The sequence below is a fragment of the Elaeis guineensis genome, chromosome 3 (genome assembly GCF_000442705.2).
Source record: "Elaeis guineensis isolate ETL-2024a chromosome 3, EG11, whole genome shotgun sequence".
NCBI lineage: Eukaryota > Viridiplantae > Streptophyta > Magnoliopsida > Arecales > Arecaceae > Elaeis > Elaeis guineensis.
Genome location: NC_025995.2, coordinates 23,093,303 through 23,165,391, shown reverse-complemented (window position 1 = coordinate 23,165,391; position 72,089 = coordinate 23,093,303). Strand labels below are relative to the sequence as shown.

General features: G+C 35.3%; 1 protein-coding gene across 1 annotated transcript; it reads left to right on the top strand.

Annotated features, from left to right (window-relative positions):
* Positions 1–33,576: 33,576 nt before the first annotated feature.
* LOC105042252 (uncharacterized) lies at positions 33,577–56,715 on the top strand. Its single transcript, XM_010919385.4, has 2 exons — positions 33,577–34,083; positions 56,363–56,715. The coding sequence occupies exons 1-2, from the start codon at positions 33,631–33,633 to the stop codon at positions 56,531–56,533; spliced, it is 624 nt and encodes a 207-aa protein (XP_010917687.2). The 5' UTR covers positions 33,577–33,630; the 3' UTR covers positions 56,534–56,715.
* The last annotated feature ends 15,374 nt before the right edge of the window (positions 56,716–72,089 follow it).

Genomic DNA, 72,089 nt, shown 5'->3' with positions numbered 1-72,089 from the left:
TTCTCATAATCTCTGGCATAAAGATCTTCATCCTCCTATTCTCTTCTTCTTTTCTAAGAGGGTCTTGAGAGAAATGAAGAGTTTTCAACCATCAAGATATGATCTCTGTAAGGGAGCTAGTCTCTCAGTGAGATCAAAAAGCTTCTGATCAGATCGAGATCTCGTGTGGCTACCCATAGAAGCTGGATGCTTGTGCGATTTTAAGGGATCTTGAAAAGACATCCATGATCATCGATTCACGATGTAGATCGACCCACGTCAAGGTATGAAGATTAGATCTTCTCTTTTTATTCTTCTCTATTTGATTTCTATATCTGAATCCTATCTCATATATGTAGATCTTATTTTATGATTTTAAGATTTGATCTTATGTATGCTTAGATTAAATTAGATTTAATTCAAATTTTTAATTTTTACTGCGTACTTATTTTGAAAAAAAAATTTGCATGCATGAAACCATGAAATCCCAATAATGGTATCAGAGCCACATCATATGCATGAGATTAGGTTTTAGATCTGACATCAGTAGAGAAAAATTTTAGATCTAAATATTTTTTATGTCATTCTAACATAAGGTTGCTCTAGTATAACTTGTTATGCTGTATGGTTGTCCTAGAATGATATTGATATTTTTAATTAAAAAAATTTAGATCCAATTTTTTATTATATATGTGATATATATTTTATTATTTAGATCTAAAAAAAATTTGAGATCTATTTTGATTCATATATATGATATATAAAAGCATATTTAGTACAGAAATCAGTTTCTATGATCTAAATTTTATTCATGTATATGATATATGATTGTATGTATGATCTAAAAATTATTTTGAGATCAAAACTTACTTTTTATGCAAAGAATTTAGATCTGAAAATTTGAATTTAAAATTTAAAATTAGTGTTTGTGTATAAGAGATTGGTCATGGATAGATCAAATTAAGTCATGTAACTGGATTACATCTAGGATTTCTGATATAATCATAATGGATCAAAATCGATTTAGCAGTTGATCAAATCGAGTCAAGTATTGATTAGGATCAAGTCAATAGAGCTTAAGATCATATAATTATTGTTGATCAAATCAATTGACATCCATATGTAGAATCGATTAATCTAAGGATCTAATTTGGCTCTATGGCTTGAGTCTAATTTGTCTAAGCTAGCCTATTCAGATCAATTGATCAATTGATTTCTAAGATAAATAATTAAAAGATGGTTATTTAATTAATTCTATTTACTGATCTGATTAATTTATTGGTGTCTAAAGAAAGCAACGGAGGGACCCCCACCGATCTCCACTTACCTGGCCAATTTAGAAGATTGAGTCTCAAATGCGATTACTTGACGGTTTGGTTTAGCCCATGCTAATTAGATCAGTCATACGATGACTGATTAGATGAGACCTAAATCCAAACCTTTCTATGAATATTAAGTCCAATGGTCTTCCACTGTTGTAGATGTACGAGCATGCTACCAGCATTGATTATTCATGGCTAGTCACAGTAGTTCAGTTGTATTAAAAATAGGCAACCACTCTATTAGCAAAGAGTTGCTTCAAGATAAAGATGGGGTTGGGCCCAATAACTGTTAGGTAAGAGACACAATAACGACTTTGCACCTGCTTGTGAATGGTGGGTCTAACTTAACTAAGGAGTATGGGCAATAATTGTTAGGTGAGCCTACATGACTTAGAGATCAAGTCACTGCAACATGCTTAAAGAAGTATCTGCATAAAGAATTATCTATGCATCAGTGTGTGTTATCAATAACTGTTAGGTGAGGTGCACGGCATCAGTGGGATCGCAACACCTACTAAAAATTCTGTTGTCACATTAAGATTTTTGTTTCTCCATCGGAGAGTGCGAGAGATCTAATAAAATAGTGAGAGCCATTTTTTGCATCTAAAAATTCATAAAGCAAATTATAAAATAAGTACAAAAATCTAACTGGAATCTTTAATCTCTGTTGTTTAAAGTATCAGCTTTCAATCTTCTAGCTTGAATTTTAGATATCAACTATTTAACCAAAATCAATTATATAGACTAGCTTACAAATCTTAGAATCATTCTTAATTTTTAGAAAATTAGGCTATATTCTCTATCAGATTATTTTAATATTAACAACCTGTCCAATCCAAAGTCAACGAGCTCTACTTGATAAGAAGATGGACAATGACAATAAAGGTAGGTGCTATATGTTGAAGTCCATGTTAGATGAACTCCAACATATGCATAAACACATGTCCACTGCCAACAATATGTTGATTCATCTATAAGTATTGTGAGGTGATCAGAGTCACACAGTGCATGAGATGTGCGATGGGCCATCAGTCTATGATCACTATTTGATAATGATCAAAGACATTAAGGAGATTAAAAGACTCGACATGACCATGCATAAGGAATTACTTGTGGATTTGATCCTGCGATCCTTTTTTAGTTTGTATAAGTAGTTTATGGTAAACTACCATATGAATGACCATCATAGTATCTTATCAAAATTGATCAAAATGTTGGTAACTAAAGAATCTTGAAAAGTTCAGTGGTACATATCTGGAGAGCCTAAAAAAATAAAGACACACCTTGAATAGGCATATTGAAATTACTCAATACTATCCTTACGATTTTCTCTTCTCTCAATTAAGTTTTAGACTCTAATACTTTTTATGTACTTTAGTATAGAGTCTATGGGAAGGTAAAGGGCTAAGGTAGTAACCCTTAAAATCAGCAATAAGGCAAGAGTTGCTACTACGGCCGTGGACATCTATCCTTTGTGATTATCATTTAAATTTAGTTCTTAGAGACAGTCTCTATCATTTATATGGTGTGAACTTAATTGAGCAAGCAGTGAATACCATTTGATCTGAGTGATCTAGAGTTGAAATAAACCTTAAGTATATGTGGCACCTTAAACTAGGCCGTATAAGAGAAGAAATAATTAACAGACTGAAGAAATACGTATTTTTGGGCTCATTGACTGTTGAGTCAAATCTAGTCTGTACATCATCTTTTTGAGAAAAAATGATCAAGCTACTCTTATGGGATAAGAGAAAAAGGATCACTGAGATATTTATCTTGATACACATTTGATGTATGTAGCCCATTTAATATGCTAATCAAGAGAAGTTGTCTCTACTTTGTTCTTTTTATCAATGATCAGTCATGATATGGATAAGTATATGAGATACAAATCTAAAATTTTTGAAAGATTCAAAGAATTTAAATTTAAAGTAGAGAAATAAATCAAAAAATTTTAAAGATACTTCGATTAGATCGAGGATGCAATACCAAAGTAAGAAATTTTTGAGTTATCTCATAAAATGGTATAGTTTTATACTGAACTCCTCTTAGTACATCTCAGCTCAATGAGGTAATTAAGAAGAGTCATGAGACTGTATGAGATATGTTCTGGTCTATGATGGACTTCACTAATTTATTTTTTATTTCTTTAGAGATATGCTTTATTTTTGAAATCTACCTATAAAATTGGGTTCTCTATGTTGGGAATTGTGTCCTAAAATCAATCGTGTGATAATTGAGTTTCTCTTTGTATATGAATTATTGATTAATGAATAAAAATTATTTTGATATTTTTTATCACAAAATTACATCTTCCTTATAAAAATTTTGTATTGTAATGAAGCCTTTAGAACTATATTAGTGAATGATAAAGAGAGAATTTATTATATAGTTCTTACATATGTTCACGATTAAATGATACGTCATTATAGTATGATGATGTTTATCGAGTGAAGGTCGTTGTATGCCATATGGATTGATTGTCCTTTTAATCAAAGAGTATGATGATACTGATATGGCATACAGGTGAGATGTAGGAGTATATCATCATGGAATAAGTGACTCATTTACTGAGCATTCTACTGTCAAGAGTTGCTCGTAAAATATATAAACATAAGTATCCCTCAGACTTGATATCACCATAATGACTTGCAGGCAACTCACTATACTTTGGTGTCGGACTATCTGAATTTCTAATGCAGTGACGGAAGGCTATTGAGTATAATCAAATACTTACGAAGTCTGTGTGTGGAATAAGATAGGATTGACCCCTATGGATTATTGGAGTTGATGCATCACTGTATTTTAATTTAGTAAAACTTTGGTCAAGGTAATTCATGAGATGAATTTGAAAGATTGAAATACAATGTGGATGAAACACTCTCTATTGATAGTTAACCTGAGATCATCCTAAAGCATTTAGAGTCAAAGGGATGAATTATGCGGTGACCATGTGCATGGGTTCTGAAATATTTTTTTATAATAATTTGACCTATTTGAACATTGAAAATTATTGCTAGATGATATCTTGATTAGTGCAAGAATCGGTTCTTGTGCTATCGGCTTGGTGTTTGAACCTATGAAGTTATGCACACAAGACAGACAAAGTAGAAAAGTATTGGCCTATATTTATATGTCCAATTTAGAAGTGCTTAACTTGATTGAATATGTAAGCTAACTTGATTGAGAATTAAGTTATGGATCAAATAGGATTGTAAAGTTGACTATATCTATCTAGTACTACACATGAGGTTCAGGTTCCATCCTGAGGATGAATAATTTCTGATTTATGATCCATAAAGCCTATAAGAATTGAATTTAAGTACTAATTAATTTTAGATTAAATTTGAATTAATTAAACTTAATTGGATTTAAAATTTCAAGTTAGACTTGATTTTAAAGTCCTAAAGAGTTTAGGATGGACAATCTTTCAAAATTATTTCAAACTAGCTTTGAATTGGATTTGAATTGGACCCTTTTTAGATGAGATCTTTGGAGTCCTACTTACACTGAGATTCCCTTCACTCTTTAGCCGACCAGTACCTGATATGGTGCTGGTTGTGGGTATCCCATGTGGGTGTGGGAATGGGTGCATTGTAGGGTGCCATATATGATGGCATACTATCTCATGTAGGAGTCCTTATTTCATGAGTATTGGACTGATTCAAACTATGTTTAAATTAGAAGTCCTATACTTATTAGATCATAGAAATTATCTATAAATAGAGAAGGTCTCTACCTATAGATGCAAGCAAACAAATTAGATTGAGAGAAGAGAGAAAGAGAGAGAGGCATGAGAAGTGGGTGCACCTTCTCCCTTGGCATCTCCCCTTGCTTGCCACCCCTCTTCCTCCTTACCGTGGGCCGTCCCTTGGGCGTACCCCTTACTAGTGTGAGGCATCACACTAGTACCTTTCCTCCCTCATTTGGTTGGGTTACGAAGGTGCTTTGATCAAAGATCATCCTGCTTTCTTACGTTGTTTAGTGTGCATGCGAAGTAGAGGATCTGCACTTCCAGGCCTATGCGGTGGTTGAATCTAAATTCTAAAGATTTGACCTTCAATTCTGTTGTAATTTAGATAAGAATTTGATCCTTATTCATATAGATTGATAAAAAAATTTTAGATGCAATCTTGATTATCCGCGAGAAATAGGTTTCCTTCCCTTCAATTGGTATCAAAGTCAGACTTTGATACATAGATGTATAACTAAATTTTTTTAGATTATTTATATATTATATATAATTAAAATTTTATATTAGATATTAAATTTGATTTAAATCTATTTAAATAAAATTTTTAATCTGATTTTGATTGGGTTAGATAAATTTAATCAATGGTTGATTAAGATTGTTATAAGTTTGTTATAACAAAATTTTTGTTGTTGCTGAATTTTTGTTAGAATAACTGTAGGAAACATTGGTAATGTTATGCATGCAATTTTAAAATTTTTATACAGTAGATAAATAAGATTAAACTATTTAATCTAAATCACATGCATAAGATCTAATCTAGACTACTATGCCATGAAGAAAATATGAAATATGATGCACTTTAGATCTAAAAATAAAAATATACATCGATCTCATCGATGCTGAAATCCTAGATCTAACTTTTAGATCTAACTATATGATCAAAATAAATTAGTAACAATTACCAAATAAATTTTATCTTGTTCTCCTCTGGTCCAACACTTGGAGATGATGTTCCTCAGGTTGCTCACAGCACACGAAGTCATCTAGCCTCTACAGAAAAATCACGTAAAGACTGGTGCAGATCAAGGGCTCGGAGATGCTAGTCTGCGAATAACTTGACAGCTGATCTCTTCCTTCTTCTACCAGCATCTTGGATACTCTAAAGTAATAAGAGATCTAGAGAAGGAAGAGAGGAAGAAGAGAAGAGGCTCTAAAATAAAAAATCTATAAGAGAATTGATCATGGGATATCCAAGAGAGGGGTCTCCTTTTATAGACTAGGAATTAGGACTTTCCAAAAAAGGGTGCCATGAATCAACACCAAAACCTCCTTTTGGCATCTCCAAAAATTCCAAAAAAATTATTAAGATGTGGAGAAGGAATTAGGAGGCTCACATGCCAAAATATTTCTCAAAAAAAATAAAAAAAAGAATATAACTCTAATAATATATCATATAAGAAAAATCTCTTTCCTAGTCTGCATCTTATCTCTAATTCGAATCATATTCGAATTTGATAAGAGATAGGATTATGAGTCATCAACCATTGCTGCCCACCCTTATTGAGTCTCCTACTTTGACACCAAAAAGGTCAAGCCAAATCCTATTTGGCATGGAGATATGGGCAAGGGTCCAATTATGGCGCAATGAGATAAGGATAGAGTCGTAGTCTGACTTGGACTCTTCATTTCTAACTTAATTTTAATTCAAATCAATTTTGGATTGAAACCACTGATAGAAATGAATCTAATCCAATTAAAAATTTAAATATCCTATCAAATTTCTAACCCAATTAAAAATTAACTGAGTTTAAACCCTGATCGAATCAGGATCAAATTTTTCTTGTAATCGGATTTGATCATATCAATCTCAATCTGAGTCGAACTGAATCTAATTCAATTAGACTTATTCTAAAACTTTTTTTTCAATCAAATTAAGTCAATTAATAATTTAATTATTAATTAATTTTTTATAAATGGTAGAGTCCCAGTCCCAGTGAGACTCTTCCACAGAGTTTTAATCCAAGTAGGACTCTTCATCAGAGTCACAATCCAATTGGACTCTTTAGCCATCAGATCTGATCAAATCTTCTAATGCATGTGATCCCATAGGTTCGAACCTAAGTTGATAGCATAGAAATAACTTTTTATACCAATCGATGTAACTATCTAGCAATGATGACCCGACGATCAGATAGGTCGAAGTGTTACAAAGCAACCTTCTAGAACTTACTGGCATATGGTTACCGTATAATTCATCCCTTGATCCAAATGCTCAAGGTAACCTAGGGTTTAACTGTCAACCCTAATTAAGTCAACCATATTATATTTTAATATTTTAAATTCATCTTATGGATTATCCTGATCAAGATTTTGCTGAATTGAAATACACTGATGCATATCTCCTACCAATTCAGAGGGGTCAATTTCATCTTGACTCACACATTGACTTGATAAGTACTTGACTGCATCCAGTATCCTTTCGTTACTAAGTTAGAAACTCAGATGGTCCAATACTAAAGTACAGTGAGTTGCTTACAAATCATCGTGATCGTCTCAGGTCGGAGGGATACTTATACCAATACCCTTCATGAGCTACTCTTGACAGCAGAGTACTTAGCACATGGTCACGTTCGATGCGAATGTACTCTTACATTCCATCTGCATGCCATAACAGTGTCTCCATATTTTTTGGTTAAGAAAACAACCAACTCATATGGCACACAATGATCTACACTTGATATCGCTATCATCCTAGTAATAGCGTATCGTTTGGTCACAAATATTTTAAGGATTTAATGACAAATCCTCCTTTATCGATTAATATATAGTCCTAAGAACTTCATTACAATACAAGAGTTCAAAGATGATCAATTTATAATAAAAATATCGAATAACTTTTATTAATAAAAATTCATGTATAATTTACAAGATGAGCACAATCGTCTAACGATTGATTTTGGGACACATTTTCTAACAACTCCCACTTGGACTAAAGCTAATCGATACAGTATCATATACCTATCTTTGATTTGTGATCATCGAACTCCTTGATTCTGAGAGCTTTAGTAAATGGGTCAGTCAGATTCTTCCTTCCATCGATCTTCTGAAGATCGATGTCACCTCAATCCACGATCTTTCGATAAAGTGATAACGATGCAGAATATATTTGGTGCACTGATGGGATCTCAGCTCCTTAGCTTAAGCAATGGCTCCAGTATTGTCGCAGTATAATAAGACAGGGCCATCAATGGAGGGTGTCACTCCGAGCTCGTCGATGATCTTCACAACTATATAGCTTCCTTCACAGCATCGATGCCGCGATATACTCTGCTTCGCAAACAAAGTCTGCCACAGTATTCTACTTGAACTTTTTCAGCAGATTGCTCCACCATTTAGGATAAAAATATATCCCTACACACTCTTACTATCATCATGGTCTGACTAAAAGTTGGAGTCGGTAAACTCCATAAGTTTCAAGTCAGTTTCACTATATACAAGCCACTGATCCTTAGTATTTCTTAAATACTTAAGAATGGTCTTTACGACCTTCCAGTGATTTTTTTTGAATCAGACTGGTATCTACTCACTACTCCTAATGAGTATGCCACATCTGATCTCATACATGTCATGGCATACATAATAGAATCTACTGTCGAAGCATATGAAACTCTACTTATACACTTTCTCTCTTAAGGAGTTGTCGACAATCTCCTTTCGAAAAAAAATTTTTTTGACCTATCAGAAGATAGTCTTTCTTGAAATTCTCCATGCGGAACCATTTCAGCATAGTATCTATGTACATGGATTGGGAGAGCCCAAGCAGCCTCTTAGATCTATCTGTATAGATCTTCATCCCTAAGATGTAGGCTGCTTCTCTCAGATCCTTCATGAGAATTGTGATGACAGTCACATCATAACAGGGATATCATTTTCGATTAAGAGAAATCATCTACATACAATACAAGAAATATAATTATCGAACCATTTGTTCACTTATATATGCAGGATTTCTCTCGTTCCTAAGAAGCTATACGTTCTGATTACCTTATCAAAATATATGTTCCAACTCCGAGAGGCTTGCTTCAATCCATAAATGGATCTCTGAAGCTTGCACACATTGGACTCATCTGTGGATATGAACCCTTCAGGTTGTATCATATACACCTCTTCATTCAGCTCTCCATTTAGGAAAGCTGTCTTCATATCCATTTGCCAGACTTCATAGTCTAGATATGCTGCTATCACAAGCATGATCCAAATAGATTTGAGCATTACCACAGAAAAAAATATCTTATCATAGTCAATACTATAATGCTGACGATAACCTTTGACAACTAAATGGGCTTTACAGGTCTCCACCTTCCGTTTGTGCCCCTCTTCCTCTTGAAGATCTACTTACACCCTATGGGTTTAACCCCTTCAGGTGGGTCAACTAATGTCCATACACAATTTACCCCTCCCCCCCTGGTTGTTTGACTAGGCAACAATACTCCTTTTTCTTTTCAAAGTATTCTTTCCATAAGCTGATACTGAATTCAACACTTGGCTATGGCCTCATAATCTAGTGGCATGGGCCAGACTATAGGTAATACTTAACAGATAGTACCAATAACCACTATTCTAACACTGATGGTCTAGTGTCAAAATTAGTTTCTCAAATATAAGTCAATATGATCAATATATAATCCTCATTGGCAAAGTCAGATCATAGCCATGCTGAATATTTAAGACTAAAAGCATTTTTTCCCATTTAGATTTTTGAATTCATTTTTTAAACATGCCATATGTTCATAATAGCTCATTTTCAAGAATATAAATTTTATTTCTATATCATTTTCAAAGTTAAAACAATTAAGATGGTAACATGATATGCTTGACTATTTAATGAGACAGAAGCAAAAATCATAAAAATTATTTCATTAAGTAACATAAACTATAATTTTTCAAGACTTCTTAGAATACATACTATGAAGCATTTGGTCATTTTCCTCTAGATGCCAATACCTAGTAATAGAATCAGTTCATAAGGATCCTTGAGATTTTAATCATCCTAAAATCATATATATGTATCAAATCAATGGCAAAATAATATTTTAAAATAATTTTTAAAAATTCTCTAAATTTTTGAAATTCTAATTTCTATCTAACAATTATTATAACATGGAGAAATCACTATTGTTCTTTGAATCAAGCTACTAACTTTAACTTATTTTCCTTTATAGAGCAACGAGGGGCTGGAGGTGGCACAACAAGGGTCCCTCTGGGGCATAGCTCAGAGAGAGAGGAAAGAGAGAAAATAAGGAAGAGAGGCATGAAGTGAAGAGGTCTTATTCAGGCCTCTCTTAGGGAAGAAGATAAGGAAGAAGAAGATCTAGTAGTGATTAATGGTGATGCTAGTAGTTTGGGTCTATGAAACCATAGTCAAAGCAATAGCCATGACTATGGATGACGCTAGAATTTGACAAAATCATTGAAAGTAGTATTCGACTGAATAGGAGATCAAAGAGGGTTGAGTACTGGATTAAGCTTTAGAGTGCCTAAGCTTCATTGCTTGGTCACTAGGATTAAGGAGAGGTTTGATCAGGCCCGGGACCCATGATAGGGTCCTCAACTTTAGAACATGATCAAAAGAAAAGTAACAAGGGAGGTTTGGTGGAACAGGGAAGATCCTTGATCAAGTTTTTTCAATAGAAAATCAGGCTAGCAGCAGGATTTTCTCTTAGGCATGGAAGAGAAGATGGATACCGATGAGGTGGAAGAGCCTTCACCTCACCTTTAGCGAGAATTCAAGGCACGTGCAGTGAACTAGCATTGTAGCAAAAGAGAGCAAGGGGCATCGGTGCAGCAATAAAAAAAAAAGGAAATGAGAGAGAGAGAGAGAGAGAGAAGCTTACAACAATAGAAGAGAGTGAGAGAAAGCAAGAGAGGGTAGGGGAGAGAGATGGAAGAGAAGGTCTCAGGCATGCGAGAGAGAAGAGAGTGCCCCGCTCTCATGTCCTTACGTGCTTATCCATGGATTGAGAAAATGGTCATGTGAGGAAAATTAAAAACAAATAGGGGAGCTTTGTTTGATCAGGATGTGTGTCACACCTTGAAACCTAGAATTATAATTCGAGGGCATGACAAAGTTTGCATACTCACATGGTTAGCCTTATAAGCATGCAAGGCATTCCACCTATTAATAAATTTATTGCCTAGTGATGCAACCTAAAAGAAGAAGGTGAATTAGATTTTCAAAAATTTTAAATAGGCACTACAAGAAATAAGACAATTAGCTACATAAAAAAAGCATAGCTAAATATCAAAAAGTATAGCAAAAAATAACTACCGACATAAAATACATTAGCAAATAAGTGTCGGCAAAAAGGGGGTCGTTGATTCCATTTGCCGACATTTATTTTTATTTTGTCGGCAAATGTTAACTTTTACCGATGCCTACAAAAAGCATTATTGATTATTTATCTAAGCTTAAAAAAGCATCGGCAAAAGGCCTTTGGAGCGATGCAAAAGTAGTGTCAGAAATAGTCAATTTACCTACACTTAAAAAGCATCTGTAAATATATTTAGCGATGCAAATACTTTACCTAAGCTAAATAAGCAACGCAAAAAGTTCATTTTTTGTGACATAAAATATTCATCAGCAAAAATAATTAGTGATACTAATTAAGCGTCGCCAAAAGTCTCTATTTTGTGACGTTAATTTTACATCAGGAAAAATTATTGGCAATGCCAATTAAGCATCGGTAAATATTCCACAGCATCATCAAAGAATGTGTCGGGAAGTCGGGGCATGCCGGGGTTTTGCATCATCAAAGGACTTTGCCTATGCTTATTTTGCATCGCTAATTAGCCTGTTGGGCGATGTAAAACAAACGTAGGTAAATCCCTTTGGCAACACTAATTAGCGTTGGTAAATGTCTATAGTGTCGCTAATGGTGGCACGCCCGACATCTTGACACGCCCCTTAGTGATGCTATGGATCATTTGCCAATGCTAATTAGCATCACCAAAGGGATTTACCTATGTTTGTTTTGCATTGCTAATTATCCTTTTAATCTAAAAAAAAATTGATTACTTTCATGCCAAGTTTTTATAATTTTTCTTACAAACCTATAGATAAATAAATATATACAATATGTACACTATCTTCTTCATTCACACATATGCCAGAATCAAATTCATTGTACTTTAATAATGATACAATCTATATATATATATAGCAAAATATTATGTTAATTTTTACCACCACATAGATAACAAAATAAGTATATATACAGTCATATAAAATATTTATTTGTCAATATACATACAAATATAAATATATACATCCATACAAAATTAAACTCCACATGTCAAGCCATATCACAGACCTGTAATAGATTAAAAAATATAAAAAAATAAGTTAACAAATTAATTATTTACTAAATAATAAAAATATATAGATTAAAAATAATATAAAATAATATCGATCACAAGAGGACATCCATTATCATTATCGATAGAGTCATGATCATAGGCATCACAAGGCTGTCGGGGGTTGGTGGGGGAGGCATGCGGCGATATAACTCATCGAACTTCATCTCAAATGCTTTAAGTTGGGACGTAAGCCAAGCATTGACGTGTTGTAGGGCTGCTATCTCCTCATCATGTCTATGACACTCCTCCTTATGTCTCCTCTCCGCCTCACGCAAACGAGCATAATAAGAAATATGTGATGCTCTAGATGAGCTAGGGCCACAACTGCGTATCCTAATTTCATAATATAACTAGGTCTCCTACCAAGTACCTCATACAGATATCGTCATCTGTGGGTGGGTTGGAGCCCTCAGCGGTGGGCTGGGATCGTATATAAATCATCCAGTCCTAATTAAAGAAAAAATAAATAAAATCAAAAGTCTAAACTTCATAATGAAATTAAAATATAAAACTTCATCAATTAATACTTACATGTCTCTCTCTAGTCCCAGGACGTCGTCTGATGATGGGTCTTCTGGTAGACTTCAGTCCGTCCTGACAGCTATCCTATCTTAATGTCCCTCTAAAATTTATAAATGTAAGTGCACAGACACCCATATATTCTAAAAAATTATTAAAGATGTATGTATGTGCATTTATCAACTCATACTGATGCTGCGCAAATGACTTTGATTTGCCATAATGCATCACTGTGAGCCTCAATCGATTCTCTGTATCCTTTTGCAAAAGGCCTAATAAGCAAATGCATTCAAGATATAAGTGAACATATTACAATACCACATCAATTCAATAATTCATATTTTTATTATATATTATATTATATCCGATATGCAGGGTCCTCATACTTATTGCATAGGAGATCACAATTGAGGTGTCAAACATTCTTATGGGGTGTTTCACGTGCCGCCACCACCCCACGTGCATTGAAGACCTTCTTCCAGTGACTATGGAGCTCATATCTAAACCCCTTAAGCAACCTCCCCATATGCCTAAGGATAGCCTCCTGCACGTGCTGGGTATCAATCTCCTCGATATCAAAATCATGCTGCACAAATAATGTACAACATATGAGATTTAAAAAAATAAAAGTTAAATAATTATCAAATTAAATATAAAAATAAATAGAAGGATTTGTATTTAAAAAATATAATATAATTTATATTTAGTTACCTATAAATGATCGAGGAGGATCTACTTCTGTAGCTTCGTAACTCTCTACCAGTCGAACATCATCAAGAGAGCATACGTTCGGACAATAATGCCAACCTCACATGCATACGGATCCCTGATGTGGTGCTGAAGTGGTAGAATATATCCTGATGGGATGACAACCCTCATCCTCTCCTCGGGATGTGCCCTCCTCCACTCCTCCAACTTCTCATTTCTACTAGCTCCATGAGTCCACTTAATGCAGTATCAGTTGCAGTAAAATAAAAGCTTAAAATTAGTTATTTATATATGATAAAAATTTAAAAAAAAATAAATATAAAAATTATAATATATAAAATCAATCTGTCATGGCAGGAGATGATGTGCCTGCCACGGTAGACTACTACTAAGATGAGGAGGTACTGACATCTCTATGTGAGTCCCCCCTATCGGATCATCCTCTTGATGGCATAGCTTAAAATTAATTATTTATACATGATAAAAACTTAAAGTAAATTAAATATAAAAAAATTATAATATATAAAATCAACCTATCATGGCAGATGATGTGTCTACCTCAGGATGATGTGACTGCTGCTGAGATGGAGATGTACCAACATCTCCGTATGGGCCCCCCTGCTTGATCAGTCTCCTGGTGGCATGCTTGTATCAAACAATGTATTAGAGATAATATGATATGGATAAAAATTACATCAATACTAAATGATATATGAAATATAAAATATATAAGTTTCTTTTAAAAAATTATATATTATTATTCAATGTCTGTATCTTTATCAGGAGGATTATCAACATCTTCATCATCATAATCCACCAATGTATAATCTTTCTCATCATCATTTATGAAGTTATCATTATTGTCATCATCATCCTCTAACACATTCAGATTTAATTCACTAACATCAATATTATCAGGTTGTACATCATCCCTAATCAGAAGAAATATGCTTCCAATGTCGGCATTGTACTATCCCATGTCATCTGTATTCTGTTCCTCCTAAAAGAAATCTTCATTTATTTCTATCTCAGAACGAACATGTATGTCATAAACATCCCTTGGTATAATCTTTTATACAACATGCCATTGCCCTTATATCTCATATCCTTTAGGTATATTACCTACTTTGCCTGACTAGTGAGTATGAAAGAATCGGATAAGTACCATATTCTCGCAAAGTTGATGCTTGTGAAGTATGCATCTTTATGAATACCAGTCTTATTATTGTTAATATACCATCATTGGCATTTAAATAGGTTAACAAATCATTTTGACCCATATCTTAACTGTATAATGTCCATTAGGATACCATAATATTCAATCTCATTATCTCCATCAGTTTTCAACATCAAAATTCTACTATTTTGAGTCCGCCTCTGCATATCAAGATCTCTTGTATGAAATCTCATACCACCAACAATATATGAGCAACAACATAAAATCTTAGAATCAAGATGGCATGCCAAATTATATAGTTCCTCGATTGCACCATCTTCTTGATTATAATACATTAATATCATCTACAACAACATATGTATAAGTTACGAAAAATTATTTGTATACATTACATGCAATAAAAAATTGAATAAAACTGCTATAGTGCTTACACGTTGTCTGAATCAAGTTGTGAACTCTCTTCGATGTTGTCCCTCGATATCTCTATTGTTTTATCACAATAATATGTCTCTTTGCTCTCTATAATAAATACATGCTTATTATTTATTTTATCTCATGAAAAGTATATAATGTTGATTATGTAAAAGTACTTACTTCATAAAATGATAGATTTCTTCATAATTATTTAGTACATAAAAATATGTCAGATCACACTCTTCTATATCCATATGTTTGTACTTTCTTCTACTAATAGAATGAACATTAACCTTAAAAATAGATAATGTAGATTCAATATCGATCTACTCTCTATTTGCATTGGACTCTTCATGATTGAATCATATTTTTATATCATCGAGGTATATTAAACAGAATGTAAGATACTCTATGGAATATATGCTTCTACAATTGATTCTTCTAGACGTGCCTTATTTCATAAGTTTCAACTTATGCAAAAATCTACACATACAAAATGATAAAAATAAATATAAAATATATGTAATTAGAATTATAATGATTATGAACTAAATAAAAAAATTAATTTTTTTATAATATTATTATCTTTCAATAGGATACATCCATCGATATTGAACTGGCCCTGTAAGCAAAGTCTCTCTTGAAAGGTGAATGACCAGGTATACCATAATGTCAAAAAATGAGGGCAAAAAATTTTTTCGAGCTTACACAAAATTAGGACAATATCTGATTGAAACTTTTCAAGCATATAAACTGAGAGTTTTTGACAATATAATTCTTGAAAGAAAATACCCAATTCAATAAGTGCATTTTACACCTCTAGGATAGAGAAGTCATGCATCACAATGGGTATAAGATGCTGCATCATAATATGAGAGTCATGACTCTTTATACTCGAGATATTGCTATCTTTTAAGTTCACAGATCTTGAAATGTTGGAGGCAAAACTATCAAAAATTTTACGATTTTTAACCACTCATAAAATCTCCTTTTCTCATCTCCGTACAATGTATAACTTGCAGTTGACATTAAGAATTTCTCACCATCATAGGGCACCAAGTGTAATTCATATCATAATCTCATTCTTTCTAGATCTAGCTGAGAATTCAGATTATTTTTTATTTTTTTTTTTATATTAAGAAGTATCTCATAACATTATCATAAATATTCTTCTCAATATGCATGACATCAAGTTATAATGACGTAGGAGATGTTGCTAATAAGGTAATTCAAAAAAATATGCTCCACTTCATCCAGTTCTACTCTGATTCATTATGCTTTCACATGCAACTCTTAAAAATTTTGCTAAATTTGATACTGCCAATGGCCTCTAGTTGTGCCAATATGTCATCTTCGCTCATCACACAAGGTGGCCAATGTATCTCTGACTTTTCATTGAAGCATCGATTCTGATGGATTCTTCAAGAATGATTAGATGGTAAAAATCGATGATGACATATATAGATAATTTTTCTTTCATGCTTCAATCTAATGGAACAGCTATCACCGTTGCAAATTAAACATGCCAAATATCCTTTTATGCTCATCCATATAGGTTGCCAAATATCAAAAATTTATTAATTATCCACATTATCATCACATAAAATCAAAAAAAAAATTACTGATTGAATCGTATGTTACAATACCAATCTCTCAAAGTTTTCTCAATTCATTGATTAAGAGTCACAGATAAACATCTATCTCATTACCAGGAGCTGTAGGTCCAGAAATAAGCAATGATAAAAATATAAATAGCTCTTTCATGTATTTTCATGGTATAATATGATACAGCATTAGCATAACCGACCATATACTGTAAGCATTGCTCATGGTCCTGAATAGATTGAAACCATCAGATGCTAGGCTAAGATGAATGTTACGTGGGTTACTAGCAAAATGATGATATTGTTTGTCAAATTTCTTTCAAACTATAGAGTCGGTTGGATGACTAATGATGTTATCCTCAAGAATTCTTATCTCATAATGCCATCTCATCACTTTGGCAGTTCTCAATAATTGATAAAGTCTCTGAAGTCTTGGTATTAATAAAAAGTATCTCAAAATCTTATGAGGTTGTTTCTTATCTCTTTTGAAATCTTCAGCATATCTTGACTCACCACATTCTGGGCAACAATTTAAGTGTTGATGCTTTTTTTAAAACAATGCACAATCATTCTTGCCTGCATGTATTGATGTATAACCCAGTCCAAGTTTATGCATATACTTTTTTTGCCTCTAAATATGATTTTGAAAGTTGTTCACCATCTAGTAATGCTTTCTTGATTCAGTTCAATATATATTCAAAGAATTTTTTACTCCAACCAAATATGGTTTTATGATGAAGAAGCTTTATCAAGTACTCAAGCTTCGAGAACTTCTTACAATTTGGATACAATGGCTCATTGGCATCTCTAATGAGTTTTTCAAAATATCAATTATTTGTATTATCTATACTATCAAAAGAGTCGTCATAAGTTTTTCGTCGGATATAAAATTATCTCCATATTGGATATTATGTGCCCCTTTATATAAATCATCTAACATATCATTGATGCCCATTGATCCAGGCAGTTGATCCGTATGTTGGTCTCTTATGTCAGTAGGTCTACATTCCCCATACAAATCCCAAATAGTATACTTTGGATCTATACCCTAATTCAACAAGTGTTCCAATGCTGCATTTGTAGGCTGGAAGTAGTTGTTGTAACATCTCAACAAAGACATTTGATTCTATTGGAATCATCAACTCTCTCTCTCTCGTGCAAATCTTATAAAATTCCTAACATCTTAGCAATATTCGGGTAAGATGATAGAGCAAATATTCATCCAACTATTATCGATATTTTTCATCTATCCATGAGAAATATTCATCATTAAAGTATGTATTATAAAAAAGATTTTAAAAATATATGATCCTATCCATTTCAACTTACTACTAACAAGTGTGGTCCTATCCCTTTCAGAAAAATAACAATCTTATTATTATTACTCAATATTTTATCTCATTATTGTAAAAATTTTGACAATATCTTCTCATGGTTCTCTAAGTATACGATGTAAATACGGTGCCTATGCATTCTATCCAATATATATTCGGAGAACAGAGGAGAGATAACGACTGAATACCATATAACAAAATAAAATATCAACTATTAACAATAATAAGATTAAAGCTTTTCCAAATTATCGAAATTGGGGCATTCAAGGGTCGTTTAATATATGAACGACTCTTGAATAGGAATCTAAAGTTCAATGCAATTTAACTACTATCTTTGAATATATATACAGGGATAGATTTTTAATTTATCAAAAAAGGATAACTCTGCATTAAAATTTTTTTACAAAAATTTTAGTACAATTTTCTCTAAAAAAATAGATGTTTCTCTTATGAAATTATAACAAGAAAAAGCACACAAAATAGCATACAAAATATTTAAATTATAATAACCAAAAGCAATGTGCATTGTGCCAGTGGAACAATTAAATTAAATATTTTAAAGGACTATAATCAAATTATAAACTTCAGCAAGACTAAACAGTAACACAAAAAATTTATACAATAAATTTCCAACAGGGACTAAACTACAAATAATTAAGGACTGAGATCAAATATTACAATCATAGGGCCTAAAATGTAAAAGTGCCACATAACACAAAATCGGGTTCAAACTTTAGGTCGAAACCCAAAACTAGCACCCTCCTTCCCAAATTAGGTCTGACAGCCAGTGGGAGACCGACCACCATTTTCTCTACAGCCATTTGGTTCGGCTGTCGGCCCTGACCCATCGCCCATGAAGAGGAGGAGGGCACACGACGTGAAAGAGCCGGTGGCCTTTTTTTTTTTTTTTCTGGGTTCTTGTTTGGAGAAAAGGGAAGATAAAGGGGGAAGCCATGGGTCGCCGCCTCTTGCCCAAATCACCATCGCCTCTCTAAACGGTGGTCGAAAAAAATTCACAAGGGAGAAGGAGGAGGGGGAGGAGAACACGACAGCGGGAAGGGCCACTGGTCCTCAAGATTTCTTCTCCCTTTTTTCTTTTTTTCATTTTGTTTGGGTTCTTGATCGGAAGGAAGGGGAAGATCAGGCCTTGTCGGAGGCATCCCCGATCGGTGTCCTCCATCTGTAGAGCCAAAAAAAAAGTGAGAGGACTCCATTGTCCACCACCACCCCCTCCCCCCCCCTCGATGTCCATCATATGGGACCGCATTCCCCACGGCCAGCGCCCCCCCCCCCCTCTAGTTCAATCTATGTGGCAAAAGGTCTTACCTTTGAAGTAGAGCAGAGTGGGGGCAGCCAGCACATGGTGTGGAGGCAGAGCAGAATAGAGGAGTCGGCGATGGGGGCAGCGACGATGGTAAGGATTAATGGTAAGAGAGGGAGAGAGGGAGTGAGAGAGCCAAGAGAGAGGGAGGGAGAGAGGGAAAGCGATCGACGGAAGATGGGTTCGGTGGGAAAAGGAGGAAGAAATAGGAGGGAAGGATTCGGCGGGAGTGGGTTTAGCGCGAGATGAAAACGAAGGAGGAAAGGGTTTCGGTGGGGAAAAGGGTTCGGTAATGCTGATATAGCTTGCTATTCTTTTTTTTTTTGCAAATTATTTGCCAACACAAAATTTGCAAAGGTAAAGAGGACAATTACTATGCAAACATGGTGCATCAGCAAATGACCTCTTTATCTACGCAACATTTGCATAGGTAAATATTTTTTTTTTGTAAACTATTTACCATGCTAAATTTATGTAGATAAATGATCTTTTTACCTACGCAAATTTAGCATCAACAAATATTAAACTATTTACCAATGCTAACATACATAGGTAAATAGGACATTTACCTATGCAAGATAGAGCATCGATACTTTGACTCTTTATCTACATAAAAATTACATCGATAAATATTTTTATTTTTTTATTTTTATAAAATATTTGCTTTCTCCAACCCAACACAGTAGGGGGGATACAGAGACTATCTCAAGCAAGCAGAGTGGGGGAGAGGTGGCGTATGGTGTAGAGCTAGGTAGAGCAAAGTAGAGGGAGAGCAGAGGTAGCAGCGACGACGGTAGTGGGGATACAAAGATTGTCTCGAATGGACTAAATTTTTTTTTTTCTCTGAATATGGTATAATTTTAAAATTTAAAATTTATCTTCACCGTTCATTATCTAAATAATTATCATTAGAATATCATCATAAAAGATTGCCTCAATCTAGTAGCCCTAGCTATGTCGATCAATAAAATTTGATTTCGACGGTCGTGAACGATCACATGATGATCTGATAGATAGAGACCACCGATAGATCTGATAACTTACAATGATAATTTTGATGATATTTGTAGCACACTATCAAAATTTTACTTCAATCGAATATCATTATTATGATCAATTTAGTATGAGATAATTTCAATCGTTAAATAAAAAATGAGTGATCAAAAGGCCAAACGGCATCCAATTAAGGTGATTTTTTAGATAAAATGATCATTCTACTACTTTAATCATTTATATAGTAATGATCATAAAATTTAAATTGCATATATATGAACCATCTATGTTAAGCAAATTTTACAAAAGCACAACTATAATCACTCAATGACTTTAAGAATGAGTATCAAGAGATATATAGTTTTAGATCGTTCATATATGCATGATTTAAATTTTACGATCACCACTATATAAATGATTAAAATAGTAGCAAAAATTATTTATCTAAAAAATCATCTTAATTGGATGTTGTTTGGCCTTTTGATCATTTATTTTTTATTTAATGGCTCAAATCATCCCATGCTAAATTGATTATGATAATGATATTCGATTGAAGCAAAATTTTGATAATATACTATAAATAATAATCAAAATTATTTTTATAAATTTTTAGATCCATCGATAGTCTCTATCTATCAGATCATCATGCGGCCATTCGTAGTCATAGAAATCGAATTTTATGGATCGATATAGTTAAGGCTATCGATTGAGATGATCTTTTGTGACGATACTCTAACAATAATTATTTAGATAATGAATGATAAAATAGATTTTAAATTTTAAAATTATATCAGTAAATTATTTAGATAATGATAAATTATTTATAAAAATAAAAAATTAATAAAAAAATTATCAATGCTAAATTAGCATAGGCAATGAGGTTAATTATCTATGCAAGATGGAAGTGTAGGCAATTAGACGTATTGCCTATGCAAATTTAGCATCAACAAATATTTTATCAAAATAAAAAAATTAATAAAAAAAATCATTTGCCAATGCTAAATTTGTATAGGCAATAAGCCTAATTGCCTATACTTCAATCTTGTGTAGATAATTAACCTCATTGCCTATACTAATTTAGCATCGATAAATTATTTATAAAAATAAAAAAAAATAATAGAAAAGCAAATCATTTGTCGATGCTAAATTTATGTAGATAATAAGCCTAATTACCTAAGCTTCAACTTTGCGTAGGTAATTAACTCATTACCTACACTAATTTAGCATCGATAAATTATTTATGAAAATAATAAAATTAATAAAAAAAGTAAATTATTTGTTAATACTAAATTAGCATAAGCAATGAGATTAATTACCTACACAAAAAGAAAGTATAGGAATTGCCTACAAAACTTTAGTGTCGGTAAATTATTTATCAAAATAAAAAATTAATAAAAAAATAAATCATTTGCCAATGCTAAATTTGTGTAGGTAGTAAGCCTAATTGCCTACGCTCACATCTTATGTAGGTAATTAGCCTCATTGTCTATGCTAATTTAGTATCGATAAATTATTTATAAAAATAAAAAAATAATAAAAAAGCAAATCATTTGCTGATGCTAAATTTGTGTACGCAATAAGCCTAATTGCCTAAGCTTCCTTCTTGCATAGGTAATTAATCTCATTGCTTATGCTAATTTAGCATCAACAAATTATTTATAAAAATAAAAAAATTAATAAAAAAGCAAACCATTTGTCGATGCTAAATTAGCATAGACAATGAGATTAATTACCTATGCAAGAAGGAAGCGTAGGTAATTAGACTTATTGCCTACAAAAATTTAGCATCAGTAAATTATTTGCCAAAATAAAAAAAATTAATAAAAAAGCAAATCATTTGCCGATGCTAAATTTGTATAGGCAATAAATCAAATTTTCTATGCTTCTATCTTATGTAGGTAATTAACCTCATTGCCTATGCTAATTTAGCATTGATAAATTATTTATGAAAATAAAAAATTAATAAAAAAGTAAACTATTTGCTGACGTTAAGTTAGCATAGGTAATGAGATTAATTATCTACACAAAAGAAAACTATAGATAATTAGGCTTATTATCTATGACAGTTTATCATCGACAAATGGTTTGCCAAAATAAAAAAATTAATAAAAAAATATTTGCTGATGCTAAATTTGCATAGGAAATAAACCTAATTTTTTATGCTTCTTTCTTTTGTAGGTAATTAACTTCATTATCTATATTAATTTATTATCAGTAAATTATTTACAAAAATAAAAAATTAATAAAAAAGTAAACCATTTGCCGACGCTAAGTTAGCATAGGCAATGAGGATAATTACCTATGTAAGATAGAAGTATAGACAATTTGACTTATTGCTAACATAAATTTAGCATCGATAAATGATTTACCAAAATAAAAAAATTAATAAAAAAATTATTTGTCGATACTAAATTTGCATAGGCAATAAGCCTATTTGCCTATGCTTCCATCTTGCATAGGTAATTAACTTTATTTTCTATGCTAATTTAGCATCGATAAATTATTTATAAAAATAAAAAAAATTAATAAAAATTATTTATCGATGCTAATTTAGTGTAGGCAATTAGGTCAGTTACCTATGTAAGTTAGAAGCATAGGTAATTTGGCTTATTGCTTACGTAAATTTAGCATTGATAAATAGTTTGCCAAAATTAAAAAATTAAGATCATCCATTATCGATGCTTTAGTTTAAATGCTGATACTAATTTTATGTCGATAATTATATTCTATGATGGTTTTTTGAAAGCATAGCTAATTGTGCCCATTTTATTGACGTTTATTTTTTTGGTAGATAATTGTGCTCTTTACCTATGCAATATTTTGCGTAGGTAAATATTGCATCGGCAAAATCTCTATTTCTTGTAGTGAGGTGCAATTAAAAGTTTAGACAAAAAAATATATATGAAATGAATTGCAATATGTAAGAGCAGATGTGTGCTTAAAGTGCATATCGCCACCACCGATGTTTTGTCCATCTTTATCGCCCTCCGATGCATGATGCTTCAAAGTATATGCCTAACATCATATATTAAAAAATAAAGAAATGATAAAGAAAAGCATAAGTAAAGAAAAAGTAAAAGTAATATTTTTTTACCTCTTGTGGAGCTGAAAATGGTGATAGGAGTGCACTGTATGTTCGTTGGCGAGCGTATCCAACCAAGAAGAGCAGTCCACCAAGTATCTGACCAATTTCATGGTGCAGACTGAGAAATCAAAGGAGGAACTATAGTAGGATTTCTTTCTGAAGACCCAAGATACTCAGATGTAGAGGATGATGGTGCCAGTGATGGATGTGGAGAAGTCATAGTCGGAAGGATTTACTGTATCGTCTCCAAACTATTGCTCATTTTATGCATATCATTCTTGAGCTAATGCATTTTCTAAGCCAATGGATCATCAGACTATCTCGTTCGATTCAAGATTGCCGTACTAGATGCACCTACAGATGATGGGCTGCTAGAAAAAAATGTATGCTGACTCAATCAAAGAGTTGATTGAATTTTGGGCTTATTTTGGTAATCTAATTGAATTTGGATTGAATTTTCTACTAGATTCATGGACTAGAAAGTCCAATTGAGCATGGCCCATGTTAACCCAATATCTCCTAACCCATATCCTATGGTAGTTTTTTCTTCCTATGGACCAACATGCCCACAAATTAGAAGTTAATTTTAAAGTCTCCAAACAATAGTATTGATATATTTAAGCTTAAATATAGATTTTATCAATAAAAATAAAATTATATCTATATATAAAAATAAATTGTGGTTTTTAAACTTGATATTTCCAAAAATATTTGTGGTATGTAAATACAATACTGTAATTTGCAAAACAATATCAAACTTTTCAATCCCAAATTAGTTTTACCATTATATAGGGCAAAACATGAATAGGCCATCGTAAGATTGAACATCCAATAACAACTCATTTGATGAGTATTCATGATTTATTTGAGACTATGAGAAAGTAAATCTAAAGTCTCAAGAAAGATAGCCCATGAGATAATGTCCATTTAGAGAAAATTAATAATCTTTGGGATATCTTACAAGTGTAATTCTTTATGCACCAATCTTCCTCTCTGATCGAAAAAAATACTCAATCTCCCTCTGCTGCTCTCAGAAAACCAACCCACACCGCTCATGCTCGAGAAAAAAACCTAAAATGGAACATAAAATCCCTCTGATCTCATTGAAAAAAACCCTCCAATCTCCCTCTGCTACTCTCCTTCTCTGATCAGAAAAAACCCTTCAATCCTTCTGTTGCTCTCCTTCCCTGACCCAAAAAAATAATCTCTCTCTACTGCTCTCAAGAAACCAACCCACACCACCCATGCCCGAGGAAAAACTCATATCGAAAAATAAAATCCTCTCTGATCTCCCTCTACCACTCTTCTTCCCTGACTGAAACCAATCCACACCACCCCAAAATCCTAGATGCCTGAGAAAAAAACAAAACAAAAACCTAAAATCTCCTATGTTCTCCTTCTACTCTTCTTCCCTAATCGGAACAAAACAAAAACCTAAAACCTCAATCTGAAGCTAAGAACCCTCCGATCTCCCTCTGCTTCTCTCCTTCCCCACAGATCTTGGAAAAAGAGAATGAAATGAAAAGCAAAGAGTTTACCTATAAATTTTCCCATCTTTCCTTTGTTCTTCGTTGAATTTTCCTTTGTTTTTCCCTAATTTTTCCACTGCTTCCTGAGTATCGATCGGGTGGGAGGTTTGGAGCGGCCGAAGAGGGAGGCTTGGAGCAGCTTGGAATGACCGAAGAGGGAAGCTTGGAAGACAGCCAAATAGGGAAGCTTGGACACCAACATCGTTGGGAAGGATGGGTGGGTATCCGTCGGGCCGCCACTATAGGCGGGTGGGGCGAGTGGGCACCCGCCGGCCTCTGAGCGAGAGTGAGAGAGGGAGAGAGAGTGTGTGATGAGGGAGAGAGATCTTCAGCATGTGGGGAATGGGTCGGCTGAGAGAGGGAGAGGAGAAAGAGGGAAAGAGAGGTAGAGAGAAAATAAGGATTATAGAAAGTAAACTAGAATTTTTTAATTAGCAGACTAAAATTTCATTGTAATTTAGTTGCAAAACTATATCTTAATTTTTATTTTAAACTAGCTTGTAACCCCATGCAATGCATAAGATTTCTTTTTTTTACTTTGATCTTCAAGTTGTTCACCCTCCGCTGCTCCCTCGGCACCCTCCCCCTCCCCAGTCGTGACCCCCTCTCCACGATCCTTTTTCAAATATAATATTTTTATCAAATATTTTATAATTTAATAAAAATTTATACTTTATTTTAAAAATTATAATTAATTAATTTAAATTAAATAATTAATTAATATTTAAATTAAATCTAATATATCTAGTATATATATATTAACATGAAGATATATGTCTCCATTTGCTATGTGCATCAAAGCAGATGCCTCCATCTGCCATGTGTCCCCAACCTGCAAATGGGTCAGGTTGACCCATGATCCAACCTGATCTGATCTGTGTAGATTCGATCTAAATCATTTTAAAGGATCTATGGATCTGGATCAGACTCTAAAATTGAACCTATTCCATTTTGCGAATTAAGTCTGACTTTATGACATATTGATTCGAGCTGATCCGATCCAATTCATGGAAACTATTGATTGATTTGGATCTTGATATAAATGATCGATCTGATCCTATTCAAACTCAATACGAGATCCAAAAAGCTTCCCTATTCAGCTGCTTCAAACTTCCCATCCGATTGGGACTCCCGAGGATGGAAAAAATAAATACACGCTATGCACAAAATATAATTTTTTAAATTATTTTAATTATTTTTAATATATATATAATAAATAAATAAAATTAAATATTATTTTAAAAAAATTACATCTTATGCATCGCATGGGGTTATAAGCAAGTTTATTATTAAAATAGGATTAAAAGAAAAATGAAAAAAGAAAGTGGAAGAGAGAGTGTGTGAGGAGGAAATATGATAGAAATAAAAAGAAGTGAGATTTTTTTGTTTAGAATTTACAACAAACTCAAAATCTATTGTCATTAAGTTGAAAAACTATAACCTTTATATTTTCATGAACAATAGACTAGTACCATTGCTATCTAATTGCAAAATATTTGTATCATACTTAACAATGGATCATGTTCGTCGTAAATCGGTTGCCAATAAGAATATATCTTAAGTTAGCAATGATATTCAGATCTGTTGTTACTTTGTTATAATTCTTTTATTTCTAAATTAGCAACGGAGGTGATGCCATTTCAATTCTACTGTAATTTTTTATTTTCAGATTAGCAACGAGACAACTTCGATTTGTAAATCCTTTGTAAGCTTATCAAAAAATCTATAATTTTTTTAACTAACTATTAGCAATGAAAATTGAGTCGTTATAAATCTATTGCAGTATTTAGTTGCTAATCTACTACAATTCTATTGCTAATAATATGCGAGAACTTTCCATGAAATTTAGCAACTATTTTCGGGTCCATTGTTATTCCATTGTAAACTTTTCATTTCTAATCCATTACAAATCTATTGTAAATTTATTTTTCTGAGATTAACAATGGAATTAAGTGTTCTGTTGTAAATCCATTGCTGATTAATAACTACTTAGAAATGGATTTCGTCCATTGCAAAATTTTTATTGTTAAACAGCATTTTTCTTCCTGTCAACTACCCATATTGTCAATTTTTTACTTCCAAAGTTTGAGCATCAAGTATATGGCCCCTATCTACTCTTAGTTTTAATACTATGATCCGAATCGGATCTGACCCAGATTCAAAATTTTTGGATTGGGGCTGGGTTATACATAGGCCTAATGCAACTTGAATGACCTATTGGGGCAAATTTTCATCCATGGACCGAACTTGACCTGACCCTCTCTCAAAATTATGATGGATTTGAGGTGCCAAATTTTTATTGACCAAGAAGTTTGAAGATAGAATTGAAGAGGTAGATGTTGCAGATTTAAGAAGAATATGTTTGTTTGGCTATATTTCTTTGAAAGGCTAAGAGTAGATGAGAGAAGAGGGTATTTGGTTTGAGGGCGATGATTCAATCTAGAAGGATCCAGGGTTATAATGAATATGAGATTGCAAGTTCCTATTCATGAAAGATAGGGCTGCAAAAAGGTTGGGTTGGATCAGGACATGCTTCACTCTGACACGATAAGACTTCATTTTTTGTTTATGATTTTGGATTAGACCCAATCCATCAACTAATCAAGTCAAAATGGGTCCATATAAAGAATTTTAAATCTAGCAGGCCATTCGGGCCAAGTCAAGATCAATTACAAATTGAACCCAATCGATATTTGGATCTGGTACTTGTTTGCATATTATAGGATAGCTATGATATATAGAAACTTGTGCTTACACGAGACTTGGGGTGCAATCAAGCCAAGCTAAGTCGAATAGCTAGAGGTTTGAACTCGACTCGATTCAAAATACTTAGGCTCAAAACTTAATTTAAGATTGATTGAGCCTTAATATCCAAGCTCGAAGTTGACTTGATGAAAGAAGACGATACTCGAGATCGATTCGACTCAACTTGAATATTAATCGAGCCATACTCGAGCAAGAGTTTAAGCTTGCATTTGAGTATATATATACATATAATAAAAAAATTAGGATAAATTACAAAAGTCTCTCGAGGTTAGGTCAAAATTATACTTAAATCTAGTAGTTTTAAAAATCTACATCTATACCTTCTACATTTATTTTAACCTTGTAGTTTAACCTAGATCGTTAGGCAGTCCGTTAATCCAAAATGGGATCCAAGTGCCATGTAATAATTTTTTTATGAAATAACTGAAATGGCCTTCAACAAAGAATGAGCAAAATAAAGAATAAAAATCCTTCCCTTTTGTAAAAACCCTTCTCCTCTCAAGGCTTCCCTAGCTCCATTCTTCGCTTGCTCCGATGCTGTTGGGTGATGATAGCCTCCTACTCCAATGCACCTTTGCTCTAAAGCTCCCATGCACCCAAGATATCCTCCCGAGCTACCTTCTAGGTTCTTCCCTCCTATTGAAAACCTGCTTCGCTTTCTCTATTCCTGACCCATCCTTTCTGTCTGATCCCAATGGGCCTATCGGAGCCTCAGACCAATGTCTTGGATCGAAATCCTCGGATTGCTCCCTTCATTGGAACCCTTATCTTTTTATTTTTTGACATGCAATGTATTAGAGCTCTACTTTTGAATTTGTTAGGAATTTATCAGATTTTTGTTATTTGATATTAATGTTACTTGTATATAGTATGTTTTAATGAAGTTTATTAGATCTAATTGAATGTAACATATGTTTAGTGTTTGAATCTAACTAAATGTAGTAGAACATATTGTCTTGATCTAAAATTAATAGTACTTCATCTATCTAATTCTCTAACTAACAGTGTCTCTCTAACTGTCTTCTATCTAGTTTTCTTTCTAACTAACAGTGTCTCTCTAACTGTCTTCCTAACTAATGTTGTTTGTTTTTTTTGTGCAGGACATTCTAATGTCTCACCTGAGTTCCAATTCTTAGAGTAGCTTATCTTGATTTGATTATTCCAACAAAAGGTACCATTGCGGTCGTATAGCATCAATAAAAATTTCAAGTTCTCAAAAAAAATCTAAATAAGTTGTATTATAATTGTGAAGAACATCACTTTATAGATTGGTATTTGTCCATAAATGATCAATCAAGAACTCAGTCATTGATATCGTTAGATGATTTGCTTCAAGATATAAGAAGAAAAATTAGTGATTTAAGGATTAGTCAAAAAAATTATCTTATAAAAATAAAGAATTATGTGAGAATAGTGCCATGACAAATAGACTTTTGATTGAAATGGTAATACTATTTATTTTTATAGTTGTATTTATGTTAAAGTGACCTATTATAGTTTGGAAAACTTGTTATTGTAATAAATATTGGACTTAAATTTGTATGGTATGATTTTAGTTGTATTGTAATGAAGTGTGAATGCTAAGAAGTATTTAGCTCTTTTGTTATACAAGCAAAACATGATAACTAGTTTTGATCCATATGCCCTGTTCCTCCAAATTTTCTTGCAATTGGATCATAAAAAAGCTATGAATGCTAAGAAGCAAAATCAGCATGCCTTGTCCTAGTTTTAATTAGAAGCAAATAAGATAGTTCAAACATATCAACAAACTCATGTTTATACATATCAACATGAGTTTATAACAACCTGTATTACACAACATAAGTTTATAACAACATAAATTACACAACATGAGTTTATAACAACCTAATTAAAAGCAAACCAAGTTACATAACATGAAGTAGCATATCATCTTTCACTATTTTAGATCATATCATGTTGAGACCACTTACAGACGAGTTACACAACATGAACCAGTCTCCTAACATAAACCAATTACATAACATGAAGCAATATGAACCTATTACACACCACTTTCAACAACCTAAAGCAGTCACTAAATATATCCTGAACCAGCCATATATGCTATACATTTTTAACAACTTGAAGCAGACTATATAACATATAACACAACATATGCTATGAAACATATACCAAAAAGCTGAACATTATCCTATATTGAATGTAAATAGTGTTTAACATCAACAAGAGTAATGGATGAATCACAGACATAGACCACAGTCATCACAAATAAATATAATCATATATATGTTTCCCATCCATTAATTAACAAACATAAAGCATAGTTATCGTAGGTAGTCCACATGGCATCAAAAGCAGAATTCATCCTTTGCATATAAAAAGAGATAAAGAGTCAGAATCCCAATAGTGCACTTTAACATCCCCTAATACTACTTTGTTGGTTTCTAAATAAATCTGTACTCCTCCTTCTTGGACTAGATTCGGTATTCTTATCAGCCTCTCAAGGCCTCCACTTTTGGCCAAATTCATCCCTTGAAGTAGATGAACCTATCGAAGCAAAGCCTCCACTAAAGCAAATCCACCTCTTCCTTTCAAGACAGATCCAGTTATAGGTGTTCTACACATGCTTGGGAGTGCTCTTGTGCTTTTTGCTGCAAAAATCATAAGAAAATAAGGTAAGTAATTTGATGAATAAAATTAAAAAAAACTTCATAATTTATATCTTTTTTGCCATAGGGGTATGCTAATAGATCCTCCTATTATGATCAAATCCTCTGCAATTATCACACATTACAATGATCAACTTTTTCCTTCACATATGTTCACGTTCTTCTTCTCTCCTAATTTTTTTGGCCTTCTAGATAATCTTTTGAGAGATGGAGGCTGTAAATTCTCATCATCATTTCTTGAACCTTTGAGTTGAGTAGATTTTTGAGCCAACTCATAGGGTACTATTAATTATATACTTATTGGTGTTTTCAAATACACAATGCCATATTTTGATGTGATTAATCTTCACAAGCACAATATGTAACTAGCTAAACTAGGTTTGAATGCTTAAACAATATTCTCATATGCTTATTTAGTTTGAATATGTCAATTGTTTATTAATCTTCATATAAACTGAATAAGTCTAAGGTGTAGCTACAAAGATAGATTGATAATGCAGAGAACAAAAGAAATACAAAATGTTATGTAGGCTTTCGTAACATCCCAAAAGTTGAAAGTCCAAACATAATGAATAGGCTATCATAGTACAGAGAATAATAGAAATACCACTCCACAATAGGAGGATTGATAATATAGCTTGGTACATTCAAGATCCAAACATATATAATGTTTACTTTTTGTAATGTGAATTAAACTAAAACATGAACCAAATTATCTGTATACATTAATGTGAAAGCTCCAAAACATGAATCAAATAATTAAAGCATATTTTTTTATTTATCAAATATTACAATTAATGAGCTGTCTACCATGCCATCACCAATACAAATATACAGATGCCTCTAGAAGGAACTTTCAATTATCTTTACACTTAATCTCCACCACACCATAAACCACATGAAACTATCTCTTGTTCCTATCAATAAAAACTGTACAAAGTAGTACACCACCAAAAGTCTCTTTCAAATGACACCCATCTAACCCTAAGAAGGGTTGCACCCCTTTAAATAAGCCTTTTTTATTGTTTCAAAGCATATAAATATTTTTAAATATTAGGAGCTCTTTGGATTGTACAACCTCTCATTTAACTAAATCTTCATTAATGTACCCAGATTTTTTGTTCGAAGTAGTTCTGCATTTCTAGGCAACTTTAGATATGACTCATTATGCTTTCCCTTCACCCCTTCTAGTGCCTTTCTTTTTGCTTTATACAACCATATAATGTGAGGCTTAACACCATATTTTTCAGTCAAAATTTGATATATTAACTTATAACTTATATGTGGATCAGCCTTTAAGTAATGCTCTAATATGCTAGCTATCTATTTGGAGTTTGTATTACCATTCTTCAAAGGCATCACATATACATGCTGCTCCTATAAGATTTTTATTATGAAGGTCCTCCTATCAAGTGTAATAGATGTATGAATTCTTAAATTATATTTTTGATGTAAGCAGTGGGTAGTGACTCTCTCAAGTTCATCTTTATCTCTTTTAAGTTCATGACCATCCAAAACTACATAATCTCTTAATGCATTCCTAAACTCATTCACATCTTCAAACAAATACCTTTCCTTAAATATAATTTACCCTCCTTCTACAATCTTAAATAGTTTGCCCTTTAAATTCAATGAGGAGTTTTTTTTTCTTATCTTAGAATCAGACTTCTCATCACATTCATAGGATCAATAGACTCAATAGAGTTCATATTACTCAGCTAATCATTACTGTCATCATCCTCGGATCTTTCATCATTACCTTTATCAGTTGAATCATTTTCATGCCCATTATTTGACTCTTTCTTCATCATCCAGTTAGCATCATCTAAGTTAGAAAAAGGATAAACTTGCTCTAACAATTCAGGCACATTATCATCTTTTCTGTCATCAACTTCTCTTCCTACTTGACCTCCAATATCTCCGTTAACTTGCTTTCTTACTTAACCTCTAACATCCTCTTCAAATATCCCTCCTCCAACTTGCTCTCCAATATTTTCTTCTCTTCCAACTTGTCCTCCAATTTGACCTCCAACATCTTCTTCAATTTGATTTTTAACTTCAACCTTACTTGCATCCCATCCAGAAGGAATGACTATAGAAAGAACTGGATTATTAACATTAGCTTCAATAAATAAGTATATCTCCACAACTTCTTAATGTTTAATATTTTTAATTAAAAAGCCATTGTCTCGAGAGATGGTAGGATTAATATCCCTCTTACCAATAAGTTTATACAAATCAGCCACCATTTCTAAATATGAATAAAAATCTTCATTTATATTGTCGATCCAATATTTTAGATCTCTATAGTACACAACTAAATTATGATAAGCTAGTGCACCCTTACACAAATCAATCATTATATTAGTTCATAAAGATTTAATAATTGGGCATTTAAAAGATGTTATTTTCTTGTATGATAAATAATTGAAATAGTTATAAACAATATCACCAAATTCTCATCGAACTGATAAATCTCTTGTTAAATGAGGAGAACTGATGTTATATGTTTAATATGTTGAAGTAAAATATGCAGGTCATTTATTTAATTTAGTCAAAAAAACTCTACTAATGCATTGTGCTTTGTATTTTAACATTATTGCCACTAATCAACAAGCACCAACCAATCTAGGATTGGTTTGACAACTGTTCATGGATAATTAGTATCTATACAGCTACATGAAATCATGTCCTATTAACCTTTGGCATATCAATCAGATAGATATAATTTATTAGCAAAACTATTATTTCGGCTAAATGTATGGGCTCTTAATTTGTCATAGTAAATCGATAAAATAATTGATTAGCAACCAGCCCCTGCCCTGTATTTCAAAAAGAAAAGAAAAAAAAAACATTCGAAAGAATCTATATATTCGAATAGGTTTTTTATTAGGCTTTGATCCGAGTATTTTTGCTATTTGAGTGCGGCCGTAAAACTATTCAAGCCACTTATAGTGATTAAATCAAGTTGAGTTTGAATTCAAATAAATCTCGAATAGCTCTCGCTCAATTTGACTCGTCTGCACCCCGATGTTAATGTGACAACGATTTTATAATTCACGGGACCGATGCATTGCTCCTGGCTCCCATCGCATTGGCCGGGACTGCGAAAAGTGAAATGGGAGCTGCTCCGAAGCCACCACCTCTTCTCTGCTGGAAGTGGCCGTGGGATCTCAACCCAAACCCTCAAACCCCCAATCCTTGTGGATCCCTCGATGCTCCCTGGCTCTTCAGATCGTTGCAGAACCTCGGGTCTCTCGCCCACAACCTCCTCCAGTCCGCCACCGCAGCCGCATCCAGGGGCGGCACGTCCCTCTTCGCCGTCTCCACCGCCGGCCCTCGCCGCGAGAAGACACCGTCGCTGTCGCGGGAGGAGCAGGGGGAGGCGGAGCACCGAGCCCTTGCCTCGGCCCTGGCGAGCGGGAAGGAAGCGACCGTGATCGAGTTCTACTCGCCCAAGTGCCGGCTCTGCAACTCCTTGCTTGATCTTGTGCTCGAGGTGGAGGCAAGGAACTCCCAGTGGGTCAGTTTTGTCCTCGCCGACGCGGAGAATGAGAGATGGCTCCCCGAGGTTAGGGCTCTTCTTGTCTTCTAGGGTTTTCGGAATTTAAGCTTTTAGTCTCATAAAAATAGCATCGGCTGCCATCCTTTTCTTATTAAAAGCTCTATTTCTAATACTCCTTTGATTGAGGAATTAAGTTTGAAACTAATATGAATCTATACGTTTTTATATCGAGACAAAAGATATGGTTAAAAATTTGAACATGGTGATCTAGTTCATTGAGAAAACATTATTTTAAGACTAGGGCTTGAAATTTCTTTCAATCTCGATGATATAGCAAAAAAAAAAAAAAACAAAAAAGGAAGAAGAAGGAACCCTAGTCTTCTACCTAGATTGGAAGCTTTAGTGTAGAGATAACACAATGCAGATATTGACATATTGTATATGCAGCAGATGATAAAATAGGGAAAATTTTCAAGTTTTAATGGAATCTTCTACAAGAGAGCTCGTCTTGAAAATTGACTGCTTTGAGAATGATTCATAACATAAGTACTTATTCAAACTAAAAAGACACCTGTATTTGAAGTGGCTGAGTTCCTGTGAGTAATTCTAAAACAACTACTGTTAGACATGGAGTGGTTTTTGCATGAAACATCCAGGTGTCTAATACATGCTTTGCCTGATACTTTCGTTCCTTTGACTCAGCTAAAAATCAATGTTTGATGAGGAATTAAGGTGTTGGCCATTTGATTAAGATTCTTCTTCCATAGGCCTAAGAGCTTGCATTTCTTGAATGACTTTCCACATTAGTTTTATTATGGGAATTTCAAGAGGTGTTCCTCTAGGGTTTTAGTGAAATTGAGTGCATTTGGTTCACTTGAGGTTTTTACACTAATAAGCTTACTTGCTTTGAGGGTTGTGCTATTGTGATTCAAATCAATTCCCCTATCCTAGATGGATCTTTATTGTAATTTGAGCCACCTTTAATCTTAATTAAGCACCTGAAAAAGGAGGACACAAGCATTCATATTGCACTCAACTTTTGAAGTAACATTCATTGATCCTTCATACCGTAAAGATAGTGGAGAAATTTATCCTAATGTAGTTGGTGGAATTTTGCAAACTGCCATCTAGGAGTGAAAGTGGACTGGATAATATCCTTCTGGATCCATTTTCGTATCTGAATCTATCCGGATATGACAGAAATTTGAGCATTCGATTAATATCCGTATTTGTATCCATATCCATCAATGTAAAATAGTTATGGATATGGATAGACAATTATCCGATCTATATCCGAATATCTGATTTTACTTGTAATACTATTTAATTTTATATAGCACTCATTAACTTTTTTTTTAAAAAATATACTATCATATGAACATGCTATTAACTTGATTTATTATTCACTTAGTAATATCATTGATTTTGTAGTCATAAAGTTTAATTATCCGACTTATATCCATATTTCCAATATTTGATTGTATTTATTTTCGTTTAAAACAAATATGGATATAAATTTTTGTATCCGACTAATATCCATATATGTATTTGTATTCGTTAGGCAAAACAGATATGAATATGGATATACTGGTATATGATCCATATTGAATTCAGTTTCAGTCCTATTGTCATCACACAATACACAACCTTTGTTACATGAAGTTGGAGCATATTCAAATATGGTAGCACCAAAAGAAAAAGGGGAATTGCTTAAAACAGGTGTACATGTGAAATTTTGAAGCAAGAATGAGAAACTTCATTTGTATTGGTCCATATCAGGCATATTTTACTGCAACAGGAGGGAATTGGGCTTAGAAATGGGGTTGGTATGAGAAATCCTAATGGAACTAATCTTTCCTAGTCTATACAACTTGATACTAATTGGTGCAGTGAGCTATAGACCGGCACTTGCTGATTTTGCTCGACCCTAGTCAGTATGGAGTCAAAACTTGTTGCTTTTTTTGGCTATTCTGCATTCAAGCAGGTAGAAGAGGGTGAGGGAGATAGTGAGTGAGGGCCACTTTGTGATCTCAACTTTTACTGGTATATTTATATGTTGAGACAACATTTAGTTGTGTTATTAAACCCCCCCCAACAAAAAAAAAAAAAGAAGAAATATCTATGTGTTCACATGTTTTGCATTCTTGTCATGGGATTTCTATCGATAGCCCCATGTGAAATTTTGAGCCTTGACAAGGAGCAAAACTCATGCTATATGTTGCATTAGAAGAAAGACAGAGAAGAGGTGCTAAGATAGGATTAGGAGAGGAAGAAGTACGAAGAAGAAATATATGGAGGTGAAAGTACTATAAGATATTCTTTCTTCATTCAAAAATATATTATCCCATTACAATTTTAAATACTGTTCTTAGGCTATATGAAAGGACACTTAAACGACACATTCAAAAAGAAATTCAATCTTAATAAACCAAAACCATTCTAACCAAACCCTAAAATAACCTTGAGCCTAATGGCAACCCTAAATCAACATACAAAAAGTAAAAAAAGGGGTGCTTGCATCAGTATTGGCACAAAATGTTGTATCATGTATCAGTACAATAGCATATCAGTACCATACTGACTTGGGCTTTGACTAGTACCATTACCAATAGTAATACTTGAATCCTTTTTTTTCAAAATGAGTATGACAACTTCGACGAAAGATTCTGGCTACCAAGCTGCAACTTGGTAGATTTAAGAGTAATTCAATAATTAATAATAGGAGTAAAGTGGGTAACTTAACATGTGTTGAAGAAAAAAGGTCGTTTGGAGTTTGAAAAGTAGTTGTAGACTAATCATGTTATAATTCTTCAATGATAGTTTTGTACCTTCCCGTTTCATGCATGAGACAATTCTTCTAAGCACTTAGAAACATCATTTAGATCTAAGACCATGATTAGCTAAATATGTGGGATTATTTAACAAATAATTGAACTAAAGGCATTCCTATATGATTAAACTCTTAAACTTTGTTAAGGGGTTTTGATTTCAAATCATGATTCTATTCGTTATTTCATTTAAAATTTTCCAATTTGGAGTGATATTTTTTTCAACAAATCCATGGATAATAAAAAAGGGTCTAGAAATAGAAAGTATGAGCCTATGAGGTAATAGGGAGGAAAAGAAATCATGAACATCTAAATTCTGCTCAATGTAGGAAGGACCGATTCCACAATTTTGGGAGTTTTATGAATTATCATTGCATAACGACACACCTAACTGTATGAAATATAACATAATCTGAAAATAATGTAAAATCACAAAATATCATGATTCTATATCACCTCCGAACAACCTGTTGGCCTCTAACCTTATGGTTATACTGTGAGCTAATGTATGATCTTATATTCACGAAACAAGAACGATCAACTCTAGGGGTTTAATTTAGATCTACAATGTGTCGTTACTTGTTCTAAATTGATAGGTATCTATTAATTTACTCCTTCAAGATGGAACCTGAAGGATGCTTACACATAGGATACCCAAATAATTGTTCCATGACATTACATGGGGAGGCTTAAAATTTCACCTGAAGTGAAGTATCATAAGCATAAAATAAAAGAAGTACTGCAGTGATTCCAATCATACTTGTTTTGTAAACTTCTTTGCAAATGACAATGTCATCCTTCATATCAACGACATTACCAACAGTCACACCAATGATCGAATCATGTTTTAGTGGGATGTTGGGAATTCCTGTCATTGGTGTCACTGTAACAACTTTGCAAGCAAAAGAGAGAATTGATGACTTTACCTTCTCACTAAGAACATCCAAGTAACATGTTCACATTTAGAGGTTGCGCATTTTGAATTTCAACTAATGAAAGGAACTATGCAGGAGTATCTCAGAGTCATATTTGAGAAATAAGTGTACATTCATCAGAAGTTTCTATTGCCCAGAGTTTAAATCTTCAACCTACAAACATCTAGTTTTTGATCTCTCTTATGAATATTTCCCATAAGTTTCTCACATAGTCTTGCCGCAATTCTGTTAGTTCTTGTGCAATGGTTGACATATGAACTCCATATTTACAGATGCTGTGTTTTTTTGTGTCTGTCTAGAGTTTAACTGAATCCTAGAAAAATTATTTGATTCTCCACCCTCCATCAAAATTTAAGCAAACCAGGTACACTTGGTATACCTAGTCTAATTGTTATGTTTAACATTTGACACAGAAAACTTATCAGTAGGAAGTCATGAGATCAAAATTTAGCTTACCAATGGGTGTACCACAAGACTTTAAGGGAAGTTCATATCGGGTTATGCCTTTATTTAAAAAAAATGCATGAAAACCTCATAGGATCTTAGCTAGTTCTTTTTTCTCCTTCATCCACTAGTACCATGTTGCCACATTAAATGGATTAGGGCTATAAAAGTTGTCTGTTGTAAGTCAAACAGTTGAAGTTCCTATGCTAGTTATCAAAAGCTCATCTATTTGTTTGGATTGTTTTCATATGAACATGGTAGGCTAAATTATCTGTGTTCTCTTTAATAACTGTATATTTGAATCCTTTTATTGACCATGATCATGTTCACCATTTTTTTTCCCATTTCATGCATCAATTATCACCTTTGTTGACCATCCTTTTAGTTCTGCACAAAGCAAGAAAGTATCGCCTCTGATATATATAGATGTGAGCAGGAGACCACCTGCTCAAAGTCATCAGTTTGTGAACCTTGCTAAGTCAGTTTGCCCTTGACCTAATGTATAAGGGATTCAGCCTCTGGTATTTGGAGTATTCTCCTTTTATTAATTGCTTGTTTCAACAACAAAGTACCAATTTGATATATAGTCTTGCAAATTTATTAAATACTTCAAGATGATCATACCAAATTGATGCTGGATGATGGAAGGAAGGAATGCAAGGGCAATCTCAAAATAGGCTTGCCACCGATGAGGACACCTCCAAGAAGATAATAGCAAGATAATTCTTAGAAGATCCCATTTCTACACTAGAAGAGGATAATTTAATTCCAAACAACCTGTCACTTTCCCCTTAACTCATCTTTGACTAGAAGGGATGAATGTAGAACATATGAGAAGCCATTATGAAATATTAAAATACAACACATCATACTAAAAGTTTCCATAATAAACTGCAAGACAATAATCAAATGCTTTACTGCCTACAATTAATGACAGGTCTCCTATAAATTCTAGGCATATAACTTGGAGAAATGCCACGCTTTACTGCCTACAATTAATGACAGGTCTCCTATAAATTCTAGGCATATAACTTGGAGAAATGCAAAGGTCAATTCAAGGGAAACTTCTGGTGTCATAATCAACGTTCTTTTTCCTTGAAGTGTTTATTGTTAGTACTGGCATTATTCTTTGATGTTCACTTTAGAAGGCAACTAGACATTCAAGCTCTCTATACCTTATCCAATTGTCTTTGACCGTCCAGATTACAAAATTGTTTTACATTGTATCTATCTTGTCTGGTCTCTAGTAATACATGTTGGACAATTGACTACTTATTCAGTAACAAGTAGGTAAATATACATCTAGATCTTCCAAACAGTTTACCCTAGCATAAGATGTTGAGGGGGCTGAAGTGTAAGAATTGACCAGAAAATAAAAAAGAAAGCAGGTCTGGAAAACATAAAGAAAAGATGGCGGCTAGAAAAAGGATCTGAAAACAGAGAAGAATGGTTCTCTAGGACATCAGCATAAGGAAAAGAAAGGGAATAAAGAAAGAAGAAAGAATTGGAGGAAGAGGACAAGAATGAGAAAACTAGCAGAAAAGGAAAAAAATTTGGAGGACAGAAGAAGTAGCAAACAAACTATAAAAGGGAAGAAGAAGAGAAAAGAGCAAAGAATTATCATAATGGAAAGCAAGAAGGAAGAAAAGGAAGAAAAGAAACAACAATGAGAATAAAGAATGAAGAGAAGAGGAGGAACGGCCAGAGTGTTAGAGGATGGTGGATGAAGAAGTAAAGAAAGAGAGACAACAAGAAGGGAAAAGAAGAAAGAATGAAGAGAAGAGGAGGAATGTCCAGAGTGCTAGAGGATGGAGGATAAAGAAAGACAAAAGAAACAGGAAAGAGAAGAAGAAAGAATGAAGAGAAAAGGAGGTACAGCCAGAGTGCTAGAGATGGAGGATAAAGTAAGAGGAAAAAAGAAAGAAGACAAAACATCGGAGAAAGCAAGAAAAGAAATAAAGAAGTGAAAACCGGGGAAAGAGAAAGTAGGGGCTGGCGGACAGAGGGTAAAGAAAGAAGGAAAAGAAAATAGAGGCAGGAGGATGGAGGAGAAAGAAAAATAAATAAAACACTTAACTGCTTCTGGTGAAACCAGTGGTGGCCATCGAATAGGCTTATGAAGTGACTAGGGAGAGCTAATAGGATCGTCTCTCTGATAATCCTCTATTCTCTTCTTTCTTCTTTCCCGCTTTTCTTTCTTGTGCCCATGGATGGTTATGTAGTTGATGCACAAAATCTTTCTATCCTATGGAAGGATAAGTAACTAACACCTCACTCACCCATCTCCAATGGTGTGTAAGCACAGCCCAGGTTGGCTGCTTATGTGTCTTCCCATGTGGCTATGTAGGATGCTTAGGTGCCTAAGCAGACTCTTTAATAACACTGTGCTATGAGTTACTTTGTCGTGCTTAATTAAGCCTTAGTCTGATCAGGTTTAGTTTGATATTAATTTTGAGCTTGAAAATTGAGATGAAGCTTTGATCTTTTGTTATTTGACTGAGCCTAATTGTTAAGGCCTGATAATTCGTCATCTTCTTACCCCCTTATCTCTCCTAACCAACCTTTGAAGCTAGTCATCATCTCCTATTGCCACCTTTAGCCAATTGTTCAATTGACCCCTTCAGTTATGTAAAGTACCAAGTAACAAGAAACATTATGAACAGCATTACCATTTTATTAGCCCTAAGTTCCTAAAATGGCACAAAGGTGGCCTCTCAATAGATGGTGTCATCTGCATTTTGTTCCTTGATAGTGTTCTCACTGTTGGATGAACTTTCTTAATTCAGTACATGGTCACCTCCAAGTTGAGGGCCTTGTGCAAGCTACTGATCTAAGTGATCCTGATGTGGGTTCCATGAACTATCTAGATCATAATGTTCTTCACCAAACCAATGACATGGAGAAAAATGTTGATTGCCCATCTACAACAATGAGTGAGGGCAATTGACCAATTGCAAATCATCTATTGGTTGCTCTGGCACAAGGTGTGGATGAGCCTATATTAATGAGTTCACATGAGATTGCAAGTGAACACTACAATGTGACTTTGACTACATGCAAAAAGGGGCTCAGAACCTTTAGAATGGTTGTACACAATCAACATCTTGAGTTGAAACATTTTTTTTGTTTCTTTATGGCAATGTTGATTTGGGAATAGAAAAGTATAACAAAATAGTTATTCTTTTTAAAGTAATGATTTCTTTTAACATAGTTATTCTTTTACTATCTGTTGTATTTTTTATTCCTATTTGGAATAATTCTGGGGTGGAGGATTTTTTTTTGTCTGTATAAACAAGAAAAAAGAAATAAAAGCCCTTATTCCAAAAATTCTAGGAATAAGTAGGTTTGATCCTAATAACCATTCCTCCCTGGTCCTGCTTGTTTAAACTCATTTGGTAGGAATAAGGTTTATAGTAGAATTGCCGTACCAGTGCATATCGACTATACCATATCATGCCAATACCGAACTGGTACATGGTATAGAGGGCATACTGAACTAAGTGCACTGGCTCTCATACAAGCTTACTGACACTATAATAGGATGGTATCAGTATGGGGTCTGATATCAAGATGGCAAACTTTATTTATATAGTCCATATTTATGCTTTATTCTTGAACAGAACATAGCCTATATATTTGGATATAATGTCTAAAAATTGCATGTAGTCCATCGTTGAAAAAAAGGGAAAAAAGCATGAAGTATATTCTCACGAACATAAATATGATTGTTATAAACCTGCAAGAAGAACTTCATCCCAAAGCTATTTGTATCGCTCACAAGATCTGAGCAATGAACCTTGAAATGATTGAGTTGGCAATCTGTATGGGAGTCTTCACCCCTTTTTTCCTTCCTCCATGGGAATAGGCAACTTCATCGTCAGATTGGGGTCTACTGGTAGCCACTTCCTCATTGGAATTGGCTAATGTAGGCTATAAGTTATGATTGGCAGAACTATCCTTGTCCATTTCCATTGGCAATTGGTCATATTCTTTCTGTTATCAATCTAGAGCCACAATCCATGGGATCTTAACTAGAGTCATCTCTGACCGGTCATGAAAGGGTAATATTTTACTTAGGGTTGACCATTAAGTGAACCAGGAGAAGTTGCTCTAGCCACGCCGTAGGAGAGAGTATTTAGGAACCAAATGTAGATGATGCCAGCTCTTCAATTGAGGGATGGCTTTTGTGCCATGTTAGGAACTTGACTGCAAGGAAATGTTGATGCTATTCATGATCTTTCTTGGGTTTTCTTCCAATTCAATGGGGAGGTTGGTTTAAAATGGAAAGAAAATCTAAAGTACATTTGTAATTAAGTTGTTATCTAGGGCTTTGTGGGTAGTGCCTATCATTAAGACCTGGGACCTGTACTCTATGTGGACTCTATCTACACCGATCAGGCTGTGAATTGGGCGTAGGTCCCCAACATGGAGATAAAAATTTATGCTATGGTTTGAGGTCTGATCAAAAAAATGTATGTAGTTGAACTATGTCTAACCTAGTCATGTAATACATTAGGTTATGGGGTTAATTTATGCGAGGGATGAGTCGACTCCGTTAGGAATAAGTTTGCAATCTATGCTTTCTAAGAGTATATGGTACTCAAAAGTGCACCATAGTTATCCGTGAGTCTTTATATTATTTTGACTAGTGCCATGTGCACTTGTTCGCCTGTTGACAATGACCACAAACTTGATGGAGGAGGAAATAGTTGGAATAATTGGGCATACATGAAGGCTGCATTAGATTTTTAATACATCATAATGCTAAGCAACCATGATTAAAATAGCTTCTAGAATGAAACCTCACCTAAATGAAGATACTCCAATATGTGATGGTATAGCATTGGATCCCTCATCATGCCCCAAATCCGGGACATGACACAGTCATGCTATTGAGGGGTATTGGCTCAATAACACGAAACCTATCAATCATAGTTAGCTAAAATCCATCATAAATAAAATATAATAAAAGATTCAATGCCATCATTCATTAAGTAATTAAATCAAGATTGATTCAGAGCATCTAAATTCAAAATCAAATACGAAATCCATGTCTCAAAATTCATAAAATGGACTACAAGTCCGTAATAATTCAATAAACTAAGTTCAGTTATATAATTTTCAAGCTTACTATGCAGATCTCCAAGTTGTATCCTTCATCGTTCCTAAACTTATTCTTCTGTAAAAAAAAAAAAAAAAAGATATGAGCTATACCAGCTTAGTAAGTAAAATCTATGCTTCTTTATTGGATTAAGCATAAGTTTTTTTATGATAATACATATTTAGAAAATAAAAGATATTACAAAAACAAAGTATTTTATACAGCATATTATATAATAAGTTATAAAGACAATCATGCATGTATAAATCATGAATATTTCGTCAACATAATTCATAAAGCATTTTTGTTACATGTTCATGTCATAGTTTAAAATATTGCTCACAGATATTTGTGCTACGATCACTTTATACCTATGACAGGGTTATTGTTCTTAATCGATAGAGTTTTTGTTTGGTACGCCAACTTTATACCCGTTGGCAGGATCTGTGTTCTTATAGATGCAAGCTCCAGATGTCGACTTTTTCATAGGGATTCATTTATAGCTACATGAGAATTTTTGAAATTTTTATATCTTTTTCTTAAAACATACAAATACATAGGTGGAAAAATAATAAAATTCATGCTTCATCAACATGCTATTTTCATAATACATATTCATGGAATCACTTATCACAGTAAAACATGCTTTTATCATATCTTATATGTTGATCCTCATTTTATAAAAATATGATTTCGTCAGCAATAGATTATTTGTATTAAAAATATGACAATTTAAAAATAAATAAGGAGCGTAAGATTCACTTACCTTATTTGTCTTAGAGTTTTAATTTCATTAGAAAAATCAGATAATCTTATTTAAAATATTAAATCATAATCAATTTTTTAATTAATTAAATAATAATAAAAGAAGATTGTTGATTAGATGATCAGTCCAATAGATCCCTCAGGCATCAAAGCAATTGGAGATCATCTTATCGGGGTCAACTGAGATCCCTAGAGTAGAAAGATGGGATTCTATCTTAAGGTACATATCTTTCTAGAGAGAGAAAGTAGAGAGTAGTGAATTGGGATCTAACATATTGCACAGATATCGAATGATTTTGGATCTCTTTGTAAAGATCATCTCAAATTCATATTGGGGTATGTGGATCAAATAGAGAGAGAAAGAGGGAGTAAAGAGAGAAATCCTAGAGAGAGGAGAGAGAGACATAAGAGAGAACTATTTTCTCTCTTTCTTTGTCTTTCTTCTCTTCTTTCTTTTTTTTTCTTTCTTTCTTTGGCCGAACAAGGGATGGTGGTGGCTAGTCGTCGGAGGGCCAACAATAGGTGGTGGTAGGCGGCCGACAGTGGAGTAGTGGATGGTCGCCGGCGAGGATCGATCGTGGAAAATCATAGGAAAAGGCCTAAAAACATGGATCTGGGCCATTCTTGAGTTTTCGGTTCATAGCCGTTCACTGACGGCCATGACTTGTTGGGAAGCATTATAGGGAGGTTGTGGGACTCGATCAAGAGTCCGACATCAAGAGGCGACGGCATCGGTGACCAGACAGAGAGAAAGGGATCAAAAAATAGGGGAGTGGGTGGAGGTCTTCTTCGATCGATTTCTGGTGAAACCAGTGGCTGACGACGGTGCCTGAGGCCAAGAGAAGAAGCGAAAGAGAGAGAAGGAAGGATCAGGACCTTACCTTGGCTTTGGTGGCATCTCCAGCCCTAATTTCTAATGGGCACGAAGAATGGAATTTGGCAAAAATCGAGAGAAAGAAGAACTCGATGATCTCTGGTGGAGGATCATGCAAGGGGGACGGGGGACCTATTTATGGAGAGCTCTAGGGTTCAATTGCCCTAGAACTCTGGCGTCTTCCTAGATTCAAATAGAAAAGGAGAAGACTGTTGATGGGAGCCTTCTTTCATTTTTTTTGGTTTTTTTGGTGTTTAAGATTGATGCGACTAGTCCGTTAGATCAGGTTATTACATATTATCCTTCTAAAAAAAATTTCATTCTCGAAACTTAATGTACTTTTATTTTTAAATAAGTGAGGATACTTACTCTTCAAGTCATCTTTATTATACTTTCGCTATGCAATCCTGATCTAAACCCATGCTGAACTAGAACTTAGCACTCTCAATTAGTTTTGTTAAACCTACAAATCATAAACCTCAACCTAATTTTCTATCCACGGTCAAATCTATTACTCTGATACCATAAAATATCACACCTCAAATTTGGAAATAACATAGTCATACTACCGAGAGGCTTTACTAATAAATCATAAACCTGAGAGGTATGCTGCAGTCCACGATAACACGAAGTCTATCAATCATATCAGCTAAAATCCATTTCAAATAAAATATAAATAAGATGTTAATTTGATTATTCATTAAGTAAATAAATCAAGATTAGTTTAGAACATCTAACTTCAAAATCAAATACTCAACCCATATCTCAAAATTTATAAAATGATTGACTATAAGTCTGTAATAATCCAATAAACTAAGTTCAGTTACAAAATTCCTACGTTTGCTATGCAGATGCCCAAGTCTGGATCCTTCGTCGTTCCTAAGCTTATTCCTCTATAAAAGAAAAAGAAAATAAAGATGTATGAGCTATGTCAGTTCAGTAAGTAAAATCAAACTTTCTTACTAGATCAAGCATAAGTTTTTATATGACAATACAATATTTAAAAAATAAATATATTACAAAAATAAATTTTTTATAGATTATATTATAAAATAAGTATAAAGATAATCATGCATGAATAAATCATGAATATTTTGTAAACATGATTTGTAATCATTCTTGTCGTATGTATATATCATAGTTCAAAATATTATTCATAAATATTGTGCTATGATCACTTTATACCCATGATCGGGCCAGTATTCTTAATTAACATAGTTTTTGTTTCGTATGCCAAGTTTATACTCATTGATAGGGCCTATGTTCTTATAGATGCTAGTCCGGATGTCGATCTTCCCATAGGGATTCATTCATAGCTATTGAGAGTTTTAAAAATCTTTATATCTTTTTTTAAAATATATATATACGGAGGTGGAAAAAAATAAAATTTATGCTTCATCAATATGCTATTTGCATAATATATATTCATAAAATCACTTATCACAGTAAAATATGCTTTTATCATATCTCATATGCTGATCTTATTTTATAAAAAAATATGATTTCGTTAGCAACAATTATTTGTATGAAAAATATGATAATTTAAAAATAAATAAAGAGTGTAAGATCTACTTCGTTTGTCCTAGTCTTTAGACTTTGTTGGAAGGATCAGATAATTCTATTCAAATATTAAATCATAATCAATTTTTTAATTAATTAAATAATAATAAAAAAATTATTGATCAGATGATCGATTTGATAGACCACTCGAGCATCAAAGTGATTCGAGATTGTCTTGTCAGGGTCAACTCGAATCCCTAGAGTAGGAAGATGGGACTATGTTAAGGTGCATGTCTTCCTAGAGAGAAAGTAGAGAGAGTAGTGAACTGGGATCCAACATATTGTACATATATTGAAGCGATTTTGGATCTCTTTGAAAAGATCATCTCAAGTTCATACTAGGATCTGTGGGTCAGATAGAGAAAGAGAGGAAGTAAAGAGAGAAATCCTAGAAAGAGGAGAGAATCATTCTCTCTTTTTTTTTCTTTTTTTCTCCTTTCTTTGGCCAAATAAGGGATGGTGGTGGCTGCTGGCTAGTCGTTGGAGGACCGACGATAGGTAGTAGTGGTAGGTGGCCAACCGTGGTGGAGTAGCGGATGGCTGGCGGTGAGGATCTGAAGATGAAAAATCATGAGAAAAGACCTAAAAACATGGGATCTAGATTGTTCTTGAGTTTTCGATCCATGGCCGTTCACCGGCGGCCATGACTTTGTCGAAAAGCATTGTAGGTGTTGAGGAAAATATCTTGAGATTTGATCTATAATAAATTAAGAACAAGATCCAGAGTGACGAACGAAATCCAACGAGATTAAGATCAGTCCAAACGGAGTCTGGATGATGAAGATATGCACGAAAGAAGGCCAGCAGTAGGTTGGTACAGTCCATAGGCCGTCGGAGGGGGCCTACTGGCCGATGTGGCCCAGGCAGCATGCGGGAGCGCATGGGCCGGCCGTGGGTGTGCGTGGATGCGGCCCCGGCCCAGCAGGCGTCTAGGTCGCGGTTTCACGCGGCTCACGTGGATCGATGGTCCACGGGCATAGGAGCGAGGTCCATAAATGTTTTCCCCCATTTCGGCGGTCCACGTGGATCGAAGCATGATTCGATGGCCATTAGAGCTGCTAGTGAATATCCGACGATCCAGATTGATTTTGAGTTTGATCAGGCGTGATCAGGGTTGATATGCGCAATCGGACGGCTCTGGTTCCAGCCGATCATGATCGGATGGTCTAGAAGGATTTTAGGGTTTAATTTGAGCTTGGTATCCTAGTGAAACACTGGTTTGGGGTTTTTGGAGCCTATATGGCTCCGATTGACGAGCCGTTTATTGCATTGGATAGCTGGTGACGTTCTGGTTGTGCAGAGAGGCTTCAAGAGAGGTTTTAGAGAGCTTTTGTGAGGGTTTTGGGGCTTCTAGTTGAGAGATCTTTGTATAAGGATTGAGTGGTGAGTTTCTCTTGTATTTGTTTTTTTTTTTTCTCATAGTAAAGCTTGCATGCCCCGTGGAGGTGGGCTTAAGGCCACTCAACGTTATCTTGATTTGTTTGTAGTATTTTTCTCTCTTTTTTCTTTCTTTCTCTCTGAACAAGTGGTATCAAAGCACAACAATTGGTATCAGAGTTTGGTTATCATGGACAAGTGGTACCAGACGATCAGGCAAAGATGGTGTTGATCGAGATTGGAGATGGAGAAAGCAAGCATAATGAAGGTGGAGATCAATCGGTTCGATGAGAAGAGTAATTTCTTCTTATGGCAAGCGAGGATGAAGGACGTGCTCATCCAATATGGATTGATCGATGCTCTTTTGTACGAGAAGCTAGCCATCAGAGGGAAGATCTGGGAGTGGCTGCAGATGTAGACGGTGAGTACCATCTGCTTGTATCTGACGGATGAGGTGGTGATTCATTTACTTGGTGAGATTTTTCCGATGGTACTGTGGTCGAAGTTCAAGGAGTTGTACATGGCGAAGTCCTTCACTAACACTCTTCTTTTAGAGGCAGTTCTACCAACTGCGGATGGATGAAGGACAGAACGTGCAGGAGCATCTCAACCAAGTTTGCCATACTGTGCCGAACCGGTCGGTACACCCCATCTCGTACCGGACCGGTGGGGAACTGGCACGATTCGGTCGGTAAAATCGGTACACCGACGGTACCGAAGAATAAAGAATGGAAAGTGAGAAAGAGAGAGGGGAGGGAAGGGAGGGAGGTGGGAGCCGTCGGAGGCCGACGGTGGTCGGCTGCGGCCGTCGGAGGGCTTTCGAGCCCCGTATCACCCGATAGGACTTTCAAGAGAGCAAAAAAGAGAGAGAGCGCTCGGAGGGGGGCGGGGAACCTACCGGACAGACGGTGCCTCCGTTGCGAGGCTCTCGGTGGTCGACGAGCCGACGCCGACGGCCTGAGGGCGGTTGAGTGGGCGGAGCCCCTCCGCGGCTCCGCTTCCTTTTTTTTCAAAACAGACGACGTCTGTTTCAATTTTTTTTTATTTTAAACTTATGAAGTCGGCAACTGGGTTGCCGACTTAAGAATTTTTTTTAAAAAAATAAAAATTGTGAAGCCGACAAATCGTTTGCCGATTTCACTTAAAATCATGTTTTTAAAAAAATTTGCGAAATAGGTGCAATGCCCCTGTTTCACGCCTGCGGCGCCGCGTGCGTGGACGGCGCCCTCCGACGGCCACGGCGGCCAGTCGGAGGCCGTCCAGTGGCCCCACCGGCTCCTCCCTCTTTTTTTTTCTTCCTCTTTCTCTCTCTCTATTTCTCTCAATTTCTCTCTTTTTTCTTTCAGTTCGGATCGTCGGTTTGGTACGGTATGAAACCATACCGAATCGTACCGCTGGTCGGTCGAAACGGCCGGCGGTATCGGTTCAGCAAACCTTGATCTCAACCACTTCCAAAAGATTCTCACCGATCTTCTGTGTAGGTGAGAAGGTTAGGAGAAGACTAGGGCGTTGGTCTTGCTAGTATCGCTTCCTCCTTTGTATAAGTCCTTGGTGACTGCTCTTCTAGTGGAGTAGGTGGCAGACAACGAAGCGGTAGAGGATCGCGAGGAGGACGATCCAAGTCCAAGACGAGGGACCTTAGCAAGATCAGATGCTATCGGTGTGATGAGTTAGGGCATTATGTCAGAGATTGTCCTTTATTCAGAGATCGGACGAGGGCTACTGCAGCGACGGCTTGTAGCGAGTCAGAGAATGATGTCCTAGTGATATCTGACGAGGTATCTACTTCTTGTCAGTAGTGGATTTTAGATTCTGCATGCACCTATCATGTATGTTGTAGAGAGGAGCTTATTGACTCGCTAGAGGGTAGTGAGGGCATTATTCATCTGTTGGATGGATTGAGCTGTGCGATCAGAGGTATCAGGATGGTCAGTTGGAGGACACATGGTGTAGTGAGAGATTGGATGAGATCCGATACATATTCAATTTCAGATGGAATCTTATCTCATTGAGCAGATTGGATTCAAATGGCTACAGGTGGGTAGTTGGTGATGGAATCTTGAAGGTTATGCGTGGCGATAGGGTTATTCTGGAGGGGAAGAAGGGATGAGAGGATATTACTATCTGGTGGGGAGTTCAGTATGAGGTGGAGTTTCAGGAGCCAGAAGGAGTCCAATATGAGGTGGAGCTCCAGATGGAGGTAAATCAGGCACGAGATGCGAAACTCGGTAGGATAAGAGACGACGTCGTAGAGTGAAGTTCCTATTGCCGTAGAAGATTTTTTCAAATAGATCTTTGGTCAGAGTGGACATAGCCATGACGGAGGTGGGATCGAGTGGCCTGGCTCAACTTTCATGTTTGCCCATTCATGAGACAGCATGTGTGTCCCAGGATATGGAGACGAGACGGATCGTAGGCTCTTAAAGACATGTGGAGGTTGAACATCAAGTTGAGGTGGAGATTGTTGAGAAAAATATCTCGAGATTCAGTTAATAATAAGCCCAAAATGAGGTTTAGGACGACGAACGGAATCCAACAAGACCAAGATCAGTCCAAACGGAGTCCGAATAATGGAGATACGTGCGAAAGAAGGTCAGTAGCAATTGGTACGGTCCACAGGCCATCGGAGGGGCCACACCTCGTGGCCATCGGAGGGGCCCACGGGCTGACGCCGTGTGGCCCAATCGCGGGGGCACGGGCGCGGCCCCACCTAGGCCGCAGTTTCATGCGGCTCATGTGGACCGACGGTCCACGGGCATGGAAGCGCGGTCCATAGATGTTTCCCCATTGTTTTGTGTGGTCCATCGTGGATCGGAGCGCGATTCGACGGCTATCAGAGCTGTCGGTGAAGATCCGACGATCCAGATTGATTCCTTGTTTGATCAGACGTGATCAGGGCTGATATGTGGATCGGACGGCTCTGGGTCGAGCCGATCATGATCGGATTGTCCAGAAGGGTTTTAAGGTTTGATTTGAGTCTGGTATCGTAGTGAAACACTGGTTTGTGGTGTTTGGAGCTTATATAGCCTCGATTGACGAGCCATTTGTTGTGTTGGGTAGCTGGTGACGTCCTGATCGTGCAGAGGGACTTCAAGAGAGGTTTCAAAAAGCTTTTGTGAGGGTTTTGGGGCTTCTTGTTAAGAGATCTTTGTACAAAGATGGAGTTGTGAGTTCTTCTTGTATTTGTTTAATTTTTTTTCTCTCATAATAAAGCTTGCCCGTCCCGTGGAGGTAGGTTGTGGCCAATCCACGTTATCTTGATTTGTTTGTGGTATTTTTTCTCTCTTTTCTTTTTCCTCCCTCAATAAGTGGTATCAGAGCACAACAGTAGGGAGGCTGTGGGACTCGACTAAGAGTCCGGCATCAAGAGGCGATGGCATCGATGACTGAAAAAAAAAGAATAAAGGGACCAAAAATAGGGGAAGTGGGAGAAGGTCTTCTTCGGTTGATTTCCGGCAAAATCGGTGGTCGGCAGCGATGCTTGAGGCCAAGAGAAGAAGGGGGAAAGAGAGAGAGAAGGATCAGAGCCTTACCTTGGCTCCGGTGGCGTCTCCAGCCCCAATTTTTGACGGGCATGGAGAAAGGAATCTAGCAAAAATTGGGAGAAAGAGAGAGGAGAAGTCAATGATCTCCAATGGAGGATCATCGGAGGGGGATGGGGGACCTATTTATAGGGAGCTCTAGGGTTTAATCACCCTAGAACTCCGGCTTCTTCCCAGATTCAAACGGAGGAGAAGAAAACTCCCATTGGGGTCTTCTTTTAGTTTTTCTTTGGCTGCTTTAAGATTCGTGTGGCTGATCTGTTAGATCAGGTTATCACACCCCTTACTATGAGTTGAATCAAGACAATATCAAGATATTAACATTAGAGTAATTGGACACAGTTGAACAGCATTTAAGCTATTCTATGCTTAACTAGATTGCCTAGGATGTTACAATCTTGATAGAACTAGGAGTTACTGGTTAGTTCTATTTTATTTCCTTTCAAAGTAGTATTAATCTTAAGTTATAAGTGCGCAAATGGTATCTACTAAATGCAAAGAGGACATAACCTGTAATACTTCTTCAGTAATGATCTTTAAATATAGTGGAAAAAAGCATTCTCTCAAGGTTATTGGATGCACTCCTTGTCAACAAAGCTGTTTTGCATGTCCTTTGGTGGATATCATGGGCATTAAATGGCAATTTGGTAGATTCAATGAGCCGAGTACCACCTTCGTTGGCCTTGACAAACTCCGTGTATAAGCATCGGTTTTGATATTGTGGGCTTCTCTACAAGGTATTAGGAGCTCCATATCATGTCCTGTACCTCCATACTTGTTCTAATTTATTCCTATTCCATCCCTGTATGTCCGAGGCTAAAGAGGGCTTTCATATCCCCTTCGTGGTGATTAGTTTCAAGCTTGTTTGTGCCTTCTAATCCACGCAATCCATTCTTCCATAACCAGTCATGCAATTTGCTTCGTACACTATTTGGATCACTGATGACCCATTGGTCCTAGATGGACTATGTCACTTCTTGTATTAGCATAGATTGCTCTTACAAATTATCTAGGTACTCTATCTTTTGCACTAAGCTGAAGAACTTTGTAGGTTGACTAGAATATTTGACAAAGAAGTGGATAGCGTTAGCAGTTTGTAAAGTATCATTAACAACATTAAGTTGCTGCCAAAGTGAATGCAACTCCAATGTGAGTTAGGCCAATCATATTCAGTTATTTCTCATGTTACATTGATCCTAGGCCACTTGTACATAGCATTAGGTTAGTTTATTCCTCAATTACATGATCTGTGGCCGTTGATTATTTTCAGGAAATAAGTCATGGACTTGTGTTGCGTGATGGGCTAGTTGTTTTGCCTACACCTAGGCATGCTGCAAGCAAATCGTAGGCAGGCATTTGCTTGCCTACATGTCACTTCAAGTGCAGGCACTGACCCTTTCGTTGCCAAAGTTGGTTGCCAGATGCAACCATTATTTGCAGGGGATTGACTTATGGTATCCTTGTTATTCTGACATTCATCCCTTTCATCCCCTTTGAGCATGCTAATATTAATAGAATAATATAATATTATGTATCATGTACTCATAATATAATATAACATAATATAATATAATAAAAAATTGTATGTTTCTATTCATTCTGTAATGCAAATATAATAGCACTACAAAGTTTATGATATTATATATGATGGCAGGTATAACATTAGCAATACAGCATAGAACACTGATACTCTTGTTTTGTGATCATAATTTAATATCAGCAGTACTATGATATTATTAGTATAATATCATAATAATAGTACAAAGGTGCTGTTATTCTTATCAAATTAAAATTAGTATATCATAGTACAATGAATAATAATTTATTGACATATTTTACCATATTATCATATCATTAATATTCTCCAATTATATTATGTTATTGTATTATAATTATGTTTATATTACTATATAATGCATTCTAATAGTGTGGTGTTATCTAATATATGATGTAGTATATTGACATAATATAATGACAAGTCTACTGAATTATATAGTGAGTATAATTTTATTATATAAATATATTATTGCAAGATGATATTATATAAATTTAATGAGATTGACTCATTTAGAAGAGTTGATCTCCACTCAAATATGGCTAGGTCTTATTTGATGCGATTCACTACATCTGAACTACTTATAAAAAGTAGAGTAATTTGGAGACCTTTAGTCTATGCATCAAGTATCAAATAATTGATAGTTTAAATAACATAAAACAATATAAGGCTTTTTTTGACCATTTAATGCATAGGCTAAGGGTTTTCAAATCCCAATGATTTTTGGTGTATAATCAGCTTAAAGTTAGTAGATTACATCCAATGGCTTTGGTTATAGATGTAGGATCCCATGGTCTAATATAGACCTGATCGAATCTAAGTGGAGATCAATTCAATACTTGAGTAGATCTCCACTCAGGTCTGGTTAGGTCTAGATTGGATGATGGGCATCTCACATTGATGATTTGATCCATTGGATGCGATCTACTATCCCAAAATTGCTTACACAAAAAATCATATGATTTAGAGGCTCCTAATCTATGTATCAAGTAGTCAAATAATTACAAAAAATTAGACAGTTTAAATAACATAAAATAATACATGTTTTCTTGACCACTTGATAGGGTAGGGGTTTCGAAGTTATATGGCTTTTGGCATATAAGTAGTTTAGAGATAGTAGATCACATCCAACGATTCAGATTGTAGATGTGGGATCCCCATCATCTAATCTAGACTTGATGGATTTGAGTAGATATCCACTCGTGTGTAGATAAGTCTATCTCTACATGTAGTACCTCAACACAATTCTATATAAATATTGTGTTCACTGTTCCTGAAGGAGGTACCCCAACTAGGTTGGTTGCACTTGCATTTCTCACTTTGTGACTTCTTGCCTTATGCATTGATAGGCTTGATGATCAGCTTGAAATGCATGGATCACATGACAAAATCTTGAATGATTTGCAAGCACACTTCAGTCTAATTGTTGCCATTACGGGCACTACAACACTCAAACCTTTAGTTTGATGACATTAACTCATCAAGGAAACCTTAATGTGATACAACTGTAGGTTAAAACTGTGCCTGTTTCCTTGATCATGTCGACCTTAACTAGTGCCATGATGAGCAAGTGCACATGGTAGTGACTAACTTACTGTAGGAGTTGGTTCTAACAACCTTCCAGGAAGGGCTTTTCTTTGTTCATGATTATTTTACTGTTGTCAACTCACTGAAAAATCAAAGCAATTTCAATTTGTGAAGGTAAGGTTCAAAGCCTTAGATAAGATTGGTGACGACCTTGGAGGACAACCACATCGGCTATGAAAGACCCATTCTAACATAGGCTAAAATGCATGAAAAATTTGAAAACTGCTAGATCCTGTCTGTCGAAAACCTCTAAACCTAAATGGTCCAACTGAAGCAAGGTAGCGAATCAGTTCAAGATTACTGACAAGAGTTTAAGGATCCCAGCCTTTAGATGCAGTTCTTTAGGTTCCCGGTCTAGTAGAATGAGTCATATTTTGTATTAACAGGTATAGGACTGGTTGAATTAAAGTAGGTTATTGGATACTGGTCAAGCTATCAAATTCAATCAGCATCATCACCAAACCCCAAATAGAAATATATGAGAACATCCTGGGAAGTTTCATCGTCATTTTGGAAAAGTTGCAAATTATCCATGACTAGCATACTCTTGCCTACTCTTCCCTACTTGACTTTGTATTCTTCTTTTCCTGGTTTTTACATTACGTTTCATCTTTCTAACTTGCCTTATATCAATTCCTTCCTTATTCTGCCTAACTTTCTCCAATCTTTGTTCGCCTTCTTGGTCACTTGCTTTTGTTCTTTCTTTCATCATACAGATCTTAAATTGAATCCAAATAAGGAAGCTAAATCAGATGCATGACTTCACATATACAACCTGTCCCCACATCCAAATGCAATTTAGTCTCATCATCTGTTGAATAAACCTATATATCCTTATTTCTTCAGTGAGCTATTAATTTACCACTGCACCTTTTAGCTTCTTACAAATTTCAGTATGATCAACTTGAATATTGTTTCAGATACTTCAAGGAGTTTGTTTTGTGTTATTTCTCATGAGTTGTCAATTTGTATTGCATTCTCACCAGTGATCACATTACGGCTACATGCCAATGTTCTCATCTTTACAGTTGTCTTGTTCTTAATTTAACCGTCAATTTTCTACATACATTGTGAAAGTGGTTGGATGCAGCAACGATTCATGGACTATTTTTATGCTGTCTTTTGTCTCTCGTTTCATTTAACATGGTGGTGTCAAAACCTAAAAGATTCAATTGATTCCATTTAAAAGAATAGTATGACACCATTTATTGACTTGAAGGATCAAAACCTATTGTTCTGATATGTAAACAAATCATGCCTAGGAGTTCATTTTTACATATTTTTATTTGATCATTGTGACATTAAAAGATGTTGATGGGTGGTGCTAATGCTAGTAATTTTCTCTGGTTGTGACCATAAGATTTGAGGAGCATGAAGCTCCGACTGGTGGAAATCGGACACTAGAATGTGCTTTAGGTGACATAGCACTTGTCCCGTCATACATGTCAACTCCACTGCTGATATATGAACACAATCTTGCTGTCAGCCAACCATTAAGGAAAGTTAAGGTGCCTTAGGAAGATATATTTTAGACAATTAATTATTGAGTTTCTTTATCATTCTTCACAGCTAAAGCAGAATATGTTCATCTTTTTTGCAAGTCGTCACTGTTGTGTCTATATGACTGGCATTGATTGGTTGGATTATCTTCATTCTATTTATTTCTTTAATTTTTTTAAGATTAATTATGAAGTTTGTTTTGGAATTGTCTTTATTTATATTTAGTCATTACTAAATATTAGTATATTGAGATTAAATGCATGATTCCAATGTGCAGCTCGTTCATTACGACATCAAGTATGTCCCTTGTTTTGTGCTTCTGGACAAGCATGGAAGAGCTTTGGCAAAAACAGGTGTTCCCACGAGCCGGCTACATGTCATCGCTGGCCTTTATCATCTTCTAAAGCTCAAACAGCCATCAATACACGGAGAAAAGAATTCGCCTTGATTACAAACTTCCATCAAATAAACATAAAAACTTGAGAAGTTAAACAAGTTCTTCCTTTTTCTTTTATTTGGTCGGTAGGTAGGGGTTACCTCAATTAGATCCTAAGAGAAGTAACGCCCATACCATCCTGATTGGGAGTGGATTTTTTTGCCGTACTTAAAAAGTATTGAGGGTGTTATGCATGTTTCGGGGATGTCTGTCAAAAGATAGGTAGCTAGGTAGCTGCACACTTACATTTATATTAAAATATATAAAAAAAGAATAGATAAATTTTAAAAATATTTGAACAGTTTGGATAAATATCATATCATATAATTATTATTTTTTTTTTATGGATGTTTGAAAATGTGTACAGTTTTTTGCGGTATTTTTTGAGTATCGTAGAGGATTCTGTTCCATTACAGTGTATTTATCAAGAAAATGATATCCAATTTTTTTCAGTCCATTTTCTTTCAAAAAGTTGGATTTATTTGTTATCTAAGTTTTGAATCTTTGGTTATGATTCGAAGGTTTATTTGTGCCGGGAGAGGGGGGAGAGCTTATGGGCTGGCTATTCATTAAGAATACCATGTGCCAGGTTGTATCATAAGAGAAGTATGCAAGCTACCACATGATTCTCATTCACGCCAATACACTTTGGTGCAAAAGCTTGCATTATCATCTTCCCATGCATTGGTAGGCCATTTGTTAAATTACCGACTAGCAATATTTAATTCTTATAATGTTTTTGTTGTGTTTCAACAAATATGATAATTATCTATTAATCGAGCATTCTTCAGCGAGAGCTGGGCTCTATGGTCACGTCGCCTAAAGGAGATAGCTAAGCCGGGGCGTCCTTCTTCCCTCCCAACTCATGTTTCTGTTATAAAAAATATATATATATATATAACAATCAGCTATGGTGCATAGTTTTTGTACGCTTCAGGTTACGTTGTCTGCTGTCCTGCAGGATTACGTGGTTGGATGTGATTTTGACATGTGTCCATCATTGAGCTGGTAACGTCATGCAAGTGGTTAATGTAACAGTTTTTGATTGCTGGGTGAACAAGTGTTACAGCCAAGTAGCGAGGTGTTTAATCACTTTTGTTCTAGTGAAGCCGCCATCGTAGTGGAACATGGAGCAGCCATCAAGAAGAATGTGCCACGGCTAGCGAGGGAAGTAGTGCCGAAGCAACCGTCAAGAAGAATGTGCATGTATCCACACCACTGATGGTAGCTATCCAGTGGTTGCCCTCCGACGACCTTTAGGGCACTCGGCAAGCAGGCAGGGGTCTATTAGCCGGCCGGCGGCCTTGTCGCTAATCCAATCACCAATATTACGTCTATAGCATATTTTTTTTTTCTTTACTAAAAAAAATATGCCACCGACGTAACAAATTTTCTTTTTGACCAATTCTCCACTAATGAACAGTATTCAAAATGTTCTAAATCAATGGACAACCCTCGTGGATGCCTCTAGAAATATGAGGAACTGACTTTCGTGATTTCCTCCAGAACTAAAAAAAGTAACCTTAGCTGGCGCCATGTCTTCCCACCACCACTTGTTTTGGCCCTACTAATTTCCTCGTAATGTCACCATACAATCATGAATACGCGAAGCCAAAAAATACGTCATGGTGGCAGGCTGAATAGTTTCATACTAAGTTGTATGGGTTGGTAGGGCCCATAAATATGGAGACTCATTAAATATTTAAATTGATGTAATGAACAATTTAAGAGATTTACTTAAACGAAGGCTCCAGAACAATAAAAATAAAAGATAAATTATAGAAATATTTGTTCACTTTAATCCAATTTTATTTATATCTTTTAATTTTAAAAAATATTAAATTAATCTAAATTTTTAAGATATTTCAAAATGATCATATCATTTATTTACTAGTGAATAATGTTAGGTTTACGAAAATACCTCTCATCCATATAAGAATGATCACTGATGAGGAAGGAATGGAAGTAGACAGAGTAGCCATGGAGAAGAAGGGCGAGATCACGGAGATCAGTATGGAGGAGGGTAGCTTTGAAATCCTTATGAGTGGGATTGGAGGAGGAGGAGGAGGAGGGGAAAGGAGTGAGGGAAAGAGGAGCGCAGGGAGAAGAAGGGTCATTAGCAAGAAAGGGCAGAGATAGAGGGAGCCATTATAGAGGGGGGAGAGCGTATGAGTGAACTTGAAAGAGAAGGATGAGGAAGAAAGAGGGTTAGATAGAAGTGGAGAGAAAAAAGGGGTTACCAGGGAGAAGGGGCGGAGGTAGAAGGAGCTGTCATGGAGAAAAAAGGCTCATGCATGGATTTAGAGAAGGAGGATGAGGAGGAAAAGTGGATAAGAAGAAAGGAGAGAAATAGGTGGAGGTGAAGGAAGCCATAGTAGAGAGGGAGGCTCATATTGGAGGAGGAAGAGAATGAGAAGGAGAAAGGGATGAGGAGGAAGGAGAGGAGGGAAAAAAAAAGATCATTGATGAAAAAGGGACCGAGGTGGAAGGAGCAATCATGGAGAGAGAGGACTCATGAATAGGCTTGGACGAGGAAGAAGAAGAAAAATAGATGAGAAAGAAGGAGAGGGAGAAGAATGGGTCATCGATGAGGAAGAGAGAGGATGAGGGCTCATGGGAGGGCTTGAAGGAGAAGGATGATAAGAAGGAAGGGGAGGAGGGGACAGAGGAGTAGAAAGGTGGGACATCGACGATGGAGAAGAGGAGCAATCAGAGATGAGGGAGGAGGGAGAAGATTGGTATAAGAATAGTTTGATCATTTTATAAATGATGATATTATGTGATAGTCATGTGATCTTATTTTATTGACGGAGATAAGTGGTGGGATCATTTTGAAATATTTCAAAAACTTCAAATATTAGTTTGATATTTTTTAAAGTTGAAAGGGTGTAAGAGAAATTGGATCAAAGAAAGTATTCATGTAATTTATATTAAAATAAAATATTTGTAGATGCAAAAAGAGAGGCTGAGGATAACCACTCCAAGGGTGGGTGAGCGGTTCTCGTAGGATTTTGTTAAGGTTGCTATATGGGTTGATTGGAATGAACTGTAGATGGGTAGAGAGATGTTTTGCAGCTACACTTACTAATTGGATATATTAGATAAGGGAAGAAAGGTCGCAAATTACTCTATAGAATGCAAGGCATTGGTAGAATATTTCAGGAATTTTTAAGGGTATAAATTGATGGATAAACAACCAAATATTCTTATAGTGTAGTGTGTTCTCCATAAACTATCATCAGTTACTCAACGTGCACAGTTCTTTGGTAGAGTTTTTATATTGCCAAAATGTTTCGTAGTTAATTGGGTACCAAGGGCATTCTTGTTGATCCATGTGTGCATCATGGTCCATGGAGTTTTTTAGTGTATACCAACACATCCACCCTAAATCGCACCCTCAAAGTTGTATCTAGATGAGATCCATGGATTAGTACCTGTTGTGGTAGATTCTCGATTCGGGCTGGAGGCGTTGGAGTGAAGCGAAACCCAGTGAGGATGACAGTGACCGAATCTATAAACAAGTCCCTAGTTGGAGGTAATTCCGATGGGAGACTCTCCGATACTCAAGTCAAAAATCTAGAACAAATGAGAAGGAGCGTGTGAGAGAGTTATATACCTCTAGAGATCCCCCGATTGTTTTTATTTACAGAGGGAGTGTAAGAGAAAAAGGTTGTGGGAGTCCACTCTGTCTTATGTGGTACACCCTTGGGATCCTTCGCCTTGATTTTTGTGGATTTGATGGGTGATGACACCTTACCTGGTGCATGGTCGGTTGTCCCCATTGATGATTCTAGTCGGGGTTCCTGGGATCTGATGGTTGATGTGACTCTATCTCATATATGGTTAGTCATTTTTTTCAATGGCTACGGTTTGAGTATCTAAGTTTTGGTGGTTGACGTGATCTTTTTCTATGCGTGGCTAGCCGCTTCCCTAAATACTTGATTTGAAAAAGGCCGCACAGGGGCTTTTTGCTGATGTTGTGGTCAGCTGCTTTCTTTAATGGCTTGATTTGATGGGGCATATCGGAGCCCTTTGCAGACGTCCTTAGATATGATGACAAGGGCAAGGAATAGGAGGAGCATACCTCGGTGACCCACCATACATGCTGTCGAATAATAACCGTGGTGAATACCTAGGTCAGGGCCGACATTGGGGATTACTTTAATGACGTGTAGTGATCAAGAGGTGGATCGACGATTGAGCTTTACTGAGGAGGGGATTGGATGCTGATGCCAGGGCTGGCAGCTGAGGCGGGGTCAGTAGGCCTGGGCATGGATCGGTGGCCGATGCATGGGTCGATAGCCAATGCAGCGGGTCGGCCATGAATAGGGTTTGCACGTGTCTTCGGATTGGGTGCAAAAGTTCTCTCCATAATGGTATATAATAGTCATATCTAGTTGTTTATAAAAAATTCTTTTAGCATATTAGTTATATTGGTAATAGAAATACATAATTATATTGATTGGATATTATACAATTATCTAGTCATTTATTTATTGTTGTCATTATATATTATATAAAATCTTCTTTAAAAATATTCAAGGTATCTTTTTTTTTTTTGCTTATAATTATTCACTATAGATCTCATCTATATATTAGATAATTCATCTAATATATTGAATAGCAACTAAAGCACGTACTACTGTCTTGAAACTATGAAATAGATTGCAAAACCAGCAATGACAAGATATTGATGCTCCAAATTAACAACAAAACTAATATAATAGCTATAAACAAAGATGAGATCAAAGGAACAACTCAAGAGAGAGGACAAAAAACAAATATAGGATGATGAACAATAAGTCAAAAGATGGCTTAATTTTGGTAATATTTTGTAAATTTAAAAATAAAGTGCTCCACAAATCAAACAACATATCTCAATAAAAGTGACATCTTATTTTGGTCTTCAGCAAATAGAGGAGAAAACAGTGGAAACAAGGGCCTAAAAATAAGAATAATTCATATACATAGTTTGAAATAGAAAATTTTTAATTTTGATTAAAAAAGTTAAGATAAGAGCAGATATTTGTCTAGTTAAAGATTTGTCCAATTAGTATAAGTCAATAAGTATCATAAAAATGTTTGAAGATAGAAATCTTAAAGGGAAATACCTTGGAAGTATTATTGAACCCTTTATTCACATGAATTGTTCCCCTGTTCTTCTAAGAACCTCAAAAATATAAATCAATTTTATGGAAATTGATCTATCCAAATTTGTTTCTTTGAAAATATGTAAAATGCATCTAAAATAATTCCACTTTTTGACATACTAAATATAACAAGTATAAACATGTTTTATATCATGTGTATTATATACTATAAAACCAATTTGAAAAAAAAGGAAAAATGCATATCTTGCATATTGTGTGGGTTATAAACTAGTATTAAATAGTTGCATGGTTATCCTAAGTTGATTTTGCTATTGTAAGCCGGCTAAAATTTAACTTGAAGTCTTTTCCCTCAGTAAAATTCATCATCATGGTCCAGAGGGTCCACATCGAAGACCCAATCCTAGCTGACACATGCCCTATGGAATTTATGAACCAAAAGGCAAAATGGTTTCAATTGTACTTGAAGTATTAGCTGCATTCGATTCTCTTCTAGAATGGTGCAGCGAAAACTTCAGAAACAGGACTTGTTATTATTGGAACTTTTATAACTCCTCAAATGTTCTAATCTCTATATATGACTCCTTTTTTTTACTTCGTTATATAAATCTTTCTTATCAACAAATTCTGGTGGCATTGCCTCCTTTATCATCCAAAAAAAAAAAAAAAATCCCCAAGGAGTCTTATGCATAGTGACTGCTAGTCCCCATGAGTCTTTTCATCTGAGGTGTAGTAAATACCAACTGCAAACTTGGATGAAACAGCGTATGAGCTAGCTCGCCAATCATGGGAGTTGGGGATGCTATTTGATCTTCACTGGTCGTGTTCGAGGTATTTATGAGATGTAGCTTTTCAGAGAGGTTACCAACTTCTCACATGCTTTGTTCCAGAAGTATTTGAAGCTTGAGGAGGCCACTCAAGCTTATCAGTGATTCATGATCGCCATAGCAACTCCACCTAAAGGTATTTAGTAATAAAATAAGTGTTACAAGAAGGAAGAAAAAAAAGAAGAAAGAAGAAAACTACTGTAACACGGCTGTTAAGATGCCTTTAATCTTAATGCTACTTATTCCACTATATCTCCATCCCATTGAGCTCTACATGACTCAAGGAGGATCCTTTTTACGTTCCCACATATTCTTCATCCTATTATATTCTATATGTGTAAATTGCTTGGGATTTTGGTGAGCAGCAGTTGATAGAAACGGCTATTTACCTGAAGCTTCAACACCGAGTAGAAACTCTCAAGAGAGTTGGGACATTGTAGTAACATTAGAGATTTTGAATAGTAAAAAACTTCAACACTCGACCATTAAAATTCTTTTGGGGTCAAGGTATGCAATGGGATTGGCAGCTTGGGCCGTTAAGCAACTGTTAGATAGGGTGTAGGTTGTATCTTTCGCCATGGAAGAATGATCGGCCTTCTTTCACTGCATGAACCATTGGATCATGCTTTGCGCAGCTTTCAAAGCACAACATCTATCTCATGATCTATGCTGATGGATGGTAGGGAAAGATTGGAGAGTTTTGAAAGTTGGGTAAAGCATGACCCGGTTGGTATCGTGAAAGAAGATATTTTTTCAGATGAAGGATACAACCCGAACCCTGTTAAATATCAGAGGAAAAGTGGAAATATTTCTTAGAATTAAACAATGTGTGAACTTTTTTTTTCATAGTGGTTTTCATTTTTAACATTGAGTAGCATGGATTCTTACAATCAATCAAGCATCTATATGAGCCCAAATTTAACATATTTATTCTAATATTTAGAAGCTATCTGCAAACCCGGATTCATATATTGTGCCCTCTCACCCTTTTTATAAAGAAGTAGCAACACCAAATTTTTTTAACTTTTCTCGTAGCAGCACATTTTTTAGATGATGTCACCAAACATATATTTATTTTTCAGAATTGCATTTTTAAAGCAATGCCAAACGTGCAACAAAGTCTATGTTGTGAGTTTCAACAGGTATCTTTACATCAAAAGTATGCTACTAAAAGGCCAAAACAAATAATCTTGGCAAAGTTCAAGTCACTTTAATCCCAATGATGAAAAACAAAAGAATCCAAAGGTAAGCTCAATGTTAAGAAGTTGTCCTAATCTTTAGCTTCTTCATAATCTTATATGACACTGCATTGGGTATGGTTTTTCTAAATATTATTGTCTTTTCAATTGTTTCCTCAATACTTTCACTTGCATCTTTGATTGCATTAATTGTCGCGAGTCTATGCTTGTTGAAGAAAGCATGCTAGGCTGATTATATTATAAGTCAATGATAATAGTGCATATGGATAGGATTAATGCAGTCTAGAAATAACCGGAAGAAAGAACCCAAAAAATTTGGCGGTACCACTTATTGTTAACTAGGCTCCGGCGTCATATATGACACAACAATGGCATATTGTCACTCGTCAGGGCTGTCCAATGCTCTTTAGACACTTCAGAAACAACACAGTGTGACACAACCCCTCCCCCTTTCATTAAAAGAAAAAAGACATTACGGAAAGAAGACACTTTGGAAATCTTGCATAGATGCTAAGATTTTAATCATATATTTGTACTCTATAGTTACCATCTTTCTACCACTCTTTTAGGAAATTCTCAATTGTGTAACTTTTACTAATGAAGAATATATTAATGCAAAATATCAGACAATGTAGTTAAGTTGAAAGTGGATCAGATAATATGTATTTGGATATGTTTTTATAACTAAATTAATCCTGATATGAATAAAATTTGAGCATCTAATTAATATTTGTACCTATATTTATACCCATCAAAGAGAAATGGATATTTGATTCTATTGGTAGTTCTATTTAATTTTATATAGCATTGTTGGTACGAAAAATCGTCTGGCATCGGGACAGATCGGGACACCTGGGAGGTCGGATGACAAGATCGGCCCTCCTGACGCACAACCTACAAAAAAGTCTAAATTGGAGGTGGCTTCGGTGAGGACTTTCCAACGCTCAAGTTAAAATCCGTTCAATAGGATGAGCGTGGGAGGCAGAGTTCTTATATACCTTTTTGGAAGTCTTTTTTGATTTCCTTTATAGTGAAGAGTTGGAGCTTCAGTTGGTAAGTTGGTTAGCACGATCCCGCATGATCAGGGTATGATTTGTTGGACACGAGATTATTGCTCGATATTTTCGAAATATAGCGATTGTGGTTGTCTTATCGTTCCAGTGATAGCTGTTGTCTGGTGGGTGCCATATTCTAAATGGAATTGCCAACCTAAATATTGTAGGGACGAGGACTGATTGCCGACGATTAAGGGTCGATCGCCTTGTACCATCATCCAGAGCTGCTTTGTGATGCATGAGTTGTCGACTGATAGAGAGTCATCGATGATGACATACAGGGGTTGTCGAGTTGTTGTCGATGAGCAAGGCTCCAGTCGGACGGTTGTGGAGGACTAATCGACAAAGGTAGTTGCCGACCTTGGATTGTTAGAGAAAGTAATGGCTGACCTTAAGTTGTTGAAGATCTTTGCTGATAAGTTGTTGGATGTAGCTATTTTGGGCTTTGGGCCTTTTCATGAATTCAGTCTGTATGAATTTTTTTTCCAACACATGTCCTCTTACTCTTGAGTCAACTTCAGTCGGAGGAAGGGAGTACATCTGTTGTCCTAAGGCTGATGATGTGAAAAGGATTTTGTGTATGATGAGACGTGCATGACTATCCAAGATAGGCTTGAGGAGGCATGACTTAAGTCATCATGACGGAATTAAATGTCCGTCACCTCACCATCTGCTTTTGAATTGTGGCACCGATTTGTGTAACTAATGTCAATGGCTGGCCGAATAGGAGAATGACATGTGTGTCACTTCTTCGACTTGTTGGGAAAGAAATGATTTGATATCTGAGTATTATCTTCTCCTGGCTATAAATAGGAGAAGTGCTCGTTTTTTTCGATCGTTGCCGATCTCTCTGATTCCTTTGTCCGTAGGTGAGTTTTCCTCTCTCGCCCATCTATTCTTCCGCTCTTCTTTTTTTTTTCTTTAGACATCTTTCTAGCCTTTTTTGCTTGAAAATGGTGGAGCAGTGCGAGTTTTGTCCCAGTGGTTATTGCTCTGTACTGAACCCAGATGATTTGAGTTGAATATGGATCTGGTACGGGATCCATCTAGCTTTTGACATTGAGCTCCCTAAAGCCAACGAGTGAGTAGATAACCCACCCCTCGATTGGCTTGCCGTATATGAGGAGGCACTCAGAGTAGGCTTAAGATTTTTCGTTCATCCATTTATCTTTGATCTCTTCCGCTTTTATAGTTTATTCTTTGTGCCATTGCCCCAAACTCTTTTAGATTTGCTGTAGGCTTTTTGGTTCTTTGTTTTATGTCTAGCATCCAGTAATCTGTCGATCTTTTTCACTCTTTTTTTACCATCAAAAGACATCTTTACTCTAAAGATTGATGGTATCTTTCCTCCCAAAGGGGGGTTTCTTTTTTGATTAAGGGTGCTCCATCTTCTGTTCATGATTAGGAGCGATTTTTGTTTGTTCTAGCTCCACAGTCGAGGATGAATCTTGCGAGCTGGTTGTGATTGAATATAGAAATCTTTGAGGTTGTATTGTTTATGATGACGAGTTCCTTTGCTCAGAAGACCTCCTCACAGACAGGACTCCTCGATTCCTTTTTCCACCGGATCTTTTGTGCATTAATTGCAGACAGCCTTCTGACGATTCATGATTCCTACATATTTAAGCTGGATTTGACTAGAGTGCATGATGGTCATGGGGAATGATGGCTATTGCCTCTTTCGATGGAATAGTGTTTGGGGAGAATGTCGTGTTAAATGTATGTCTAGAAGCTAATATGGCTGACATATTGTAATAAATCTAGAATATAATTTTATACTTAATATATTGATATGATCAATAAAAGGATAAGTTTATTTTTATTCAAGTGTAATGTGTCTTTGAATCGTCCATATAATTAATTTTCGATATATATTTTAAGGAGTTGAGACTTATAGATATGTATTTAATTCTTAAATACTCTCGATCATAGGATTATTATGAGAGACAGTGATCGATCTGGATAGACTGGTGCATAGATCACTTCCTTCGAGATAGATAGATCTCTAGTCTATAATGTAGAGACACTGGACGACGAGTGCGAGTAGTTGTTAGATAACAACTAGTACTGAAAGTGACCATATGAGAGATCACTTGAATTTCTATTCATTCGTCAGTGATTGTCTCGATGTTGTAGTTGTGTGAATGATCTTTTGATCTGAGATGGTGTTGCTGCTTGCAGTGAAGCTGTTGGAGTTTGACTGACATATAAACATAGATCTCAATGAGCCATTGTAGTAGATGTTGGTGACAGTTGGTCCACTGTAGGAGTAGGATGTGCATCAAGATGGGACTATCGATCGTGATAGAGAGAAGTAGTCCTATGAGATTTGAGAGGCTAAGTCTAAGAGTCTGTGGCCACAGCAGTGTGATTGATAGAAAAAATTTTCAAAGAAGTCACAATTAGACTTGAGAATCTATCATATGACTGATGTTGAGGTTTGACGATTTATCCATGACCTGTCATTTAGTCGGAACTCACGATAAGGGACTGAATCACATGTTAACTACATTTAGAGATTCATTTCAGTTTACTAGATTACATTACATATTACTAGGTGTCACTGATAGATTGTGAGAGCTCACTAGGATTATTCTAGATCGACAATCCTTGATAAGTTAGAGTGAAATTATTTTAACCCATTAGAAAGAGTTTCAATGATACTTTGATAGAGATCATTGTATATCTCACTACCAGATAGAATTGAACCTATGGGGTCATACAACAAAGGGATTAAGTCTGAAATTAGCAATTGAGCTTATGAAGTGTCAATTGAGTTTAGAGAAATTCGATTGGATTCAAGGTAACCTTACTAGCACATGGTTGGATCCAATTTTCTCTTTACGTTTGGATTTCTTATTTGATAAGATAATTTAAACTTAATTACCTGCTAATAACCTATATGAATTAGATTTATTGAACTTCAATTTGGGTGTCTAAGATTTTGGATCATATGAATTAAGGGTGCAAGATCCTAATTAATTTTTTGATAGTTATTCTTGGGTGCCACCTTGATTTGATCAAGTTGGGCGTGTCCCATGATTAGAGGGCTTATGGATCTCATATGAGGCATCCCTTGGGTGCAAAAGAGGATGTGAATTATTGGGTGCAAGGGCTTCAAGAGTTGGTGCCTAATAGGATTCCTAATGTATGTTGAATAACTTAAGTTATTAGAAAATCCAATACAAGTAGGACTTGTATTATGAGATTGAATAAGATTCAATCCTCATGTTATTTAAAGAGACCTCCCCTAAGATCCTAGAGCATCCAACCAGCAAGCCCCATGCCATAAAGAGAACCCCCCACGCCCTCTCTTCCTCTCCTTTTCTCTTCTCCCTTTGGACGTCCACACATCTTAGCACTTGGGGCATCCCTTCTTCCTCACGCCTAAGGGCTGTTGGGCGTCCACTTATTGTTGGTTCCTGATGATTGATAGCAGCACAAAGCAAGGTAGAAAGGCAAGAGAAGAAGAGAAGAAAAAGATAAAGAAAGAGATTAAGTGTTGATCGTGATCCAGACTTCATTTAGATTCAGCAGGCTGAATTTTCTTAGAGAAGAAAATTTAACTTGAAGAAGATTGTTCCAGGCTGATCCCCAATGGATACCCATAGAGGTCAGACACTTATGCAACTAGAAAAATTTTTTTTTCTTTCAGATCCTGATTTGAAGAAAGAGATTGCAAAATAGGTATGCGATTTGATCACAATCTGAATTTCAGCATTTGTCAATTTCAGCACATGAACTAGATTTTATAGTTTTATATTTTTATGCATACATAATTTAGATTAAAAATATTTTAATCTTATATTCTACTGTAGTATTTAGAAAATAAAATTTTGAAACACACATGCATGTCCGAAACACACAAAATCCAATAGTGGTATCAGAGTCACGGGTTTCGTATGCTGAAAATTGACATATATTTTTGAAAAGAGTTTCAAAATCTGATTTTTTTTTATATATAAGATGCATAGATGAATCTTTGAATCTAAAATTTTGTTATGGGTTTGATTTTATAATATATAGTTGATATATGAAAGCGTGCATAGATTTGAATTTTGATTTAGAACAGTTTCTAGTTCATATTCATATGATATGTAGATGCATGCATAAACCTAAAATTTTATATGACTGATTTATGATTCATATATAGATATATGATTGTATATTTAGATCATAAAATTATTTTTGATATCATCCATGATTAGTATATGAGATATATGATATCATATTTTCGATCTGAATTTTATTTAGATCTGAATTTTACATGCATAAATGTGATATATGTTTGTATGTTAAATCTAAAATTATTTTTATGATTTAAAATTTATTTTTATACAAAAAATTTTGATCTAAAATTTGATTTTAGAATCTAAAATTTTGTTTGTGTATGAAAATTTTGGTTATAAAAAAAAATCAAAAATTAGATCATGTAATAGGATTGCATCTCAGATTTTTGATTTGAATCATATGGATCTAATTAATTAAGTAATTGATCAAACCGAGTCAAGTATTGATTAGGATTAGATCAATTAAGTTACATGATCATATAATTATTATTGATCAAATTGATTGAGTCCCATACGTAGAATCGATTAACCTAAAGACCTAATTTATCTCGATGGTTAGAGCCTGATTCGCTTGAGCTAACCTGTTTGGATCAATTAATCTATTAGTGTCTAAGGTAAGTAATTAAATATGATTATTTAATTGATTTCGTTCACTTACCTGATCAATTTATTGGTGTCTAAGGAAAGCATCGGGGGGACCCCCATCGATCTTCACTTATCTGCCAATTTGGAAGATTGGGTCTTGAATAAGGTTGCTTAGCGATTTGATTTAGTCCATGCCAATTAGATCGGTTATATAATAACTAATTAGATGAGACCTAAACCTAAACCTCCCACAAATATTAAGTCTATAGGTCTTTCACCATTGTAGATGTGCAGGCGTGCCACCGGCATTGATTATTCTCGGCTAGTTATAGTGGTTTAGTTGCATTGGAAACATGCAATCACTCTATTAGCAAAGAGTTGCTCCAAGGTAAGGATGAGGTTGGCCCAATAACTATTAGGTAAGAGACCCAATGATGGCCTTACACCTGCTTGTGAATAGTGGGTCGGACTTAACTAAAGAGTGTAGTAATAACTTAGGTGAGCCCACATGACTTAGAGACCAAGTCACTGCAACATGCTTAGAGAAGCATCTGGACAAAGAATTATCTATGCATCGTGTGTATGTTACCAATAACTGTTAGGTGAGGTGCATGGCATCGGTGGGATGCAGCACCCACTAGGAGTCTTTTATCATGTTAGGATTTTCGTTTCCTTTCCGGAGAGCGGAGGATAAAAATTAGTGAGAGTCATTGTTTGCATCTTAAAATTTTTAGAAGCAAATATAATATTAAGTATAAAAATCTAACTTAAATTTTTACTCTCATAGTTAAACAATGTCAGCCTTAAACCCTCTAGCCCGCATCTTTGAAATCAATCATTTGATTGGTACAAATTATAAAGACTAGCTCAGAAATCTCAAGATTGTCCTGATCTCAGAAAAGTTAAGTCATGTACTCGACCAAAATTCATAGTGTTACCAAACAGTCCTACTAGTGAGCAAAAGATTGCTTTTGAGAAGTGGACGGATGAAGATAGTCGGGTCAAGTGCTATGTGCTGGCTTCTATACCAAATGAGTTGCAAAGCCAGTATGAGCATATGCCCACTGCCAAGGCTATGATCACTCATCTGTAAGAGTTGTATGGTGAGAAGAGCCGTACAGTGCATTTCGAGATATCCAAAAGATTCTTCAATTTGAAGATGTACGAAGGACAGTTTGTCCATGAGCACTGTATGACAGTGATCAAGGATATTAAGGAGCTTGAAAAGCTTGGGCTAGAAATGCAAAAGAAATTGCAGATGGATCTGATCCTTCAATTCTTACAAGTTCATATAGTCAATTTATTATAAATTTTTATGTGAACAAACTTGACTGCACTATATCCGAACTGGTCAACATATTGGTCATTACGAGAGAACCTTGAAGATTTCAAAGGGCACTGTTCTTGCTGTGGAGCGGACTTCTTTCAAAAAAAATCTACTGAGAAGATGAAGGTAAAATCCGTTAAGAAGCAGAAGAAAGAGAGCAAGCCAAAGAAGAAAGTTCCTAATAAGGCTGAAGTAAAGAAAAAATGTTTCCATTGTCATGCTGAAGGCCATTGGAGGGAGAACTGTCCAATCTATCTGGAGAGTCTAAAGATCAAAAAGGATGATAAACCTTCTGAAGGTATACTCATAATTGAATCTAACATTATGGTTTCTTCTACTTCTAGTTAGATATTAGACTCTGGCTCAAGTGCTCATGTATGTACCTCAATGCAGGGTCTAATAGAAAGTAGGAGGTTGAGAGAATGTGACATGATCCTTTAGATCGACAATAGAGCAAAAATTACTGTAGAGGCGTTGGCACTTATCCTCTTCGATTATCATCTGATTTTAGATTAAATTTGAAGGACTGTTATTATGTTCCTGTAGCTAGTCGAAATTTGATTTCTGTGTCTGTGCTAGCATAGGAAGGTTTTGAAATTAATTTCAATAAAAATTTTATTTTATTTATTTATGAAATAAATTGATTGCACGAGGTCTTTTAATTGACAGTCTATATCACTTATATATTAATGCAAATATGAACTTAAACGAGCAAATAGTGAGTGTCGTAGGCCAAAAGAGATCCAGAGATAAAATTAACCAGAAGTATTTGTGGCACCATAGACTAGGCCATATTGGAGAAGACAGAATAAACAAATTGAAAAGGGATGGGATCCTTGACTCTCTTAAATCAGAGTCATATCCAGCTTGTGAATCTTGTCTTCAAGAAAAAAATGATCAAGTTACCCTTTGGCAGATATGGGGAGAGGACCACTGAGTTACTTGCCCTGGTGCACACTGAGTGTGTGGGCCATTTGATGTGCAGGCCAGGGGTGGTTATGCCTACTTCATTATCTGTACGATGATTTGTCTAGGTATGGATATGTGTATCTGATGAAACAAGTCTGAAGCCTTTGAAAAGTTCAAAAAATTTAGACATGAAGTAAAAAAGCAAACAGAAAAATTTATTAAGATTCTTTGATCTGATCGAGAAGGTGAATACCTTAATCAAAAATTTTTGAGATATCTTAAGGATAATGATATAGTCTCTCAATGGACTCCTTCTGAAATATCTCAGCTCAGCGGGATATCTGAAAGGAGGAACAGAACTATTGGATATGGTCAAGTCTATGATGAGCTTCACTGATCTACCCTTCTATTTTTTGAGATATGCCTTGTTAACCATCATTCACCTGTTAAATAAGATTCCATCAAAATTTGTTCCTACCACGCCATAT

Coding starts and splice junctions, on each gene's coding strand:
- LOC105042252 (XM_010919385.4), top strand. CDS start 33,631: ATGGGAGCTGCTCCGAAGCCACCACCTCTTCTCTGCTGGAAGTGGCCG. Junction 34,084..56,362: donor ATGAGAGATGGCTCCCCGAG/GTTAGGGCTCTT, acceptor TCCAATGTGCAG/CTCGTTCATTACGACATCAA.